The 71568-nt window shown below is 44.5% G+C and overlaps 2 protein-coding genes and 1 pseudogene across 2 annotated transcripts; 1 reads left to right on the plus strand and 2 right to left on the minus strand.

Moving 5' to 3' along the window:
- Positions 1-8933: 8933 nt before the first annotated feature.
- Positions 8934-14085, minus strand: LOC148214028 (vomeronasal type-2 receptor 26-like). The gene is made up of 5 exons (XM_088128869.1): positions 13819-14085; positions 12658-12882; positions 11807-12004; positions 10542-10668; positions 8934-9829 (listed from the first exon to the last, which is right to left on the minus strand). The coding sequence occupies exons 1-5, from the start codon at positions 14083-14085 to the stop codon at positions 8934-8936; spliced, it is 1713 nt and encodes a 570-aa protein (XP_087984995.1).
- Positions 14086-22479: 8394 nt separating this feature from the next.
- LOC148214029 (vomeronasal type-2 receptor 26-like) lies at positions 22480-38169 on the plus strand (annotated as a pseudogene).
- Positions 38170-49229: 11060 nt separating this feature from the next.
- LOC112542874 (uncharacterized) lies at positions 49230-55347 on the minus strand. The gene is made up of 7 exons (XM_088128870.1): positions 54916-55347; positions 54492-54606; positions 54297-54364; positions 52830-52959; positions 51607-51949; positions 49897-51270; positions 49230-49725 (listed from the first exon to the last, which is right to left on the minus strand). The coding sequence occupies exons 1-7, from the start codon at positions 55330-55332 to the stop codon at positions 49230-49232; spliced, it is 2943 nt and encodes a 980-aa protein (XP_087984996.1). The 5' UTR covers positions 55333-55347.
- Positions 55348-71568: the final 16221 nt, after the last annotated feature.

Consider the following 71568-nt stretch of genomic DNA (forward strand, 5'->3'; position numbering starts at 1 on the left):
CCTAGGCACCTCCACTAGACCAGCAGCCACGCCGATGTCTAACTTGGAATGAATCTGAGCAACTTTTCTTCCAGAAAATCAGCAAAAGCCTTAGCACACACCTGTAGGTAGACTTCTGTATACTCCTTCCCCAGAAGGAAACAGGTCACCTTAAAGAGGGTTGCTGGGCGATTATCTGCAGACACAATTAGTGCAGAGAAGTATTGATGATTTGCTGCCTGAATCGCCACGAGGTAGGCTTTAATAGCAGCTCTTATCTGCATTTGGTCAAGTTCATTCTTCGTCTTCTACCAGCAGCACTCTAGACATCTCTTAATCCATTTCATCCCTCTCAGTTCCTCCATATACCACGGAGGGCATTGAGGTCCATGGGTTGGGAGAGTCGCATGGGCACAATCCTGTCCAAACCCCCTGTCACCTTCCTATTCCAGGCAGCAACTAGAGACTCGGCAGGACTATGCAGCAGATCTTCAGTAATAACCCCCAGCTCCTTCTGAAACCCATCCGGGTCCATCAGTCACCAGGGGTGGGCCAATCTAATAGGTCTTGCCTCCCTGTGGAGGGGTAGGGCCCTAGAGAAGCTCACAGCCACCAAGGCATGATCTGACCATGACAAGGGGACCAAAGATAGGTCCACCAGTTCCAGATCACATAAACACTGCTCCAAAAAGAACACCAGATCAGGTGTGTGATCCCTATTCCTAGTCAGGCCCTGAATGACACCATTTGATTGGAGACAAATATGGAGACCAGAAACATTGTTCCTGTTTATTTGACTACTACTAGTTTTTCATAGCTTACCAAAGCTGAGCAGAAGCCCTGAGAAAGAGAAGTTTCTGATGCCTGGTGACTACACAGAGAAGTCACTGAAGTTTCCTTGGCAACATTTTCAGCAATGGTTTCCCACTGTCTTCTTCCTAAAGTGATTGGCTCAAGATCACTCAGGCAGCTTCCGTACCTAAGGCTCAAGGAGAATTTGATGTTTCCTAAGGCCAATAACCAATATGGCTTTCATCTCTCTCTCTTTCTCTCTCTCTCTTCTAGCACTTTAAGCACGACACCAAAATGACTGTGATCTCTATCATCTCTATTTCTATCTCTCTATCATCTCTGGCTCTAGCTGTAGCTCTATCTACCTCTATCATGTTTTATCTAAAAATTTTCTTTCTTTTCTTCCCATGACTGTTTTTTGCCTTTGTTAAAAAAAACATGTATTAAAAAGTGGTGGTTCATCTCTATCAAGATTTGGAAATAAAAATACTTCATGGATTTTTTCTTGTATCAGGAGCATTGAACCTATTGATTTGAGAAATGTGTACGTCACTACACAGTGTATACAGTAGATATGTATAGAGTATATGTATAGAAATGTATACAGTCACTCCACAGTGAGATGGGTGGTGACAAATTTGAAATGTAAACAAACAAACAAACAAATAAATAAATAAATAAATAAGATCTCTCATCTTAAGCGAATAACCAATAATATAAACCAAGAAAAAAAAGAAAAATACAGTGAAAAACACACACATAAAAAATATGGAATACAATGGATCCCATGCATTATTCTCGAATGCAAACCTGCCTATATTTGTTTCTGCTGAAAAGCTGGTCCTAACACTGGTGCGAAAAGCTAGCTTTTACAGCCTTCCTGAAATCCAACTGGGTTGGGACAGTCTGGATGTCCTGGGGGAGGCTGCTCCACAGGGCAGTCCCTGCAACAGAGAAGGCACTTCTGGGTCCTAGAAGAGGGGGAGGAACTGTGTCCCATTCAATCCTACCAAGACTATTATAGCCACCTGGTTCTGGGAAATTCCATCTTTAACTTTGGGCAGGGTTGCACTTCTGCAGTCCGGGGGTCTTCGATGAGCAGGGGTAAGCTGTGGCCAGGAAGTCTTTTGCACAGCTCAGTCTGGTGCATCAGATGTGGCCTGAGATTCTCTTATTATAGTTAAGCCTTCAGTTGCACCTCCATTCCACAGGTTCCAAACCCCATGGCTTTCCAAAAGCGTCCGCCCGCTTGGATCACCTGCTATCCCATTGCTGCAGCCACCTGCAGGATGTAAGGTTTGCCCCGTTCGACAGAGAAACTCTCGTGACACGTGTGGTTCACAAAGAAGGTTTACTCATGCGTAACGTAGTAGTCACAAGCAAAGCCAGGACTGGCTTGGTACAATTGCATCACTTGTTATATTCCCCCCTTCCCGCGCTTTTTTCCCGCCCCGCGATCACGTTGCAGCTGCAGATTATGGGCCCCCAATAATCCCCCTTGATTGTTCATGATGGCAGGATCGGTCAGGGTCTATTGTCCTTGATTGCCAGTCCCCTTCCGGCTGGGTTCGTTCCTCCCCGTTACGTGCAAGCCCGCGGGTTCTGTGCTGCGTTGCGATCTTGTTTCGCTGCCTGCGGCCCCATTCATTGCTGGCTCGCGCCGTTATCAGTTTATAGTTAAAAGCTTCCGCTGCGGTTTTCCAGTTTGGCTGGGCGCAGGTGGCCCGTTAATTAGCGGCGCTTTCAGTTCCTCTTTTCCCCGCTAGCTACCGTCGGTGGATTCCGCATGGTCTGGCTGCGAGCTTCCCTGAAGCCCCGTGCTGACCGAACCTGACATACCGCCCCCCTGAAGACAATTCCCCCCCCGGCTCTATTTCGGCTTCCCGGGGTATTTCTTGTAAAAGTCCCGCACTAGGTCCGGTGCCCTTATGTGGGTTTTACTCACCCATTCGCTGTGGGACTTGGGAAAATGTTTCCATTGCACTAGGAGCTGGGTCTGCCCCTTGTGCCTCCGGGCGTCCAGTATCTGGTTGATCTCAAAATGCTGCTCTCCCCCGACCATGATGGGTGGTGGCACTCCCTCTGTCTTGTGCCAGGCGTTCCCCGGCTGGTGCAGCTTTAGCAGGCTGCAATGAAACACCGGGTGGATCTTTCCGAGGCTTTTCGGGAGCGTCAGCCTGACGGTCACCGGATTGATGACCTCTGCAATGGGGAACGGCCCCACAAACCTCGGGCTGAGTTTTTTCGATGCCTGGTGCGTCTTTAGGTTTTTGGTTGACAGATACACCTGGTCCCCCACTTTCCACTGCCCCTCGGGGAGCCTCTTGTGGTCCGCGTGTTTCTTGTAGTCGGCTTTGGCTCTTTGCAATGCCGCGTGCGCCGCTCGCCGGGTCGCGTCGATTTGGGCGAACCAGGCGTCCAGGGAGTTGATCTGGGATTCTGGCTGAGGCAACTCCGGCATGGGGACGAAGTCTCTCCCGGTGGCTACTTTGAACGGAGAGAACCCGGTACTCTTGTGGACGGCGTTGTTGTATGCCACTTCCGCGAATGGTAGTAGCTCTGCCCAATCGTCCTGTTGGTGCCCCACGTAGCAGCACAGGTACTGTTCGAGCCCCCCGTTCAGGCGTTCCGTGGCTCCGTCCGTCTGCGGATGTGCCACGGAAGAAAGGGCTTGTTCCGTCCCCACCCGCTTCAGGAACTCCCTCCAGAACCGCGCGATGAAGTTGCCGCCCCGATCGCTGACGACCCGTCGGGGCGCGCCGTGGAGCCGGTAAACATGTTGCACGAACAGTCTCGCCAACCCCTCTGCCGTGGGGACTCGCCGGCACGCTACAAAGTGCGCTTGTTTAGAGAATAAGTCCGTAACCACCCAAATGGCGGTCTTCCCCTTACTCTCCGGGAGCTCTACTATGAAGTCCATGGCGACCTCTTGCCATGGGCCGTCGGGTTCCGCTACCGACTGGAGTAGCCCTCTAGGTTTGCCTTTGGCCCCTTTCGCCGTCGCGCACACCGGGCAACCCCCCGAGTACGCCTCCACGTCCTTACGGAGCGTGGGCCACCAAAATTGCCGCCGGATTAAGTGGAGCGTCTTTACGAAGCCGTAATGCCCCGCGCTCCGGCTGTCGTGGGCTCTTTCCATGACCTCCCATCGGTAACCCTCGGGCACGTACAGCTTTCCTTCGTGCCACCACAAACCCTCTTGGCTGGTTAGCGCCTCTCAGTTCTGCTTGAGCCAAGCGTCCCGCTCCGCCGCCTCCGCGAACCCTTGCCTTACTTCAGGCGCCGCGTCCCGTCGCTCCCCCTTGGTCTGGCTTCGAGTCACCGCCTTTGCAGCCAGTCTGCTGGCAGGGATGATGGAGTCCACGATCTCCTCCCGTAGGCTGGCATGCTGGGGCATGCGAGACAGTCCGTCTGCTAGGAAGTTGCGCTTCCCGGGGATGTGTTTTAGTGTGAACCTGAACCTCCCGAAGTACTGGGACCACTGCGCCTGTTTGGGGGATAGCTTACGCGGGGTCTTCAGGGCCTCGAGGTTCTTATGGTCCGTCCACACCTCGAACGGTTCAGCTGCCCCCTCCAGTAGATGCCTCCACGTGGCCAGTGCCCACTTGACTGCGTACGCCTCTTTCTCCCACACCATCCACCTTCTCTCCGTCTCGGTGAATTTGCGAGAGGCGTAGGCGCATGGGTGGATGGCCCCCTCCGGGCTGGGCTGGAGCAGGACTGCCCCCGTTGCCACGTCTGACGCATCTACTTGGATTATAAAACGCCGATCTGGGTCAGGATGGCGCAGGATCGGCTCCGCTGTGAACCGCCGTTTTAGCTCCTCAAACGCCCCCTGGCATTCTGCAGTCCACGCAAGTGCCATGCTGGGCTTGGGGGGTTTCCCAGTGCCCTTGGTCTTCAGCAGGTAGGTTAGGGGAAGGGCGATTTGGGCGAAGTTCGGGATAAACTGTCTATAGAAGTTCGCAAACCCTAGGAAGCTTTGGAGTTGCCTCCGGGTTCGCGGCGCTTCCCAGCCCAGGACATCCTTCACTTTCGCCGGGTCCATCTCAATTCCCCGGCTGGATATTCGGTAGCCGAGGTAGTCTAGTTGCTCTCGATGGAACTCGCATTTCGATAGCTTCGCGTACAGCTGTGCCTTCAGCAGTCTCTGGAGCACCATGCGCACCAGGCTCACGTGCTCCGCCAGGGTTTCGGTGTAGTTGAGGATGTCGTCCAGGTAGACCAGGACGCCCCGATAGAGTAGGTCATGAAGCACCTCATTTATTAGCTGCATAAATACCCCCGGGGCCCCTTTTAATCCGAACGGCATCACGGAAAACTGGTAGCTTCCGAGCGGCGTGTTGAACGCCGTCTTCCACTCATCTTTTGCGCGGATCCTGACTCTGAAGTAAGCTTCGCGCAAGTCCAGTTTTGTGAACACCCTCCCCTTAGACAGATGCGACATCAAGTCCTTCATCAGGGGGAGGGGGTATTTGTACTCCGTGCTGATTGCGTTCAGCCCCCGGTAGTCCACGCACATTCGAAGCGAGCCATCCTTCTTCTCCCGGAATAGTACCGGGGCTCCTAATGACGACTTCGCGAGTTGGATGAATCCCCGCGCCAGGTTCTTGTCTATGAACTCCCGCAGAGCCCCCATTTCTCTCCTTGACAGGGAGTACATTTTCGGCTTAGGCAGGGTCGCCCCTGGCTCTAACTCGATGGCGCAATCACTGGGCCGGTGTGGTGGGAGCTGGTCGGACTCCTTCTCCCCGAACGCTGCCGCCAGGTCTCGATACTGCCTCGGGATTCTGCCGCCCGTCGGGGGTTCCCCGGGCCCGGCCTCTCTCTTTGCGGTTGTCTCGCCAGTCGCCGCTGCCTCCCCACGCCTCGGGATCGTTGCGGGTCTCCGGGGTCCCGGCGCTGCTGCTGCTGCTGCTGCCGGCTGGGTCTCAGGCTCCGTCTGCTCTCGCCCCGTCTCCCGGTGTCCCGGACCCTCCACTTGCCCGCCGGTGGTTGCGGCCGCACCCGTCTCCATGGCTGGGTCCCCTCGGCTCCCGCACTTCGCCGGCCTGTCGACCCCGAACCGCACTGCCTCCGCCGTCCAGTCGACCCGTGGGTTCTGTCGTCACAGCCACGCCAAGCCGAGTACCACCGCGTAGTCGGCCACCGGGACCACCACAAATCTTAGTTCTTCCCGGTGACTCCCGATCGTCATCTGGACCGGCTCGGTGTAATACTGAGCTGGCCCCCCCCTGCCAGCGTGCCGTCTAGCTGGCTGAATGCAATGGGCTCCTGGAGGCGCCTCAGCTGTAGTCCGAGCCCCGAGACCACAGCTGGGTGCATCAAGCAGTGGGTGCAGCCTGAATCCAGTAGCGCCCGCAGCTGTGCCTCCCCTCTGGATCTCACCCCCCGGATGTGTATTCTCACCCGGAACGGAGGGCAGTCCTCATCTCCTATTGGGTCCGCGCGCCTCGACTCCTCTGATCGCACCGGGATGCCGTTCAGTGTGAGCGCGCCTCGTTTCCCGCCGGCTCCGAGTCCTCTCCGGAGGACGCCGTCTCCGGGGTCGACCACCCCCCGCGCCGTTCTCGGTCACCGCCGCCACTGCCCCCTACCGCGGTTGGTCGCTGGCCCTTTTCCCGGTCACACGCGGGGGCTTGACTTCAGGCCGTGGTGGGGCTCCTTCCCGCTCCGTCCAGCACTGCGCTGCTCGGTGGCCTCTGCCTCCGCACCGGAAGCACAGGTTCGGGGCTCTGGTCATCTCTCGCACCCCGGTGGACTGCCGCCGACTGCTCTGCCTTTCCTCGGGGCTTCTCTCCCTCGGCTGGTCCCTCGTCTGGTCCCGTCGCCTCGCGCTCTGTTGGATCTGCCGCCATGCCGATTCCGCCGTTCCGGCCAGCCAGATCCAATCTTTCACTGTGGACGGGTCGTCCCGCCCCAGTGCCCGCTCCAGGATCTCTGGATTGAGCCCCCTCTTAAAATACTTCACCCTCAGGGACTCCGGCCAGTCCGTGAGCTTCTCTGACAATCTCCGGAACTCCAGGGCGTACTCTGATACCGACTTGCCCCGCTGTCTGAACTGCAGGATGTCGTCCTCCGCCCGCTTGGCACTCAATGTGTCCTCGAATCTGTCCCGGAGCACCTGCATGAAGTCCGGGAAACTCCGTAGTTCCGCCGCGTTGGCATCGTATAGTCCAATCACCCAGCTAGCTGCTTGACCACCTAGCAGCTCGGCCACGTAGGATACTCTATCCTCGTCCCTAGCGAATAGGTGACCACCCCTCTGCATGAACCCCCTAACGTGCGTCAAAAAGTGTGGCAGCTGTTCAGGGTCCCCTGAGAACTTCCCAGTGATACCTCGAAGTCTCAGGGCATCTGCCGCCCGTCGGTCCACCGACCGGGGTGTCGTGGGCGGTGCCGGCTGAGGTGCCGGACCGCCACCCCTGTTGCTCGCCCCCTCGCTCACCGCAGGTGGTCCCACTCTCTGTAGCAGGGTCTGGAACATCACCTCCATGGCGTCTAGGCGCCGCTCGACTCTCTCCTCTAGTCGGGCGAACTTCTCGTCCCACTCGCGGTTCCGGGACCCTGAACCTCGGGTCATCGTGACGCCTGAACCGTCTGGCCCTTGGTTCACGCCCATCGACCACCACTCGGCTGGAGGGCGCCCGGTCCTGGCCGCTGTCCCGTCGCTCCCGGGTGGCTCCGACCGTCCCTCCTCGAGCCTGGGTTCCTCGTGCTCCAGCTGACCCACGGATTCCTCGTCGCTGGTCATGCCTGTATTGGAAAAGGAAACGCTCCTCGGTGGTACCGGGTAGCGCTAACGGTGAGTCCTGGCTTTATGTAAGGTTTGCCCCGTTCGACAGAGAAACTCTCGTGACACGTGTGGTTCACAAAGAAGGTTTACTCATGCGTAACGTAGTAGTCACAAGCAAAGCCAGGACTGGCTTGGTACAATTGCATCACTTGTTATATTCCCCACTTCCCGCGCTTTTTTCCCGCCCCGCGATCACGTTGCAGCTGCGGATTATGGGCCCCCAATAATCCCCCTTGATTGTTCATGATGGCAGGATCGGTCAGGGTCTATTGTCCTTGATTGCCAGTCCCCCTCCGGCTGGGTTCGTTCCTCCCCGTTACGTGCAAGCCCGCGGGTTCTGTGCTGCGTTGCGATCTTGTTTCGCTGCCTGCGGCCCCGTTCATTGCTTGCTCGCGCCGTTATCAGTTTATAGTTAAAAGCTTCCGCTGCGGTTTTCCGGTTTGGCTGGGCGCAGGTGGCCCGTTAATTAGCGGCACTTTCAGTTCCTCTTTTCCCCGCTAGCTACCATCGGTGGATTCCGCGTGGTCTGGCTGCGAGCTTCCCTGAAGCCCTGTGCTGACCGAACCTGACACACGACACAGTTGGATCTGCAGCCCTCCTGCTATTTCTCCCACACCATTGCTTCCTCTGCCTGGAGCTACACACCTGAGGTAGGTGATTGATGAAGAGCTGATTAACAGGGCTACTGAGGCAACTGTGCTGCCAATGACTCTGCGATTATGGAGAATCCCAGACCAGGATGATCCTGCAGCCAAACTCAACCACCAGCCACTCACCATACCCAGCCACCCAGCAGATCACTCCTGGGGCACCAATCTTCACCACTCACCCAGACTGTTGCTGGTCCCACACTATCCTGGACTTTGGACCAAGGCAGCTCCAAGGGATTCCCCTCTCAACTCCAGCTAACAAAACTTCTGACTATTTTCATCATTGACATCCTTGCAGTCCAACACTAACCAGTCAGCCACAATTAACTTCAAAAGCAGAATGTCAAATATTGTTACTTGGGCTTACTAAATGATATTTTTGGAAAACAAATCTTTCTCTAACCTCAACCTGCTGTTAACTAGCCATATTTTTAAAGCGTGCATAAACTGCAATCCTCTTGTCACTATCGGTTCACCTGAAGCATGCACACTCGCCCACTTTTCTATACACTCAGCAGCAAAAAGATAAGAGAAAACATATTTATTCAAAAGTATTCATCCATTTCTATCTCTTAAAGAGATAATAGAGTTGAGAAAAAAAAAGAACTTGGTGCTTTTTAATTTTTTTCTAAAAGAATGTTGAAGTGTCAAATGCTGTTTTTTGGAATTAGTAACTGATATTTTGGAGAACCACCTACCGAAAATTGATTTTACTCTTATTTTGACATTACATGTACTTTTGTATTCAGGTCTGGTCTTAGGAAAATAATGTAGCATTTGGGGAAAAAGATGAAGCCTAGCAAGCCAGCACTGGAGGCCAAGATGGAGAAAACCTGCACAGCCACCATGTATTTCCCCTTGGTGCTCAGGTAGGTCGGCAAGAAGGAGACCCAGACACTGCAGAAGACCAGCATGCTGAAGGTGATCAGCTTGGCTTCATTGAAGGCCCCAGGCAGATTCCTGGCCAGGAAAGCCACTGTGAAGCAAATGATGGAGAGGAAGCCCATGTAGCCAAGAGCAATATAAAACATGGCAACAGATCCTTCATTGCATTGCAGGATGATCTCTCCAGACTGGGAGTGCATGTCAGAGTCAGGGAATGGGGGAGAAGTTCCCAGCCAGATGCTACAAATGACAACTTGGACCCCAGAGCAAGAAAGGATGATGGAATTGGCCAAGCTCTTCCCCAGCCATCTCTGTACTTTATTCCCTGGTTTTGTGGCCAAGAAGGCTAACACCACTGTGATCGTTTTGGCTAAGACTGAAGAAATGGCAGCTGAGAAGATGGTGCTGAAGGCTGTTTGTCGGAGAAGGCAGGTTGGTTTTGTTGGCCCGCCAATGAACAGGAAGGAGGTTAAGAAGGAAAGCAGGATGGAAACAAGGAGTACGTAAGAGATGTTGCGGTTGTTGGCTTTGACGATTGGTGTTTCCAGGAATTTAAGGAAGATTCCCAAGACAAAGCCTGTGGTTAAAGACAGGAACAAGGCAATGGAAGACAAGATGATTCCCACATTTTCCTTATAAGAAAGGTAGTTTTTAATCTTGGGAATACAGTGAACTCGACTGGTGTTTGGATGTTGATCTTCTGGACAGTTGGTGCATTTTTCTGCATCTGAAGAGAGCAAGAGTAAGATCTCCAATTAAGCATGTTCTTCAATCAAATGCATTGCTTGGGTGAAATTGTTGTTGGTATGAATAATTGTGGGTGGATAAAGTCAGCATGCTTCCTCATTTCTCTCCAGCTAGAAGTTCTTAATTTTACTTTTCTTTTTTTAATGTCACCATTTCATCAATGAACTTGTAGAGAGGAAGGAAGGAAGGAAGGAAGGAAGGAAGGAAGGAAGGAAGGAAGGAAGGAAGGAAGGAAGGAAGGAAGGAAGGAAGGAAGGAAGGCCCACCATTTACCATTCTCTTGGGAAACCTGAAGCCATTAATTTTGGCTGCCCATAGAAATGGTTCTATTGCAATTGCAAGAAGACCTGATCCTCTTGTAAGACCCAATGAATGTCGTTATGCCCTGCTACCCTGGAAATTGTGATTGTTCAGAGAAAAGAAGTAAATAGCAAACTGAAATATGAAGCATGTTTGTGCAAGATGAAGAGCAATGCCCAGTCCTCATTCTTCCAGTATCTTTTAATATCCTATCCCAGTTTAAGCTTCAAGCTTATTACTTAGATTTTAGTATGAAAAAAATTATACAAATTATAAGGATATGAATATTTAAAAAGCCAAGCTGAGAAATGCCTGTCAAATGTCCATTCGTAGCAAATGTAGTGGTATAGAGTCTTCTCAAATGTCTGTCCCTTTCCTCTGATGTCACCCACCTTCCATGGTGGAGATGGTTCCTTCTGCACAAGGAAGACAGTCGTAGCAGCAGACAGGTTGCCCTTCCCGAGCCACCTTCCTGAATCCAGAACGACAGTGTTCCACACACCTGGAAGGAGGCAGGGGCTGAGCAGAAAGAGGAAAAAAATCCAGAAAGTGAATCAAGAATTTATGTCCAGAAAAGGGTCAAAAGAGGAAGGGATTGGGGATCTCCGTTTCAAGGCCCAGTTAAAAAAAATAATAATAATGGAGCTCAACAAAGTGATTTGACTGAAAGTTACTTCCCTCTTTATCTCCTCTTCTAATTTTCCACAGAGTTAGGGTGGAAAAAAAATTCCACAATTTTTAGTTTAGAATCTAAATTTTCATACTAAATTACACAAGAGAAGGTTGGATGGATTGTTTGCTTCAGTGAGATGAATCACTTCACCGCATGGCTCAAATCTACATCCCTTTATAAAGGACTAATAAATACTTTATTTTCTTATGAGATATATAGCTTCCCACCTTATAGTCCATAACAATGTATCTCTGTATAGGTAGTCCTCAGTTAACAATGGTAATTGGGACCTGAATTTCTGTCACTTAACTTTGACTTTGACTTGTGGCAATCCAGTAGGAAAGCTTGCAAATTGTGATCACGTGACTGTGGGACACTGCAACAGTCAGAATCTCAAGGACCGGTCATAATTACCACTCATTCAACACTGTTGCAAGTTAGAATGGTCACTGAACAAGCTGTTGTTAAACAAGGACCACCTGCAATGGTATGTGGGAATGACCTTGGGAGATGGGAGGGAGAGCCACTGATGGGACAACCAGCAGGTAAAAGATGCCTCAGCCCACAGAAAGGGGGGATGGAAAAGTTTGAAAAGGGGCCCTCACTAGTTTTCCAGAAAGTAAAAGGAAAGGAGGGGAGAAATACTTTCAGTCTTGCAAGATTCAGTTAATGTAACCTTACAATAAAGATAGAGCTACTACTCCTGAATGTGCTTTTTGTCTGGACTACCTCACAGGGCTAACAATCCCACAGGAACAGTAAAAAACCATTAAAACCAGTATCTTGGAGGGGGGGGGGGGAACAACTCTGTTCAACTTTACTTGAATAATTAAGGATATGTTTCCTTTTAGATACCTGGACATCTAATCAAAGAAAATTTTGCCTTTCTTGGTGAACCTAGATGACCTTCATAGCTACTCCCTCCCCAAGGAGGGCAATCCTGTTGACAAGAGCTTCAGGGAGTGAAAGAAAGACTTTCCCCACCTGGTTCAGTTGTTCTATCTCTGTAGTAGCATTCTGGAGGATCCTCAGCTGGAAATCCAGGGATCGTTCTCTTTGTAGACTCCCAAATTTGACTCTACTAATGGATTTGATAGAATACACCCAGCTTACAATGTCCAACTCTGCTACCAGCTCTCCATTCTCACCCAAATATACCCCTTTCATGGAATTATTGTAAAACTGAGAATTTTGAAAGAAGGTATGAAGCTGGAATGGAAGAGAATATAAGTAAGTTTAGACAGGATTTACAAACTTCTAATACAAGACCTCTTCATTTCTGCTGTGGGTAGACTGAAGATTTCTTTCTGAACACCCAAAATGTGGCTTTCAGATCCATTTCCCAAGTTCTTTTGCAGAGAGGCTATAAAGAATTGAATTGCAATACCAATAATTTAACAATTTTAATATGTAAAACCACAAGTAATACTGTGAAATGGGACAGAGAGAAGCTTCAACCGGCTTTCAGGATTCTGTTCTTTTACCTATTTCCAATCCAGGAGCATTCCTGGAACCTCTTCAGGGTTGGTTTCTTGCCTGTCCTCCCTTGAGGGGCTGACACCAAGTGCCCCATGTTTCTCTCCCTCCCAACTTCTACTGAGAGAAAGTCAACGGGGACATTTGGACAATGAAGAGATGAAGATACTGTATTTGAAAAGAAATTTAAAAGGAAAATATGTTGTCAAAGTGGGGAAAGAAGTGAAGGAAATGAAAAAGGAAGAGAGATGGAAAGTTGGAATAAAATGTGTTTTTTATGCTCAGAATAAATTAATTTGTTAGAATAGCTGTCCAGTTCTTAGAATTGTAAAATTTATACTCAACTGCAGGAGAGATACCTGCCAGGCCTTCATCTGTGGGGCTTCAGTGTTCTTGCCCCCTTTGTTCCTTGTCCTTTTAGATCTGGATAAATAGGCTGCATGTAAGGCTCGGGCCACAGCCCAGATGGTGTTGTAAATGAAGTAGTTGTCCAGAGACAGGATCTGATCCACCTCTTCTTTCCTCAGAGCCTCCAGTTCTTGTCTCTCCCTGCACCGTCTCCAGACTTTCACAGAAAAGGCATCCTTGGGGTACAAACACATAAACGATTTCTCTGCCACATGTTTTATGACAGAGTAAAACTGCAGAGACAAATCATCATTTGCCATTTCATTTGTTTTCATAAGAAAGGAAAAAATGCTGTGGATGCTTTGAGTGACCCCCATCTCCTTCAAATAAAAGGATAAATCCCACAGGACTGTTGTCATCAGGACTTTTCCTATAACAGGTTCCTTAAAGTATTCAAGTACTTTATGTATAATCATTAACCCCATGGAGATTGAATGAGCCTCTGCAGCATAAAGAAAGACATTCACTTGTCTCCAATTTTGGTACGGAACAGGATCTATCACCACTTTCTCCATAACTGTGGAAAAGGCTTGTGATATAACTGGACAAATGCCATTCCTTATCAACATGGTTGTCAACATCCTCATGAACCTCTGCCCCTGGTCAGTGTCTGGAGCCAACAGACCCACCAAGGTCCACCTGAAATGGAGCAGCAGCTTGACCATCCCTGGGCACTGGACCCCTTCAGCAGGGAGAATTGGGTAGAAGAAAGGAAACCGAGTTTTATCCCTCAGAATCTGTGTAACAAAACTATAACTGATCTGAAAAGGAAAGAAGGAAGATGCTATTTTGACACCCGTAACATCCAAATAATAAGTCTCACTCCAATAAAGGGAGAAGCCATTCCATAGAAAGAAGGTTTCTCTACTTACTCAACATTTCACACATTGCTTCTCTCCCCATTTGCTTCTTGAGTAGGAAATTTTCCTGTATGCAGTAACTAGCAGGTCCCCCAACCTGGATTGAGGCCACGGTGGAGGGATCCCCTCCCATTGGATAATCTGAACAATTAATGCTACTATCTCCATGATCAAATGCTGCTCTTTATTTATAACTAAGGAGCTTTGATTGAAAGCTGCATGACTAAGATTGTCTCTCCAGCAAAGACCCACCTGGGGGATTTTGTAGCTGCCCAGCATGGTTGAAATCTGGATGGAGATGTCCGTCTCAGCCCCATCAAGAACAACCACTGTGTGTCTCCTCCTACCACAGCTATAGTTGGGAACATTGGCCTTCCCATCTGAAAGCAGGTCCATCAGAGCATCTGAAGTTGTTTGTGTGTTAAAATAGTTTTCATAGACATTGTAACCCAGAGTGATGTTGGGCAAGAGACGGGAATCCTGGTTGATCTCCTGGATGGCAAAAGGGAAGGATAACATCTTCCAGTATTCTGTTGATGCTATCCTGGAAGTATAAACGCATTAAAACATTTTATTCAACTTTTTTTTTTTTTTGCAATAATACTTCTAATCTATTGAAGGCCAAGAGTTCCTCTGAATGGATTACAGTATTCCTAAGAATATTAACATGTCCACACTCAGACACATACAGGCACATACATACAATTAGCAGCCGTGATTGTTAACAAAGCCAACATGTCATCAATTTCTGGACATGTTTTGATTTTGAAGTCCTTTGAGTGGAGACTTATCTTATATTTAAATCATTATACGATTTGGGTACCTGGCATCAATTGAAAATGGGACTCATACTTTTGGAAATTCAGTGACTAAATACATTCAGCTCTGTGATTCCTGAATACTATCAGTGAATTTTGGTCCAGAAAAAAGAATGTGGACATTATGTCATTTTCAACAAAAAGAAAAAATACAGCACTCCTGCATTTTTCTGTCCATCTTGACCTCTTTATGGGACACGGGAGGAGTAGAAAGGAGCAACCACTCTCTCTTCTTCATCCACAGTCCTGTGCTGTGCTCTGAGGATGTCAAGGAAATTGAGATGTGAATGAAAGATAGCAGAAGTAGGAGATCAAGAGGACAATGCCTTGTAAGATAGGAGGGTGGCTATAATGCAGTGCAGGAATATTGACCTACCACGATAATTGACTTGAAGGACTTGTGTGGAAACTTAACGGTCGAAACCTATTCCTGGTTGCAGAGATGATGCCACCAATTGAAAGGTCTCCTGGCCTGTAATGATTCTGTGGGTCCACCTCATCCCTCTTCAGAGTCAGGAGGCATTTGGCCTTGAGTGTCCCCCAGACTGCCTGGGGCCACAGAAGCAGCAGAAGCAACAACAACATGACTTATGTTCTTGAATGAGGCTCCAGCACTGTGTCAACTTTGAACAACGATCACAAAGAAAAGGTAGAAGAAACTAAAGTCCTCTTCTGAGGCAGAAGCTTGAGGGGCTTTCCTTAGCCAGACAATGAAGTCTTGCTGAGGCTCCACATCTCAAAGGGTGGGGACTAAACACAGCCCCGACTGCCCTTAAAGACACCCCCCAGGCTCTCTCTTTCTCCAGACCCTTTATGCACCCATGTCTGTCCAATGCCATGACCTCAGCCAACAAAGCTTTAGTGTGCTATTGAGGTGAAAACATGTTATTGACAACTTGCTGTCAAATCTTCTGAAAGTGTACAGAAAAATCTCTGGAGATTAAGCACCAAGAGAACAAATCAATTACTACAATTTGGATTATGGCAAGGAGGAGAGACACCACCTCTCTGAACTCAGAATGAGTCAACAGGCAGGTGCACAGACTGAGTGAGTGAGAGAGGAGAACTTGACCCCATACATCTCTAAGAAAATGTATGCATACAATCCATTAGCAGAAGAACTACTTTTCATGGGATTGAACAGTCACCTATCAATGTGGATTGTCAAGTTAGCCAAGGAGCTGCTGAGATGTTTGGGTGCTCTTCTGAATGCAGGCAGATATGGGAACCATGTTCCTATTCATTCATTCATTCATTCATTCATTCATTCATTCATTCATTCATTCATTCATTCATTCATTCATTCACCAAACCATACTACATGTCCTGAGAAGAGAACTTTTATTCATTATATTGATCAATAATTTGGCTTCAGGTTTTCTTATAATGTTATTCCCATCTTTTAGAACTATTGTTCTATATTGAGAAATCAAGTTTTTCTTTGCTTGTTTAGATGGAACTAAACCATATAGCATGTATTTATTACTTAAATACACCACTAGTCACAATTTTGGAAGAAGAAGGAGAAGGAGGAGGAGGAGGAAGAGGAGGAGGAGGAAGAGGAAGAGGAAGAGGAAGAGGAGGAGGAGGAGGAGAAGGAGAAGGAGAAGGAGAAGGAGAAGGAGAAGGAGAAGGAGAAGGAGAAGGAGAAGGAGAAGGAGAAGGAGAAGGAGAAGGAGAAGGAGAAGGAGAAGGAGTAGTTAATGCAGAGATAAAATAACAATAAGTGGGCAAAGAAGTTACCAAAGTTAGTAGACCTAGTAGTTAGAAGAGATCATTGCAATAATCCAAGCAGGAGGTGACTAACATGTAAGTGACTGTGAGCAGAGCCTCCTGATCCAGGAAGGGGTACAACTAGTACACAAGATGGATTTCTGCAATGTCTCTTCTAGAACTGGGAGTCATGAGTCCAGGAGGACCCCCAAATTGTATACCATTTTGGTCTGGGGGACTACTACACTGTTCAGAGGTATTGATGGAATGGCTCCAGAACCAGGCTGCCCCCAACCCAGAGATACTCAATTCTAGCTAGAGTTGAGATGCAACCTGCCATCTCCATCCAGACCCTCACAGTCTCCAGGCACTGAATAATCAACTCTGTGGCATCACTGCTATAGCCCAGGGTGGAGATGTACTACTGGGTGTCACAAGCATGCTAATCGTCTCACATGCTATGCAGATGGATTACTTCTCCCAGTGACTCCATATCTATGTTAGAAAGGAATGGAGAGAGAATCAAACTATCAAACCTCCATCCAAGGGCTGGGAGGTCATGGCCTTCATGGCAACCATAAGCTGGTCTCAGATAATGGAGGTGGTCCCACATTAGACCTCATCTTTGTCTTAGAGTAAATGTTTAAGTGTGTGCTTGAAATCAAGGAATAAAGAAATACCTCAAACAGAAGACTCGAGTCCTTCACTTTCCCTCCTGGGGCTCATTTCTAAGTGGTGGAGTGTCCCCAAGAACAACTATCTTGTTTGAGGATTGAGGAAAGGAATGGTGGAGCCATAACTGCTTTCTTAATTTCCAAAACTATTAGAATATGGTACTCAGACATTGGAAAATAGAAGAACCCCCACTCCTCTTCCTATTATTAATCATTATCATTCTATCTCTTTTATCTATCTCTTTTATCTGTCTGTTCATATCCCACATTATTCATTGACTTTGTAACGACCTCCCTTGAAAAACTATCAGATCAGGTTATTTACCCATCAGGAATATTCCTATTGGATCGAAAAGCTGGAGCATAGGAGTGAAAACAAAGTTCCGTATATAGATTACATTTTTACTTTTCTTGGATACTCCTTTGTATTCAGACCAGGCCTCAGGATGATAATGTAGCACTTGGGGATGAAAATGCAGCCCAGAAGTCCAGCACTGGAAACCAGGATAGAGAGGATCTGCACGGCCACCATGTTCTTCCCTTGATGCTTAGGTAGGTGGGCACAAAGGACACCCAGACATTGCAGAAGACCAGCATGCTGAAGGTGATCAGCTTGGCTTCACTAAAGGCCCCAGGGAGGTTCCTGGCCAAGAAAGCCACCATGAAGCAGATGGCAGCCAAGAAGCCCATGTAGCCAAGGGCAGAGTGAAACACGCCAATAAAGCCTTCATTACATTTCAGAACAATTTTTCCCAGCTGAGATTGCATGTCAGAATCAGGAAATGGGGACTCCCACCCAGACAAAGCAAATAATAAACCGGACACAGGAACAGCAAAGGATGATGGAATTCACCAAACCCGTTCCCAGCTATCTCCTCACTCTGTTCCATGGCTTTGTGGCCAGGAAGGCCAGCCCCACTGTGATTCTTTTGGTCAAGACTGAAGATACAGCAACTGAGAAGACGATGCTGAAGGCTCTCTGTCGGAGGAGGCAAGTGGCTCTCCTTAGCCAGCCAATGAAGAGGAAGGTGGTCAAGACGGAAAGCAGGAGGGAGATGAGGAGGAAGTAAGAGAGGTCCCGGTTGTTGGCTTTGACGATGGGAGTTTCTCTGTGTTTCACAAAGATTGCTAGTACAAATACAGTAGGTAACGACAAGAGAAGTGCAAGGGAAGCCAAGGTGGTCCCCAGATATTCATTGTAGGTCAGAAAGCCTATTTCCTTAGAGACACTTTTTTTCTACATATTTGTCTACTGTTCATTATCAGTTTTAGTCCTAGACACTGCAGAAGAGCAGCAGGCTGAAGGTGATCAGTTTGGCTTTGTTGAAGACCTTAAGGAGTTTCCTGGCCAGGAAAAGCACCACGAAACAAACAGTTCTACAAGTGCAACTCAGTTGTTACTCTTAAAAAAGCAATAATAGTTTTAAAGAAATGATTAATCTTTCTTCGAGGGAAGGGCTTTGGCTTATAAGATGGACATAATCAGTATAGCATATAATTATTCCCTAGTTATGACATTTATCATCCACCATTTTGGAGCATGAATGAACTTGGAAAACACTGACAAAGTATCTCGGATTCACTCCAAGGTGGACTCCAGAGTTGGAGCAGGTCCTATGGAGATGACTGGGGCTCAGTCTTGCTCAGTTATCTGGCAGAACTTTGGTCCCATTGGTCCTGATGAAGTGGACAAGGTTCTGAGCTCAGCCACCTGTGTATTAGATCCATGTTCCTCCTGGTTGGCTAAGGCCCCTTGGGTGGTGACAGGTGGTCAGGTTCTGGCAATTTGCCCTCTCCTCAAGAAGCCATCACTAGGTGCAAATGTACTAGACAATTTTTGTCCAGTTTCCAACTTGCCCTTTTAAGGAAGGCTGTAGAGAAGGTGCTTGTACACCAGCTTCAGAGAATCCTAGCAGAAGTGGATTATCTGGACCCCTTTCAGTCAGGTTTCAAGCCTGTGTATGGAACTGAAACAGCATTGATTACATCTGTCAATGAGCTCTGTGAATGGGGGTAGGGAATCAATTCTTCCTTTTCTTGAACTCTTGGAGGTTTACAATACCACCAATCATGGTACCTTTCCAGTTTGGCATCTTGCTATGTTGTCTGTCTTATTTCCTCCAGGGCAGTTCCAATCAGTGTTGATCAGGGGCAGAATTGCAGCCCTCAGCTTCTGCTGTGCAGGGTACCACAGGGTTCAGTTTTCTCTCTGATCCTGTTTAACATGTACATAAACCCGTTGGGTGAGGATATCCAATGGCATGGAGTGAGGTACCATCAGTACTAAGATGATACACAGATTTCATTTCCACCCCTGGCTGTTCACATGATGCCATCCTGTCTTAGTGTCAGATGTTACAGTATGTGTGGTTGGAAGGGAAACACAGCCCACTGCTCAACCCAAAGATGCTGATAATGACTCATAAAGTCCTTCATGACATGGGGCCAGCTTATTTGAGGGATCGCCTGTCCCCGAATATGTCCCAATAAGTGCCCCATGGCAAGGAAGGGATGATTTGAGTCCCATCTATTAGGGAATATCATCTGGAGGGCCCAGAAAGAGAGGATTTTCTCTTGTGGTACCACCCTTTGGAACGTCATCCCCAGAGGTTAAGTTGGCCCCGAGCCCACTGGCTATTCTCAAGGCCTTCAAGACCTGGTTTTATCATTGGGCTTGGGCATCCAGGTGTGGAGCAGAGGCGTGCAGTGGCTATATCAATTTGTTGGTGTTGGTTCTGTTTGATTTACCTTGGCTGTTGATTATGTGTGTTATTTTTGTAGTCATGTCTGTTATGATGTTGTTATCCACCCAGAGTCTAAAATCGAAACAAGAAATAAAGAAATAAATATGCGTTTCCATTCAATAAATGAGCAGCCACCCATTTCAGCAGGTCCTTGGCTAACTTGACAAATAGAGCCAAAGTCCACCACAAATCAAGACCAACTTCATTCGTACTTAGGTGGGACTGTTCACACCCTTACCAAAAACCTTTCTTGATACTTGATTGTATAAGGATGTTCTCTTGCAGAGGCTTGGGGCCAAATTCTCCCATCCTATCATTGGCTCACCTTCAAAGTTGGGAACCCATCTGTGACTTCCCCTTTCCATATCTGCCTGTTGACTCATTCAAACTTAAGAGAGGTGATCTCTCTCCTCCTGACAATGATCCAAATGACAGTGATTTACTCGTTCTCTTGGGGCTCAATCTCTAGAGACTTTTCTGCAAACCTTGAGAAAATTTGACAACAGATGTCAATAACAGGTTTTCACTTCAATACCAGACTATAGCCTTGTGGGGTGATGTCATGGCATTGGAAAATTGAGGGTGAATAAATGCTTCTGCAGAAAGAAAGAGCAAGGGGAGCTTTTTAGGGCAGCCGGGGGCCGTGTTTACTACTCTCCTTTCCAGATCTGAAGACTTGGCTGGAACCAGTCTGGATTAGGGTGAAGCTTCTGTCTTGGAAGAGGGCTTCTACATCTTCTTGATCTTTATTCACAGCAAGAACAGGGCTGGAGGCTCAGTCAGGAACACAAGTCATGTTGCTGCTTGTGCTGCTTCTGTGGCCCCAGGGAGTTTGTATGAAGCTCAAGGCCAAATGCCTTCTGACTCCAAAGAGAGATGGGGTGGACCCAAACAATCATTACAGACCAGGACAGATTTCCATTGGTAGCATAATCTCTGCAACCAAGGCTAAGTTTCAACCATTAAGCTTCAACAAAACGCCTTCAAATGAATTATTGTGGTACGTGAATCTGTCTGCATTGCATTACAGCCCCCATCCAGCCGTAGGAGCCTTTGTCACCTCGATCTCCTGCTTTTGGTATCTCTCATCTCACTTTCCTTGACATCCTCTGAGCAGAGCTAGACGGTGGATAAAGAGGGGGGTTGCTCCCTTCTACCCCTCCCTTGTCAACATGGACACAAAAATGCAGCAATGCTTTTTTTCCCTGCTTCGAAAATGAGATAAACTCCACATTTTTTTTTTTAATGAACAAAAACTCACTGATAATATGAAGGAATCACAGATAGGAATTTATTTAGTCACTGAATTTCCAAATGTGTACGATTGCCATTTGAAATCATGTCAGGTGTTGTAATCAGGTAATGATTTCAATGGAAGTTAAGTCTCCACTCAAGGACTTCAAAATCTAAACTTTCCAGAGACTGATAATATGCTGGCTTTGTTAACAGTCACAGCTGCTACTTGTATGTGTTTGTATGTGTGTGTCTGAGTGTGGAGATGTTGGTCTAAGTGGCCTTTCCAACTTTTGGACTCAATGATTCTATGTTTTATGTAGAAATATATTTATTTCCAACAATGAAGTTTCGCAGAAGTTAAGTTCTTTTCCGGTCACAAACTGGGATCATATCTTTGAATTTAATCTCATAATATCTATTAACATGCTGTAATGTTTTAATTATTTTTACGTCAATATTTTTCAGAATAGTGTAATCCATTCAGAAAGAGACTTGGACTTGGGTAACTTAGAAATATCATTGTAGAAAAAGGTTAAATAAAATGCTCTTTTTATTGATTACATTCTCATATATCGATACTTGCAGGATAGCATCAACAGAAGATTGGAAAATGCTCTCCTTCCTTTTTGCCATCCAGGAGATCAACCAGGATTCCCATCTCTTGCCCAACATCACTCTGGGTTACAATGTCTATGAAAATTACTTCAGTGCACAAATGGCTTCAGATGCTCTGCTGGACCTGCTTTCAGACGGGGAGGCCAATGTCCCCAACTACAGCTGTGGAAGGCAGAGAAACACAGTGGCTGTTCTCGAAGGGGCCGAAACGGATATCTCCATCCTCATTTCTACCATGTTGGGTACCTACAAAGTCCCTCAGGTGTGTCTTTCCTGGGAAGATACTTTTTAGTGATGCAACTTTCAATCTGAGCTCCTCTTTTGTTAGGGAAAACAGGAGATTTATTCTGGAAGTGATAGGCATTGAGGATGAAAGTTCAGGTTATCCAAAGGAAGGGGAGATTTGGAGCAGATGTATTCCCTCTACAATAGTCCCAGTCCAGATTGGGGGACCTTCTAGTTCCTGGAGTTCGGAAAATTCTCCACTGAAGGAGCAAATAAGAAGGAACGCAATACCTGAATCAATCCCTTCATTCAGGCCAGAATTGTTGTTTTACATTTTGGATATTATGTGTATCAAATAAAATTCTATCTCTCATTCCTTTTCAGATCAATTACAATTTTGTTTCCCAGACTCTGACTGATAAAACTCAGTCTCCTTTCTTCTACCCGATGCTCCCTCCTGAAGGAGTCCAGTACCCGGGGGTGGTCAAGCTGCTCCTTCATTTCAGGTGGACCTTGGTGGGTCTCCTTGCTCCAGACACTGACAATGGACAATTGTTCTTGAGGACAATGAGCTCCATGCTGATAAGGAACAGCATTTGTCCAGTTTTCTCACAAAACTTTTCCAAAACAATCTATCATGTTGTCATAAGTGACCATCCATACCGCAAGTGGAGACAAGTGAATGTCTTTCTTTATGGCGCTGAAGCGTATTCATTCAATATAGGGCTAATCATTTTACAAGAAGTCTTTGAAACTTTTAAGGAACCAGTTACAGGAAAAGTCCTGATCACAACAATCCGATGGGACTTCACTATTTTTTTGGCACATGATGTCTTTCCCATTCAATTCATCCATAGCATTTTTTCCTTTCTCATGAAGAGAAACCACATGGGTAAGTATGGTGACGTGATCCATTTCATGCCTGTCATGCATTACCTTGCACAGACATCTTTTAGATGCTCCTACACCAAGGATGCCTTTTCAGTGAAAGTCTGGAGATGGTGCACAGAGAGAGAAAAGCTGGAGGCTTTGCCTCAGGAGATCATTGATCGGGTCCTGTGTCTGGACAACTATTTCATTTACAACACCATCTGGGCTGTGGCACGGGCCTTACACAAAGCCTATTTCCTGAGATCTAAGAGGACAATGATCAATGATGGGAAGAACTTGGAGACTCTAAGGCTGAAGGCTTGGCAGGTATTTATTTTCTCCTGTACAACTCTCTTCTGCAACTAAGAATCAGTGTTACAAATGTAAGAATTAGGTTCCTATTCTCAAAATAAAATAAAATAAAAATTAAATTCAAAGACAAACATTATATTGAATTCCAACTTTCCATTCTTCTTTTGAATTCCCTTCAGTTTTTTCCTTCCTTTGTCAATAGATTCTCCTTTCAAACTTCATTTGGAAGAAATAATTTGGACGTCTTCAGCATTTAGGCATCCTTTCTCTCATTCAATCAAATGTCATTTCATATCCTGGCAATAATGGTTTTTTGGTTAATCTATTGTTTTGCTTGTGTGTCTCCCTTCTCTGACTTTTCTCCTGGCAAGCAGGAGCACCACCATCTCCCACCCAATCCAGTCCCCTCCATTCCAGTGATCTGTGGAGTGTATTAGACAGTGTCACCCTTCTGACCCCTCCTCTGCTGGGCTGCCCCTCTGCTGCAGGACTGCCTTGGCCCAGACAGAGTCCCATTTCTAGGTTAAAACAGTTTTATTCCTTTGATGCTGCTTTAGATTTTCACTAGAATTGGAGAAAGGAAAAGATCACAGCAAGTGGCAGAACATGGCCAACATTTTCTGGGCTGATAAACGATGTAGGATAAAGCCCAGTGAGGACTTCAATGGCTAGACTGGAAAGTGGAAAGTATCTGGAAAAAGAAAAGAGGGAAGGAAAGTAGATGGACATTCTCTGGGAGTTGAGCTTAACTGGCAGGAAGCTGCTGGAGAGTTGGGGTTCTTCTCCTGGTTAAGTGACTGATCTATCCACCTGAGGCAGAGTTCATCTAGCAGAACAGACCAGTAAAGCAAAGGCATCCATAGTAAAGCTCAAGTTGAGCAAAGAACAACATTGTGTCTCTTGTGAGGAGCTTTGTGTTCCCTTTTGACACCCCTGGGCAGAATTCTTCGGGTGTGGTTGTGCACAACATGATTTTTTTTGGGGGGGGGGTTCTTAACTTTTAACCAGCACAAAATACGAGAGGGAAGAGTACACGGATATTCTCTGGGAGTTAAGCTTAACTGGCAGGAGGCTGATGGGGAGTTGGGGTTCTTCTCCTGGTCAAGCAACCCATCTATCAGCCTGAGACAGAGTTCCTCTAGCAGAACATGCAGGAGAGCAAAGGAATCCATAGTAATCCTCAAGGTGAACAAAAATGTTTCTCTTTGTGAGCTTCCCATTCACCTGTAGAGAGATGGAACAATGTTGTGTCTCTGTGTTCCCTTTTGACATCACCGGGCAGAATTCTTCCGGTGTAGTTATGCCCGACATCATTTTTCTTTGGGTTCTTAAGTTTTGACTTTTCTCCATAGTACTTCATCCTCCAATTCTTCTCCCAGAACCACCCTGTAGATAAATAGGGCTGACTCAGAGTAAGTAATTGGCCTGAACTCTGCTGAGGGGGGCATTCAATCCCTTGTCCCAACAGTCCTCATCCAACCCCTGAGCCACTAAACCTCCTTGGCAAAGGTTTGAAAGGAACCTGGTAGCACATTCAGCAGTTGGATTTCTGCCTGTTAAGGGTGGATCTCAGAAGTTGCTTCATAAACTCAGCACCATGTTTTTGTTGCTGTTGTTTTACTTGTACTGTGCATGTGTCTGAATCTGTGTTCCTGGATGTTTATCAGCTGAGACAGATTCTGCAAAGACCAGGATCATTCCTTTCCCCTTTCTCCACTATCATCAGCTCTCAGCTCTTGAAGTTTATTTTGTGCATTAAACGACTTGTATCTTTTTCTGAAGATACTCTCCTTCTGAGAGATTTATTCCATCACACCTTCTTCTAGCTACAGAAAAGGCAAGAAAAGCTGAGAGAAAGAAGTGCTTGCAGTCCCTCTTGAGTGAAAGAGGACATTTCTCTTCAAAAAAGATTCAGATCCTCATGACCAAACAGGCTCTATGCAGATTCAGGAAGAGGAACTATGGGGATGACTGAGGGAATCCCCCATAAAAAAAAGTCAGGGGGCCACTCTGCTGCATCTGTGTTTGTGTGTGTGTGTGTGTGTGTGTGTGTAATTATGCACTTCCTTACAGAAGTATATAGAGGAAGATCACCAAGATCACCTTAAAAAAATATTGTAGTTCAGAAATAGCAAATTAGATGCAATCAGAGAGATTCTCCAATAGCTTCTTGCTTTGTTCAACAATGGAGCTCACTTGAACCATTTTTGAGAAGTGTTTTCATGTTGGTTATTAAGAACTGGAGCCTCCAAGAAGAACAATTCTCTTTAGAAAATAATTTTCTAAGTTATTATAGGGACCTGTGCTTTGAAGAAGAACAAAATCAAAATAATAATTAATAACTGATTGGTTGATTGGTTATGTGCCATCAAATCATTTTTAACTCCTAGTGATCGCATAGATAGATTTTCTCCAAGACAATATATCCCTAACCTCTTCTTTCAAGTCTCCCAATGGTTCACTCATTGCCCCTGTAACTGAGTCCCTCCACCTTGCTGCTGCTCTTCCTCTTCTTCCCTTTCCTTCCACCTTTCTCAGCATTAAAGCCTCCTCCAGAAAGCTGGGTCTTCACATAATGGGTCTGAAGTAGGATCATTTGAGCTTGGTAACTTGTGCCTCAACTGAGAACTCCTGAGTTGGTCCATCGGTTTGTTTTGGCATTACTGGGCAGAATTCATCCGGTGTGGTTGTGCACAACATCATTTTTCTTTGGGTTCTTAAGTTTTGACTTTTCTCCATAGCACTTCATTTTCCAATTCTTCTCCCAGAACCACCCTGTAGATAAATTGGGCTAACTCAGAGTAAGCAATTGGCCTGAATAATGGTGAGGGGGGCATCCAATCCTTTGTCTCTACAGTCCTGGTCCAACTCCTGAGCCACTAAACCTCCTTGGCAAAGGTTTGAAAGGAACCTGGTAGCACATTCAGCAGTTGGATTTCTGCCTGTTAAGGGTGGATCTCAGAAGTTGCTTCATAAACTCAGCACCATGTTTTTGTTGCTGTTGTTTTACTTGTACTGTGTGTGTGTCTGAATCTGTGTTCCTGGATGTTTATCAGCTGAGACAGATTCTTCAAATGCCAGGATCATTCCTTTCCCCTTTCTCCACTATCATCAACTCTCAGCTCTTGATGTTTATTTTTCTACATTAAATGACTTGCAACTTTTTCTGAAGATACTTTCATTCTGAGAGAAGATTTATCCAGCACTCCTTCTTCTAGCTACAAAAAAGGCAAGAAAAGCTGAGAGAAAGAAGAGTTTGCAGTCCCTCTTGAGTGACAGGGAGCATTTCTCTTCAAGCAAGAGGCAGATCCTCATGACCAAACAGGCTCTGCACAAGTTCAGCAAGGGGAACTGTTGGGATGGCTGAGTGACTCCTATATAAAAATCCAGAGAGACCACTCTGCTGCATCCATCTGTGTGTGTGTGTGCGCGTGTGTAATTGTGCACTTTCTTACAGAAGCATATAGAGTAAGATCATCAAGATCACCTAGAAAAAAAATTGTAGTTCAGAAAAACCAAATTAGATGGAATCAGAGAGATTCTCCAATAGCTCCTTGCTTTGTTCAACAATGGAGCTCACTTGAACCATTTCTGAAATGTGTTTTCATGTTGGTTATTAAGAACTGGAGCCTCCAAGAACACCAATTCTCTTCAGAAAATAATTTTCTAAGTTATTATATGGGCCTGTGCTTTGAAGAAGGCCAAAATAAAAATAATTTATTGGTTATTAATTAATTGGTTAACGGAGCTGGCGTCGCGGCGGTACGGTGTGCGATCGGAGCTGGCGTCGCGGCGGTACGGTGTGCGATCTGGAGCTCCCAAGATCGCAGCTGATATCTCCGATGCTGGACGGTCCCGAAGGACCTAAGCCGTCCCGTAGAGACGGCGACTAGATAGGGCACGTCCTGTTGATCCCAGGGATATCGCAAAATCTCTGGTTGATCCGGGAGAAGCCCTGAAACCAGCGACGGAGTGGCAGCCATTGAGACTGCAAAAGCCGGGACAGCTCCAAACGGAAGAAGAAAGTGTGCCAACCGGGTGAGATGGACCTTTATTATTCAATTTTGCTTAGAGAACACCCTAAGTAATCCAAAGTGAATTTTTAAAAGTGAAGAAAAGTGGGACTAAGCGGCGAGATTAAGCCTTTGGGAAAATTCTTTTTAGTTATTTAACTTTCCCTTTTTATGGACTTGAATCTGGCACAGTGTGGTTTATTCCATTTTTAAACTCAACTGGACTGGCTTTTCTGTTTGATACTCAATAATTTCTGATTTCAAGCATTAGGACTAAGATTTTTTTTTTAGTGTTTTAAGAAGCATATTTCTTTTTCTCTTCTTTTCCCTTTTTTTTTTTTTTTTTTCCTCTCCTTTCTCTCTGGCTGGGAAAGAGGAAAAGCGAAGTGAAAGCTAATGAAAGAAAGTAGCACTGCCACCTAGAGGCTTGGATATATATATATATATTGTTTTTTCTACTGTGACTTGTTTTACTCATACTCAAGGACTCTTAAAAAGATAGCGAAGTGCATCATAAACTGTTTATATAGGTGCCACCTGAATATTTATAAACAAGATAGCGGAGAGTGGATTCTGAAAATGTTTAAGGTGGAAAGCCTGATTTAGTCACAAGAGCCTTGGACATTTAGTGGCAGTAGCGTACTTCTTGCTAGAGCCTTGGTTTTTTTTTTTTTTTTTAAAGGAAAAGAAATTTAGCTTTCTTTTCCCCTTCCTTTAATTTTTTTTAACTGTATACTATTGGATTAAGGCGGACAAGTGCCTGAAGGTTTTTCCTTTTCCATTCCCTTTTATTTCCAGGTTTATTTTTATCTCCTTTTTATTGTTTTTCATTTCCACTTTGTGGAATAGTATCTGTGGTTCTTGCCTTGTTCTCTCCCTTTTTTCTTTTTTCTGCAGCTTTAAGCATCAAGATGAGCAAGAAAATAACAGCCCCAATCCCATCAACGTCAGTAGCTTCCTCTTCACCTCCTGGGAGACAACGTTCAATTCAGACAATGATACAATATGAAAAAGAGAAGGAAGTGACATTACAGGCAATTATGCAAGAAATTCAGAAGATTGGAAAGAGGACGGAGAATATTGAGCATAGAATTGAAAAGACAGATGAAAGTATACAACAGATGATGACAAAATATGAGGAGAGATTTAAGAAAATTGAAGATGAAGACACACAAAGAGATAAGAAAATTGGAGATATTGATACTCGACTGAGTGAAGTCGAAAAAGCCAGGAGTGACTTGCTAGGATGGGAAATTGATAAATCAGAATACTATTTGAGATTTCAAAACATAGAGGAAGGAAAAGGTGAAAACCTTGCGGAAATAATGACAGAAATACTGGCAGAAGCATTGGAGATAACCACAGAGAAGATGTCGGATGGGATGGATGAAATCTTTCGTGTATATACGAGATATGCAATGAGAAATAAACTACCAAGAGAAGTACACATAAGATTTACTAAAAAAACTATTAAGGCACAGATACTCCAGGTGGCAAGAGAGAAAACACTAAAGTACAAAGATAAAGAAATTGTAGTCCTGAAGCAGGTGCCAAGAAAAGTAAGAGATATAAGAAGGCAATACTCATTCCTGACTAAAGAGCTACTTAGAAGAGGAGTAAACTACAGATGGCTGATTCCAGAAGGTCTTCAGTTCACTTGGCAGGAGCAAAGACAAAGAGTTGATACAGTCCAAAAAGCAGAGCTATTCTATTCAGAATTTTTTAAAGGAAAAGAAGAAGACACACAAAAGGAAGAGTCGTTAATTGAGTTTCAAGAAGAAGGTGCAGCAGTAACTGGAAAAGAAAAAGAAGAAAGTGGGGGAGATGGTGCTCCTAGAGAACAACGAGAAGTAAGATCTACTAGAGCAATTAAACCCTCGTATAAAGCCTAACATGGAGGAAAGAAAATTGATTACGATCAATATAAATGGACTTAATTTGGCTATTAAAAGAAGGAAAGTATTTCATAAATTAGAGAAGTTAAAGTTTGATATAATTTGTCTGCAAGAAGTACATATCAAAAAACAACACGAATATTTGTTGCAGCAAAAAAAAATGGGTAAATTATTCACTTCCTTGCCACAATGTAAAAAAAGAGGTGTGGTCCTATATATTAGAGATACAATGCCAGCAGAACAAATCTATGCGGATGATGATGGAAGGATTTTGATGGTTGAAATAATAGATAATAATGTTAAAACTCTTTTAATTGCAATTTATGCGCCTAATGACAATCAAGAAAAATTTTATAGGAAATTACATATGAAAATAGCTGAATTGGATTATGTTAATATTTGTATGATGGGAGATTTTAATGGAATAATGAATGATCAATTAGACTATAAAACACAGAAATTGACAAAGAGAACTAGGAAGACATTGCCAAAATCCTTCCTTCGAATGACAGAAGAAATAGACTTGAAAGATGCTTGGAGAGAAAGAAACCCAGCAAACAAACAATATACTTTTTATTCAGACAGACATGCATCTTGGTCTAGAATTGACATGATATGGATGTCAGCGGATTTATTTGCTAACATTCGAGAAATTGAAATACAAACAAGTATTTGGGCCGACCACAACCCAATGGTAGTTATCTGGAAAGGACAACGGAAGAGATCTAGATGGACTTTAAATAACAGGATACTAAAAGAAAAAGATTTCAAACAAAAAATAGAGAAAGAACTTACCTTCTTTTTTAATGTAAATAAAAAAGAGGATACATCATTACAGAATCTTTGGGATACAATGAAGGCTTATACAAGAGGTTTAATAATAGATTATACAAGGAAAAGAAACATAACGCAGAAAAAGACTTTTAAACTATTGGAGGATGACCATAAAAAATTGGAAGAAGAGTTACAGAAATCCCCGCAAAAAAGATATTAAAGCTAAAATGGATTTAATTAAACATAAAATGGGATTAATGGAAAAGGAGGAGCTGGCACAAAAAATTAGAAGTGCTAAACAGAATTATTTTGAAGATGCAAATAAACCAGGTAGATGGTTAGCTTATAAACTGAGAAAAGAGAGAGAATCAAAAAGGATTAATCAATTGATAAATGAAGAAGGACAGATCTGCTTTGGTAATGAGGACAAGAAAAAAATTATACAAGATTACTATGGAAAATTGTACTATCAAGAGAATGTACAAGAAGAAGAAGTAAGACAACATTTACAGAAAGCGAAATTACCTCAGATACCTAAAGACATTGAAATAATGTTAGAGGGGAATATAACTATGATGGAACTAACAGAAGCTCTAAAAAAGCAGAATGTCGGGAAAGCCCCGGGTCCAGATGGGCTGCCAGTGGAATTTTACAAAACCTTCCAGGACATATTGAGCCTTCAACTATTGGAAGTTATGAATGAAGTTATGACAAAGAAGAGGATACCCCAAACATGGACTGAAGCATATATTACACTTATACCAAAGGAGGACACTGACCCACAACAGGTTAAAAATTATAGACCTATATCTCTACTAAATTCAGATTATAAAATTTTTGCTTCAATATTGGCAGAAAGACTAAAAAGATATTTAAATAATTTTATCCATGCCGATCAAAACGGATTTTTGCCAAAGAGACAAATTAAAGACAACATGAGAGTAATTCTGGACACACTGGAATACTATGAGGCACACCCTGAAAAGCAAATGGCCCTGATATTTTTAGACGCACAAAAAGCCTTTGACAACGTGAATTGGCGATTTATGCTACTGCAACTGGAACAAATGGGCTTTGGTAGAAAATTTACCCAAGCCATTGAAACAATATATCATAAACAGACTGCAAAAATCATGATAAATGGAGATTTAACAGAACAGATAGACATAACAAAAGGGACGAGACAAGGTTGTCCACTATCGCCCTTGTTGTTTGTCTTAACACTAGAAGTGTTGAACAGGAATATAAGAGAAGAGAAAGAAATAAAAGGAATGAAGATTAAAAGGAAGAGTACAAATTGCAAGCTTTTGCAGATGACCTAGTATTTATACTAGAGGACCCACTGGAAACAGCACCTAAATTAGTTGAAAAGATAGAAGAATATGGAAAAGTAGCAGGACTAAAAATAAATAAAGACAAAACAAAGATATTAATAAAGAATATGCTAGCAAGGCAAAAGAAAGAATTGGAAGAAGTCTTGGAAATACAGGTTACAAACAGGGTTAAATACCTAGGGATATACATTACACCAAGATGTAGTACATTGAAGGAGGATAATTATCTTAAACTTAAACGACAGATTGTAATAGATCTGACAAAATGGGAGAATTTACAATTATCAATGACTGGGAGAATATCCACTATTAAGATGAATATATTGCCTAGGATATTATATTTATTCCAGACAATTCCAATTCGTTTAGGGAAAGAGTTTTTTGATGATTTAAATAAAATTGTATTGAAATATATCTGGCAGGGCAAAAAAGCAAGAATAAAGCTTAAATTACTACAAGATGCAAGAGTAAGAGGTGGGTTTGCCTTGCCTAACTGGGAATTATACTATCAGGCGACAAATCTGATGTGGGTAAAGGACTGGATAACTTTAAGAAATAATAGACTATTGACTTTAGAGGGACATGACCTGTTGTTGGGCTGGCATGCTTTCTTATGGTATAAGGGAACGAAAACACAGGGCTACTTTAGAAGGCACTATATTCGAGAGGCATTGTTTTTAAACTGGGAGAAGATAAGAAGACAATATTATTTAAAAGTTCCACGATGGATATCCACTATTGAAGCTTTTTCTTATCCAATAACATATAAAAAGGAACAAACAGTTAGATATACTGAGATATTGAATGAAAAGGGTGAACTTAAAACTATGCAAGCGTTAGAAGAACAAGGTATAAAAATGAACTGGTTTTCATATTTGCAAATACAATCTAGATTTGATAAAGATTTTAAAACAGAAGGTATCTATGATGAGCTGACTGTTTTAGATAAAATTTTGATGGGCACTGATGAAAAGGTGATTAAAAAACTTTATGGACATTTACTAGAATTTAAGATGGAGGAAGAACAGGTTAAAGATACAATGATTGCATGGGGGAAAAATTTTGGATATGGAATTGATTTAGAGAAGTGGCAAAAACTATGGTTTCAAAACTATAAAATGACAATGTCAACTGCATATAAAGAAAACTTGTATAAGATGTTTTATAGGTGGCATTTACCTCCAGCAAGGATTGCGAGAATGTATAAGAACAAGTCTGATAAATGTTGGAAGTGTCATCAGAAGCCCGGTACATATTACCATATGTGGTGGACATGTCCAGAAGCTAAAAGATATTGGATTAAAATCCACACATGGTTGGAAAAAATGACAAAACAACATATAGACTTTAAACCAGAGACATTTCTATTAGGAATTATACCTGAAACATATAGTAAAGAACTGAAATATTTGATTGTAAATGTTTTGACAGCGGCTAGAATTGTATTTGCTAAAAACTGGAAAAATGAAAAAGTACCTATGCAGGAGGAAGTTATTAAGAAAATTATGGAATGTGCAGAGATGAGTAAATTAACATTTGAAATTAGAGAGCAAGAAGATAAACAATTCTATATGATATGGGATCTGTTTTATCAATGGCTGGATGAAAAGATATAGTAATGTAATAGATCAGCAAATTATATAATAGAAACTTGACAAACTGATGTAAATTACTATATATATATATATATATAATCAATGGATAAAAATGATATAAATCTTATTATGAAAGCTGATGTTATAGACTAGTAACAAATGAATAATAATTGATAATTGATAAATATATAAATATATGTTAGATAGATGACATGAGATTTTATATAAATGATGAGTGAAGACTATGAAAGGATGGCACAAATGATTGGTAACTGGCTGACACACGGTTTAAAATGGAAGATGGTTTTTTTTTAATGTTTTTTATGTTATTGTTTGTATGTGTTTGTTGTAAAAAATAAAAAAAATATATTAAAAAAAAAAATTAATTGGTTAATAACTGATTGATTGATTATGTGCCATCAAATCATTTTCAACTCCTAGCGATCACATAGATCGATTTTCTCCAAGACAATCTATCCCTAACCTTCCAAGTCTCCCACTGGTTCACTCATTGCCCCTGTAACTGAGTCCCTCCACCTTGCTGCTGGTCTTCCTCTTCTTCTCTTTGTTTCCACCTTTCCCGGCATTACAGCCTCCTCCAGAAAGCTGGGTCTTCACATAATGTGTCTGAAGTAGGATCGTTTGAGCCTGGTAATTTGTGCCTTGAGTGAGAACTCTGAGTTGATCCACCAGTTTGTTTTCTTGGCCGTGCATCGTATTCTCAGGAGTCTTCTCCAGCACCAGCATTCAAAAGAGTCAAGACTCTTCCTATCCTGCTTCTTTAAAGTCCAACTTTCGCTTTCAAAGAGTATCACAGGGAATACCATGCCTTGCACAATTCTGATCTTTGTAGGTATAGACACATCATGTCTTTTGAATATCTTTTCCAAGGCCTTCATGGCTGCTGTACCAAGTGTTAGTCTGTGGCGTGTTTCTTGAGTGCTTGTTCCTTTACTGTTGATAGTTGATCCTAAAAGGCAGAAGCTCTCCACCACTTTCATATCTTCATTGTCAATTCTAAGGCTGGTTCCTCTACCTGTTGCATTAGTTTGGCCTTCTTATATTTAAATTTTGTCCCATGTTGTCACTGTGCTCAGTGTTTCTTCATTACTATTCGAAGCTAATGATATAGAGGGCAAATAGTAACATAATTGGAAGTTCTGGAAACTTTACCACAAAGAATATTTGAGGCTGACACATAAGGCAATCAGATAGAGATTGGTTAAGCATCTTTAAAATTTTACCCATTACTTCATTCAAGGAGAGAAAGGCGAGGAGTTCAGAGGACATGGGAGTTTTCCAGAATGATCCCTTGACACCATGGTCAGCTACAGGAGAAGGCGGAAAGAGGAAGAGAGAGGCTCTTGGCATAGGGCAGCAGAGCAAAATGTTGGAGGCTTCCTCCAACATCAATGAGGGAGATAAATTTCTATGACTTAACATTAACACACAATACATTAACATTAATACACTCTCACACATGTGCTAAGAGGGAGTACACAAGGAAGCTCTTTGGGTAGTAATAATGAAATAGAGGGAATGGTTCTGGATTGGAGATGGACAGAGGGAGAAAAGAGTCACCTTTCCTTGCAGGGCTAGGCTGCTTCTGCTCACCAGTCTGGTCTTCAAGGGTCAGTGATGGTTCCACCAACACTCACAGGGGAGCAAAGAGAGGGCTTCTCTATGTGCAGCTTCATGTTGGTGCCCTTTCCCTGGGTCCCCTCAGTGGGTTTCTTGGTTTCTAGACTTCATGTAGATACCCTTTGCCATAACTACATGGGTTTACCAAATGCAGCAAGAAGCATTGTAATTGAGTAGAGTTGAAGGAGATTTGTGCACAATCTTTGTTCAGAAAGACCATCTTTGGATCTTTTTAACATGATTTTTACTTCCTGTTGTCACTTGGCTAGGCAGTCTGTAAAGTGATTTAGAGCTACTAAGCAGTGAAGGAAAGGAACAAGCCATTAAAGAGGAAGTGAGTAGGTGATTACATAGCCCAGAGACAGAAGGGGATTTGGGAAAGAAATTCAAAATAACCCTTGCCTGATTTTGTTGCATGTAAATTGGGACAGAGAGAAACTTGGGCAGGCTTTCAAGATTGATGTCAGTCCCTCCAGGTAGGACAGGTCAAGAAACAGACACTGCAGGGATTCCAGAAATGCTACTTTATAGTTACTGGGTATAATAAGAGAATCTTGAAAGCCTGTCCAAGTTCCTCTCTGTCCCATCTCAGTGTTGGTCCAGTTCATATATAATTAAAGTGTAAGTTAATAGGTTTTAAAATTAAATTGTTTATTAATTATCTTCCTAACAATTTGGAAAATGAATCTGACACATTCATTTTGTATATACTGAGAAAAATCTTCATTCAACCCCAGAAAAAATGAAGGGTCGTACCATAGATTTGTGGATGTCCTGTCTAAAAATACCCATTTTCTCTTCCATTGCAGCTTCATCCCTTCCTTCAAAATTCACAGTTTCACAATAACTCCATAGAAGGGGTCTATTTGGATGAGAAGGGAGATCTGGCCTCAGACCTGGACCTTGTGAACTGGGTGATTTTCTCCAATATGTCTGTCAGCAAAGTGAGGTTTGGGAGTCTAGAAAGACAAGGATCCCAAGGTGTCACGTTTATGATCAACCCAAATGGGATTGCAGAGATGGAAGGACTGAACAAGGTGGGAGAATGTTTATTTCACTCCCTCTGAAGCTCCTAGCACCAGGGTTACATTCTTTGGGCAGGAAGTGGTTTTGAATGTCATCTAGGTTCATTAAGCAAGGCAATATATTCCTTGGGTAGAAGTCAAGGTGTCTACGAGAAATAAACCCTTAAATATTTAAGTAAATCATTCATTAGTTATGTGCAAATATAGGTAGATCAGAGCCATTCAGCAACAAGATTCATTTTGCCAAAGTGAAATATCTCTCCAATCTTTCCTTGAGTAATTTACTATATAAATTTAAATTCTAAATCTAAACATCATTGTCTGTGAAAAATTAGAAGAGAAGATAACAGGGAAGCAACATGCAGGGAAGCAATTTGTTTGATGAACTCCAATGTTCTTACAAACTTCAAAATTTGTACTCTATTGCAGATCACTATGCCATTCTCCCTTAGCCTGCTTCCATAAAATAAATTCCTTTTTTCTGAATGTTCTTCCTCTCTGTCCTCAGCCCCTGCCTCCTTCCAGGTGTGTGGAACGCTGTCGTTCCGGATTCAGGAAGGTGGCTCAGGAAGGGCGGCCCATCTGCTGCTACGACTGTCTTCCTTGTGCAGAAGGAACCATCTCCACAATGGAAGGTGGGTAACACTGAAGGAAAGGGACAGTTCTCAGCAAAGTGTCTTTTCCTTGATCTCTTCAACACAAAGGCTTTTTCAAAGGGACTTTTCAGCTTGACACCTTTCTTGCTCATTTATCTCTGTATTTATGTCATGGTGAGCAATAAGAAATTACCTTTGTGGGTAAACTGGGTTATGAGATGAAAAGATACTGGACCAACTAGGGCTAAAATTACCATGAAGATAGGATTCCCTGTGCTTCATCTTGTCCTCACACCTTTCATGTTTCACTTTGCTAGTCACCCCATTTCTCTGAATAGTGAGAATGACTCTAGTTCCGGGACATAATGACACTGGTTGTGTCTTTGGGAGAGGATTGATCAGGTCTTCTCATAATTGTCCCAAGCTGGATGGAACATTTCTGGTGGCATCTGACATTTATAGCCTCAGATTTCCTGAGAAGCCAAAATAAAGCAACTGTGTACAATTCTGAGCCCAATCACTTCTCTTTGTGCCTCTTTCATTTTCCTTATATTCGCAAAATCCAGAAAACAACATTTCAAGACATGGGTCTTCTACTGAGCAGGGATCATAGACGTGGTGGCCTCAATGGCCCTTCCAGCTCTTGGATGGTGTCTACGTGGGGTGGGAAGAAATAATTCATGAGTTGGGGCTGAGTCATACTTCCTTCTTGCTCTGGCAGGAAGGTGGTCGCTAACTCTTTAGAGCAGGGATGCATGAGAATGTCCCAATGCACCCTGAAACCCCCCCTAAGGTCACCTCCACCTGACTTTTCTTGCTCTGTGTCAAGTGTTTTCTTACTTCTGCTAACATAAACTGTGGTATGTGGTCCTTCTGCAGTTCTTTCCATTGCACGAAGTGGGGTGGGGGGCATTTTGGTCCCTTCGTGCACTGATGAAAACCTAGACTTGTTTTGTTCTTAACAAGTTCAACACTGGAATGGTAAAACAGTGGATCCTTCCTTCCTTCCTTCCTTCCTTCCTTCCTTCCTTCCTTCCTTCCTTCCTTCCTTCCTTCCTTCCTTCCTTCCCTGATGAAACTGACATTAAAAAAACCACATAGTCAAAGGAAGAACAGTTCAGACCATTTCCCCTTCCATCTGGAGGGAATGGAAGAAGCATAACACTCTGGTGGGTGTTATTCAGCATTCCCTGGTCTTCTAAAGTTTTTATGGCTGAGCTGACAATTTTGCCTCCTTCATCAATTTCATCTTTGTCATCCAAGCCATGGAATTGTTTCAGGGCTGAGCTGACAGTTTGGGTTTCCTTGGGAAGTGCATTTGGGAAGGGCGGGGGGTCTCTCCTTTGACACCATGTAACTGAGCCAGTGCCTTGTTTTCCCTAGGAAGATGTCTTTCGATGAGAGGTTTCTAGCTTGGCCCTAAAATTCTCCTTCACTGATCATATGTGGAAACCAAATACTCAGCAGATTAAGCCCAGCCTCTTTGTGAACAGGGGTGGACAGACCCCATCCCTTTCTTACTGCAGACTGATTTCCTTCACATTCAATCATTCACAACATCCCAATTTCCTGATGCATTTCTTTAAAGTATATGATTGATGAGAAATCTTACCCTTGCCTTTTTCAGATGCAGAAAAATGCAAGAAATGCCCAGAAGATCAATATCCAAACATCCATCAAGATCACTGCATACACAAGATTGTAACCTTTCTATCCTATCAAGAAAATCTGGGGATCATCCTGGCTTCCATTACGTTCTTCCTTTCTTTAATAACATGCTTTGTCTTGGGAATCTTCATTAAATTCCAAGAAACGCCTCTAGTGAAAGCCAACAATCAGGACCTCTCTTACATGCTCCTGGTCTCCCTCCTGCTTTCCTTCTTGACCTCCTTCCTCTTCATTGGCCAGCCAAGGAGAACCACCTGCCTCCTCTGACAAACTGCCTTCAGTATCATTTTCTCACTCGCTGTCTCTTCTGTCTTGGCCAAAACAGTCACAGTAGTGTTAGTGTTCATGGCCACAAAACCAGGGAATAAAGTGCAGAGATGGCTGGGGAAGAGCTTGGCCAACTCCATTGTCCTTTTCTGCTCAGGTGTCCAAGTGGTTATCTGCAGCATCTGGCTGGGCACTACTCCCCCCTTCCCTGAGTCTGACATGAACTCACAGTCTGGAGAGATCATCCTGCAGTGCAATGAAGGTTCTGTCCCCCTCTTTTACGTTGCCCTCAGCTACATGGGCTTCCTGTCTGTCATCTGCTTCTTGGTGGCTTTTCTGGCCAAGAACCTCCCTGGGGCCTTCAATGAAGCCAAGCTGATCACCTTCAGCATGCTGGTCTTCTGCAGCATTTGGGTGTCTTTTGTGCCCACTTATCTGAGCACCAAGGGGAAATACATGGTGGCTGTGCAGATCTTCTCCATCTTGGCCTCCAGTGCTGGCCTTCTGGGCTTCATCTTTTTCCCCAAATGCTACATTATTTTTTTAAGACCAGATCTGAATACAAAAGAACATTTGATGTCAAAATAAAATAGAAAATGATTCTTAGATATCTGGTTCCACCTAACAGGTTTTGAAATGTTAAGATTTCTCCAAAAAACAAAACACCAAGTCCTGTGGTTTCAAGTCATGGTAGAAGTGGTCTATCACATTTTAATCCATATGATTTACCCCTTTCCCTTTCCTATTAAGTGTGTAACAAAGTTTTGGGTATGAATGAATGTTGCAACAATCCTTAAATTTCACCTATTGGGTCAGAAGACCTATACGTTTATTCATGCTCCAGAACTATGGCTAATAAATATTCTATTTAGACAAGGAATACTTCCCCTGTGGGTTAATTCCAGCTTCACAAACAAAGAACTGTCTTTTTCTCAAGCAGCACAGTGTGGTCTTATCCACCACTAAATATCCTAATGAAATGCAATTTGACATCTTGACCCTACAATGAGCAGGAGATGTGGTGGAAATTTTGACCTGGTGCCTGGAGGCCGGGAGGAACTGGATCCAGCAGAACAGTTTACAGTTGAATCCCAGCAAGGCAAAGCTGATGCTGCTCCAGACATTTTGTGGTACTGTGGATGTTTGATCTATAGATCTTCATGGGGTGGAGCTTTTCTTGGACTCATGGCTCCTACCGGAAGCCTAGTTGGTTGGGAGAGCTTCAGCAGGTCTGCCAATTGGGCCCATTCCTGAATGCGAGACATTGAAGATTCACATCTTGCCATCTCTCAGCCAGACTACTCTAATTTGCTTTATTTGGGACTGCCCTTGAAGTTGACTCAGAAGCTACAGCTGGCATAGAAGGCGGCTTCCCACTCGCCAACTGGCCCAGGTTGATATCAATTTTGCAAGAGTTGTGTTGGTTGCCAGGAGGCTTCTCAGGCAATTGAAGGTGCTGCTGATTATGGATGACAGAAGAATAGTAGAATCTGCCTTCCCCTACAGAATCTAGCAGGGAGAGGAAATTCTCAGCAGCAGCCCCTTCCTCCTGGATAAGCTGTCCTCTGAGGACTCCGATGTCTCTCCATGCTGTATCTTTATGGTATTCATTATAAGCCCCCTGGAATAATGAGAGGAGGTGACGTACAAATATTTGGAAGTAAATTAACCAACCAACACTGAAACAAATAATTTTCTCTTTTTTAAGGGAAGAGCCCAGTGGCATTTAAAGGACCAGAAGCCAAAGTGGAGATCAATCAACTCCCAAGCAAAATCTCTGTTTCTCAGGAGATTGGTTGAGCTTGTAATGACCTCTTAGAAAGAAGGATTTGTCCAATTAAGAGACACTGTTTTTCTGGGCCCCATATATGCTTTCTACCGGAAGAAATTGCCCAAGGAATGGGAAGCAACTGTTCATAGCTGTCCGGGTGAAGGAGGGAGGGGCAAAGAAGGAGGGGAAGCCCCCAATCAGGGTCATCTCTGACCGGACAGAAAAACTGCAAGAACAAAGAGGAAAGATGAACATGCATTAAAAAAAATGGCTTCAATCGTATTCTATTTATATATTGGATACTCACAGCTGAGTTCTGAAATCATTTGGTTTGTTATGACTCTGGTGCAGGGCTGCAAATAACAAATCTCAGTCCCATGAAAATAATTCCTTGGCTCTTACCATTGCTTGCTTTAAAAATATAATGCAAATTAAATCAAAGGCTTCTTCTGCATCTAAAGTTGCTACTGCAGCAAAGTCCATTCCTTCTTTAGCTACTTCCAATCTAATAATTATTAAACATAAATTGTTTGATGATCCTCAATTATTCTTGATAAACCCTAACTGGCAGGAGTGGATCATGTTATAAAACCTTTTGCAACTACCCAGCCAATAAATAGATATGATAATACGCAAATCAATTAATGATACCAACCTACAGTATAGCCTGCAGAATTTATAATCCAAATTCAAAGGTGTTCCAGGCTTAAGCAACACAGTTCAACTCGATCGGTGTATGGTGTAAACCTCATTCTCAGGTTAGGAACTATTCTTTTATTTCTTACATTCATAGAATATGGCCTATGCTAGATTTTTTTTTTAATTCATCTATGCTACTGAAATATATTTTAGATTTTTCTATTTATCCTATTTTTATATCTGATCATGCTCCTATCATATTAACCCTACAATTAAACAACTTAAGCCAATCTTTGGAAGATGGTATTTTAATACTTCCTTGTCATAAAAGGAGGGCTTTTAATTTATATTGGAAAATTAACCTTATATTTTTATGAAATCAATCATGATTCATGATACTTTACACACTGTATAGACCCTTCTAAGGCCCGTATGTGAGGTTCTGTTGAGAGGGAAGGAGGAATACAAAAGTTATCGTTGGAAGTTAAAAATGATTTGAAGTTGCCCTACTCTGCTCTTAGGCATAACTTCCCTTTTCTGACCATAGCTCCTGAGCACACCTAACTGCACTATACTCTTGTTTCTGAAACTACCTCAGACTGGTGACAGATAAGGAGGCATAGCCATGGTTACCAAGGGGCTACAAGGGGCTACAAGAAGCCAGAAAAGGAAGAGGAGGAAGAGATGTCTCTGGGGGAAGATAAAACCAGTTCGGAGTGGTTTGACCTGTCCAAAGTGATACCTAGCAGAGATCTTTTAGGAATGCATGAACTCTTGCCCCCCAACCCTTATTAGCCTAATAAAAACCATACCCCGCGTAGCTAATCACTTATTTACCATGAACATGTGATGTATGTAGTAGTGATATGTAGAGTACATAGTGGTCTGTAGAGGGTAGCAGGAAGTAGGTCCATAAGCGGACGGAAAAGATTGTGACCTAAGAGTACCCCTCAGCCAATGGGAAAATGGGGAGGAATGAGCGTCAGCATAGGGTTGTATAAAATGTGCTGAAATCTGTAAGAAGGGGGAGCTTCTTATTTGCAATGAAGCCCACCAGCCTTTGCAAACGCTTCAATAAACTTTACTTCTGACTAACCCAGAGAGAGACTTGTGAGTGCATTTCTCACACTGTTATTGCTTCTGATTCTAAGGGGAAGCAGAAAAGAATCTTCTGCATCAACTGCTGGAAATTTGAGTTAAAGACCTCATTGTCTTACACAAAGGATCCTACCAGGCAGGCCTGTAATGCATTGGTATTAAGAAAGATACAGTTGGGGGATTGTTATGCTGATAAGGTAGAAGTTTCATTGAGTAGGTTATAGGTAAAGTATTGCAAGCCTGGAGAAAAAGCTCATTGGCACATTGTTTGGAGGAAGAAAATCGATGGAGCCTATTTTTTGAAATTGTTACTAAGGAAGGTCAGACTCTATTGCATTCTGAAGCAACCATAATAACCAGTTTTCTCTTTTTTGTAAGTCATTATATAGTCTAGATGACAAAGGGGAACAATATGAAGTTGACAGACTCTTGAGTCAGATGCATATTCAACGGTTATCTTTGGATAATCTTGATATTCTGAAATCTGGAGGCCCGTCTGTGACTGTTGCATGTGATCCTGAGATTCATGGGCCAAAGAGATGATGTTTCTTCTTCTCATGAGGCGGTGGGCTGTTGTTTTTATGCTAAAACTGGAGGGGAGCGGCCAACTATTTGATACAAATATCAGATTTAAGAAAAACATTTCTTGCAACAGAACATCCAGATGAATGGAGTAAATCCATCGGGTGTGATGGAGGGCCAGAGATGACAGTTTCAGCAGAGAGTATCATGCTGGTAAAGATGTGCCCACACTGGCAGTTTGTGTGTTTGTGTATGAATAGAATTAACTCTTCAAATCAAATCATAGAACTGGAAGAGGCTGTTTAGGCGATCTGATGTCACCCCTACCAACCAATGTGAAAAAGAAAATAAAAACCTCCTTGACAAATCAATATCTTTTTCTTGTTTTGTACCTCTGGTTGGAAAGGCAGCAAATCCTGACCCTTTGGGTGACATATCTTTAAGTGTTCAGAGAAAACTATTGGGTGGCTGGGCTTGAACCGCTGAAGTGTCGACCATTTCTGGTCGGCAACTCCCAGCGTCATTAAGCCGCTGCACCACAGCGTCCCTTCTCTGGGTCTAATCCATCCTTGGTCAGAATCAGGAGGCATTTAGCTTTGAGCATCCCACGGGCTCCCTGGGGCCGCAGAAGCAGCCCAAGCACAAACAGGATTTGTTTTCCTGACTGAGCCTCCAGCTCTGTGTCTGCTGTGAATGAAGATCAAGGAGAGGGAGGAGAAACCTTCCAAGACAGAAGATTCAGAGGCTTCCTTGATTCAGACAGAGTCCGGCCAAGGCTTTGCTTCTGAAGGAGAGAGGGGTAAAAGGACCCCTGGCTGCGCTAAAAACCTCCCCGGGCTCTGTCTTCCTCCACATCCAGTTATGCACCCAAGATTTTCAACAGTTCCAAGTTCTTCTCCTCAGCCGTGTGTGTCAGGTTCAGCCGGTGCGGCACTGCTAGGAAACCCGGCCAGCCACGCTGAGCCAATTCTACCGCCCGCTTGCAAGCAAAGGGGCAAAGCTGCGGGCTGCGGAGAGGCAATCACCGCACGATCAAGAAAACCCCGGCTTTGCGCGCAACCGACAGGAACCCGAGGAACATGTCCACGCCAGTGGCTAACAACAATCAAAGAACAACGGAACCGGGCTGAACCTGACATTCGAGTAAAAGGGGGGATTACAGTGGGCAATCTGAAATCCGCAACATGTACTATGTAACCTAGCAATGGGGCTAGCGGGGGATTGGGATGACTATGAATTGTGTGGGAAGATGGGCCAAGCCAGTCCTGGCTTTGTTTGTAGCTGTTGCGTTACGCTTGAGTTAGAGGGATCCAGCGATCTGCTCTGGTGAGTTCCGGCTACAACTGAGGCCGGGTTCCCACAGGATCCTTTGCCTTCCTTCCCCCCTTGGGTCAGCACCCCCCAGAACAGGGCCTGATCAGCCACTGAGGATAAAGCTGAGAGATTGCCAGGACAGCTCTGGGAGGTAAGAGGTGAGGACGGTTGAAGTTGCCACCACGGTAGCTTTGCGCCCCAGTGGACTGTGTGCACGGTTTAGGTGGCGGTGGCTGGGCCTGTCGCTCCCCTCCCAGCGGGACTCAGGCAGGGGCCAGAGGATGGTGCCAGGGTTCCCAGCAGCTCTGCCGGTTCCCCTCCCAAGCAGGGTGCGCCGGGAGCAAGAGGGAAGGGTTGGGAAGAAGCAAAGCCAGCCAGCATCGGGAGGGCAAGTCCCGGCGTGGCGCCTCTCCAGGCCTGAAGAGAGCGATTGGATGCAGGTTGTCTGCTGTTGCACGTACACATGTTGTTTGTGAGTCTCTGTGTTATTTGTGAGCTCACTTCTTGTCTCCTCTTTGCTATTCCATGCAGCAACACCTGGGACTTCACAAGCGGATTTCCTAGAAACAAGGGCGCAGAGCAGCTCTCTCTCTCTTTTTCTCTCACCACCCAAAAATAATAATACAATTATCTTAAATTTGTAACTACAACCCAAGAGTTATCAGTAGTTTGTTTGTTTGATTGATGGTTTTTACGCATGCTTGTGCCTGCACGTGTGTGTGGTTTCTCTTTCTGGACCACGCGGTAGAGCCACCCCGAAGACCGCAGGGGATTCTTTGAGGACTCCTGTTCATCTCTGCTCCCAAGTGTGTTTGTGTGTCTGTGTGTGTGTGTGTGTTCCTCTTTCCCTCCGCTCTCCAGAATCCAAGCAGGGAAACGAGATTTCTTCCCAAAGGATATTTTGAGACTTTGGGACCCTCCACCGCAAAACCCTGGATTTCTTTAATGTCAGAATCCTCGCAAGATTTAATACTAGATTTTAGTGTTGGCTAGTTTGGTAGTTGCTGTTTTCTTGCTGTGGTTCTGCCATTGTAAGAGGTGGGGGGGAATGGGGGGAATGGATGAAACACTCCTTATCACAGGCGCGGGAATGCTCAAGGCCGTACCAGTGGGAGAATCAGGAGAGTAAGGAGGCAGGGGGTGAAGGAGGGAAAAGAGTAAAAAAAACAACTTTTGGCATGCACAGGCTTAGTCTGAGCAATGCTTTGGTTCTCAATAAATGAACTTTCTTTTGAATCAATATTGCTTGCAAGGAAAGTCACTGGACTTTCGTTACATTTAAGTCTCAGCCCTTCTCGCTAATACTCGAGCTGAAAATGCAGGGCTGCTCTTCCCGCTGCTCTTTCCTCTTCTGATTCATGCCTTCCTTGCTGATTTCTTTGTGATTGCTCCACCCGCTCTTTCAGGCTCTGGGTGGAGACCCCAACCCACTCCTCCAGTTTTCTCCTGGACCTCTCTAGCTTTTGCCACTTTTGAATGAGCTCATCTCCATTCCCCACTCTCTGCCCCAAGCTGCTCCACAAATTCCTATGGGGAAACAAAAAAAAAAAAAAGGAAGGAAAAGGCACCACCAAGTATAGCAATGGGCAATACAATCAGAATAATGACTGGAATTCTATACTGGTTGGTGTGCATTCCTGACATGCCACATATTTAATCTTTTTAAAATTACTTTTGTAGAGGCCGCCTCTTGTATTTGATTTCTGTATATTTCTCTTTTGGAACTGACCTTTTCTCCTTTTCATTCCTCTTCTTCAGGCATGTGTGCTGGTATACGGTTTGAAAAGCCAATTCACAACGTTACAGGGTGAAACAAAGTCATACATACTTAAGCCACTGGGGTGGTGTGGGGGTAGGAGACCTAACCGTGTCTCCACCCTCCAACAGATCTGGGATTCTGGGGCCTTTTAACAGAGCTCTGGGTCAGAGGAGAGGAAATCTCCTCTCCGTGGAAAGGCCCAGGAGAGCTCCAGTGGTCAGGAAGTGGCAACCTTCAGTAGAGGAAGACGGAAGTCTGTGTGGACTGCTTTGAACTGCTGGGAGTGGGTCTCCGTGAAGGCGGAAGGGCTGGGCGAGGTTGCAGAAGAGGGAGCGCGAAGGGGCGAGGTGGTCTTTTGAAGGGCATCAGATGATGCACATGGATGAAAGCAAAGAAAAGCACATTGTATGTTGTAAGAGGGTTTGTGAGGGGTTAGTGTCTTGTGAATTGGGAAGATGAAGGTGGACATTTGTTTACTGACAATTCGGTCTGAGGGGCTGATCTCAAGGTGGGAAGGCAGTTGATCTAAATGCAGAGTTGCAAAAAGCAGCTATAAGCTAGTTGAACAGCCCACCAGAAAAGCTACCAGGAATTGACCCAAGTGAAGGAGTGCATGTTCTTCTGTTTTCCTTTTGTGTGAAACAAGCACCACAAATCTCTCTGGGTTCATCAGAAGTCAAGTTTTATTGGAAGCCTTTGCAAAGGCTGGTGGGCTTCGTTGCAAATAAGAAGCCCCCCCTTCTTACAGTTTTCAGCATACTTTATACAATCCTACGCCGACACCCATCCCTCTTCATTTCCCCATTGGCTGAGGGGTACTCTGAGGTTACAATCTTTAGCCGCCCGCCTACTTCCTGTTACCCCCTTCTACAGACCCCTACATACTACATGCTACATACATCACATGTTGATGGTAAATAGGTGATTAGCTATGCGGGGTGTGGTTTTTATTAGGCTAATAAGGGTTGGCGGGGGAAGAGTTCATGCATTCCTAAAAGATCTCTGCCAAGTGTCACCTTAGACAGGCCAAACTGCTCCAGACTGGTTTTATCTCACCTTGCCTCATCCCAGAGATATCTCCCCCTCCCCATTTCCTGTGCTTCTTGGAGCCCCTTGGAGCCCTTTGGTAACCATGGACATGTCTCCTGATCTCTCCCTAGTTTCACGTAGTTTCAGAAACAAGAGCGTTGGGCAGCTAGATACTAAGTACTGCAGCTGCACTCTTAGCACTGCACTCTTAACTTGGTAGTTAATGCATGCTATTACAAAATAACTCCAGGTCTATGGCATATGTTTTATTTGAGAGTCACTGGGGGAAACTGGATCAGCTTGGCCACTCTCTGCCCTGTGAGGCAAAGCCAATCTTTGGAGATCTCTTGGGATATTGGCACTGGGTTTTCACAGGGAAGGCCTCCCAAAGCAGCCAGTCCACCTCCTCTCTGGCCACAAATCCTTGAAGGAGAGACCACTATTCGACCAAGCCATCCTGAAGCTCCATCAAGGCTTTGTTGACCCCCACCTAGTCTTGCCCAATATCAAAACCTCCCCCAGGAGAGAAGCTTCACACGCTCCATGTGTGGACATCAGACCCTGATGCTTCCTGCTGTTGGTTCCAATGAGGAAGGTGCAGGAGCACACGGAGAGTGCCCACCAACATCAGTGGCAACATAAAACACAGACTTGGCGCTACTGGCATAGATGTACAGGGGGGGAGGATGCAATAGACCCTGGGCACCAAGGAATGCTTCTCCAGCTAGGCCCAGAGAGACCTGAAATGAACCTCACAGCAGGAGAGCGCGCGGCGCAAATGATCCTGCACAACATCCCCTCCCCTCCCCTCCCCTCCCCTCCTGTGACAATGACGCTGGAGTTTGCCGGTCAGAAATGATCAGCACTCCAGCGGTTCGGGCCCAGTTCCATGGGACAGGGTGAGCTCCTGTCCCTTGTCCTAGCTCCTTACCCACCCAGCAGTTCGAAAGCTTTCCCATCTGCGGGTAGATAAATGGGTACTCCCGTTTAGATGGGAGGAACCGGCGGTGCTGCATGGGGGAGCAAAATACCGGTGCTGGCCGAACTTCGAATGCAGCCGGCGTGAGCGAAGAGCAATGCGAGCTGCGAGAAAGATCTACAGAGGAGGAAAAAGCCCAGATGACCCCCTAGCGACCCCTGCTGGTCTCACAGCATAACAGCACTAATTTGTATAATTGTAAGATTTGTAAGATTGTAAGATTTCACTGTCTCACTGTTAGAATTATATATATGCACTTTGTGAGCCGCTCAGAGTTCCCCATTGGGGGTAGATGGGCGGACAATAAATCGAATGTATAAAGAAATAAACCCCCCGCCCAGAGGAGAGGAAAGGAAAGGGGGAAAGACAATTCGGGGCCATAGGAGCAAAAGTGTGGGTGAAGGGAGGCAGTGGGCATTTGAAAATAGGCAACGTATTCTGCCCTGCACGAAAAAATGCTTCGCATCTCCGAATATAATATTACCTACAAGAGTGGCGAACGATTGTCTTTTTGTTCAGTGGACTTCAATAGGAACTCACCAGGAGGATTGCGGTCACCTCAGGAGGAGTCTTCCAAGCTCCTGACTTGGGGTGAGAATCTGCTTAAAGCAAAGGTGCCTGTGCTGGCTGAAAACGCCTGCCTCTTACCCTGCCCGCTGCATTCACTGACATTTCGACTGCCAGACTGCCATCACCGAACAGCAGTATAAATGTTGGGTCTCCATGTCTGTCTCTCATGACTGGCAAGGGACATTCCCTGTCGACACAAACCTACTGAATGACTCTAAAATTGGTGACTATTTTGACTTTGTGAGAGAGTGGTTGTGAGTTGAGCACTCTCTAATAATCAACCAAACCTCTAAATGTGCTTTTACTGTTGTCTACAATACATACAATGGGCAGGTAAGGCCCCTCAAGTGAAACTCACAGCATCCTGCGGAGGGCTGGGCACCCTGATCGTAAGAGAGAGCTTGCAGGGGTGGACTGACCAATAAAAGAAAATATGTGCGGGTCAGGGTTGAACTGTGGAGTCCTTGGAGCTCTCTGAGCTTGGTTGTCTCCTTGCAAACATTTCGTTACCTGGCTGGGTTATATCTTCAGTGCTAGCAAGAAACGTTTGAGAGAAAACAACCAACCTCAGAGAACCCCAAAGACTCCACAGGGGTGGACTGCCCTGCATTCAACTTTCCTTTCCTTCCTGAAGGCATGTGCTGTTTTAATTTCGTTGATAATTCCAAACTGATACAGGGAAAAAAACGGGATTTCAAAACTTTGGTTCACAACATTGGGTACAGTCAGAGCTTCTCTGATTTCTCACGGCTTACCTCCTGGTTACCAAACTTTGCCTGGCTGAAGACAACATTCCTGGGAATTATGGGCTTGGTGGTAACAGGAACATTTGTTTGCTGTTTTGCTCGGGCTTACCCTCCTGCTTGGGTTGTTGTAGGGGATGCTCTTCTGTTTTCAGAGCAAGATCAGCACCTTTCCCCAAGGCAGGGATCTCTAATCTTGATGCAGAATGGCCAAAAATACGAATCTGAGTTACAGGATGATGCATAGCTACAAGATTCCCTAACTCATTGTCTGTAAAATAGTGTTTTTGCACAAAAAGAAAAAGGAGGGATTGTGAGAAGGATATCAAATTCTCTCCCCCCCCATCATGTCAGCAGGAAGTCAAAGTTTCCCATTTGTCTCACCCTACCTTCATTTATCTGAACAGCAATAAACTCATATGACTAAACTATAGTAAGAAAGGGCTCACCTAAAAAGATTAAGACGTAACAGAAAGAATCAAGAGTCCTCCACCCCAATCCAAAATAAAATAACTAAACACCTGGCAGGAAGGGCCAACATTCCTTGAAGCCTTAATCAAATTGTAAGAAGATTTCTTCTCTGAAGGGATCTAGATGCCAATTAGACCATGCCAGGTAAGGGAACGACAGGAAACCCCAGTGCAGTATGGCACCTGACCTCAAAATGCTCCCTTCTAAAGACCCAACCAATTTCACCTCTCTTGAAATCCGGGCATCACCTTTTTGAAGAATTCCTCGAGGGCTGGCATTCCTTTGCACCTTTCTAGGAACAAGAGGACCTGCCCTATACAGGAACTCCTGGGGAAACCGGAGCGTGGCTGCCCCACAGCTGATCTTCTTGTGTATCTGGCTCTGGAAAATCAACTCTTCTCTCTCCTTCAAGCAACCGCCTCCATGTTTATTCCCAGCTGGGAGACGAACCTTGTAAGGTTTCTGTCTAACACTGGGATAAACGTAAACTTAATAAACAAAGTTCTCTTATTGGTGTGCAATAGCATTGGCCACTTGAAATAAAAGTATGTTCAAAAATTCAGTTCATAATGAAAACAGCCTTTTTATTTTCAATAGTAAATTAATTTCCCTTGGGTTGCTGGTTGTGAGGATAACACTCAAATAAATCTTCTTTTTCCAGGTCAGTGTACACAAATAGAAAATGTATAGATTTAACCAATTGAATCTAAAATTTACATGGATTCTCAACGAAACAGATCTGCATATGTGAAATTAGGTCATTCCTCCTCCTGAAGCTCCTTCCATGCTCCACACATATGGTTTCTCCCTTGTGTGAATCCCGTTATGAGAAGTAAGATCACTACTAGTAGTAAAGCTTTTTCCACACTGCATGCATTTATATGGCTTCTCCCCTGTGTGGGTCCTTTTATGGGAAGTAAGATTACTGTTTTCACTAAAAGCCTTTCCACACTCCATGCATTTATAGGGCTTCTCCCCTGTGTGGGTCCTTTTATGAGAAGTAAGAGAACTGTTTTGAGTAAAAGTCTTTCCACACTCCATACACCTATATGGCTTCTTCCCTGTGTGGATCCATTTATGGGCAATAAATTGACTGCTTCTTCTGAACCTCTTTCCACACTCCATGCATTTATATGGCTTCTCCCCTGTGTGGATCCTGTTATGGGAAGTAAGACTGCTGCTAGTAGTAAAACTCTTTCCACACTCCATGCATTTATAGGGCTTCTCCCCTGTGTGGATTCTTTTATGATGGAAAGTAAGATTACTGTTTTGACTAAAAGTCTTTCCACACTCCATGCACTTATATGGCTTTTTCCCTGTGTGGGTCCATTTATGGGCAATAAGGTGACTGCTTCTTCTGAAGCTCTTTCCACACTCCATGCATTTATATGGCTTCTCCCCTGTGTGGATCGATGTATGGGCAATAAGGTGACTGCTTCTTCTGAAGCTCTTTCCACACTCCATGCATTTATATGGCTTCTCCCCTGTGTGGATTCTTTTATGGAAAGTAAGTTCAGTCCTATTAATAAAGCTCTTTCCACACTCCATACACTTATATGGCTTCTCCCCTGTGTGGATTCTTTTATGATGGAAAGTAAGATTACTGTTTTGACTAAAAGTCTTTCCACACTCCATGCACTTATATGGCTTTTTCCCTGTGTGGGTCCATTTATGGGCAATAAGGTGACTGCTTCTTCTGAAGCTCTTTCCACACTCCATGCATTTGTATGGCTTCTCCCCTGTGTGGATCGATGTATGGGCAGTAAGGTGACTGCTTCTTCTGAAGCTCTTTCCACACTCCATGCATTTATATGGCTTCTCCCCTGTGTGGATTCTTTTATGGAAAGTAAGTTCAGTCCTATTAATAAAGCTCTTTCCACACTCCATACACTTATATGGCTTCTCCCCTGTGTGGATTCTTTTATGATGGGAAGTAAGATTACCATTTTGACTAAAAGTCTTTCCACACTCCATGCATTTATATGGCTTCTCCCCTGTGTGGATCCGTCTATGGGGAATAAGGTGACTGCTGCTTCTGAAGCTCTTTCCACATTCCATACACTTATATGGCTTCTCCCCTGTGTGGATTCTTTTATGATGGGAAGTAAGATTACCATTTTGACTAAAAGTCTTTCCACACTCCATGCATTTATATGGCTTCTCCCCTGTGTGGATCCGTCTATGGGGAATAAGGTGACTGCTGCTTCTGAAGCTCTTTCCACATTCCATGCATTTATATGGCTTCTCCCCTGTGTGGATTCTTTTATGATGGGAAGTAAGATTACCATTTTGACTAAAAGTCTTTCCACACTCCATGCATTTATATGGCTTCTCCCCTGTGTGGATCCGTCTATGGGGAATAAGGTGACTGCTGCTTCTGAAGCTCTTTCCACATTCCATGCATTTATATGGCTTCTCCCCTGTGTGGATTCTTTTATGATGGGAAGTAAGATTACCATTTTGACTAAAAGTCTTTCCACACTCCATGCATTTATATGGCTTCTCCCCTGTGTGGATCCGTCTATGGGGAATAAGGTGACTGCTGCTTCTGAAGCTCTTTCCACATTCCATGCATTTATATGGCTTCTCCCCTGTGTGGATTCTTTTATGATGGGAAGTAAGATTACCATTTTGACTAAAAGTCTTTCCACACTCCATGCATTTATATGGCTTCTCCCCTGTGTGGATCCGTCTATGGGGAATAAGGTGACTGCTGCTTCTGAAGCTCTTTCCACATTCCATGCATTTATATGGCTTCTCCCCTGTGTGGATTCTTTCATGGGAAGTAAGTTGACTGCTAGTAATAAAACTCTTTCTACACTCAGTGCACTTATATCGCTTCTCAGCTCTGTGGATCGTTTTATGATTCATATGGGATATATTTTGAGACAAGCTCTTACCACAATCCATGGACCTATATGGCTTCTCCCTTGTGTGAATCCTTTTATGGGCAATACATTGACTGCTTGTCCTGAAGCTCTTTCCACACTCCGTGCATTCATGTGGTTTCTCTCCTGTCTGGATCCTTTCACATGAAGTAACTTGACAACCTGTTTGGAAAATCTTTCCAGATTCCAGACATTTAGATGGCTTCTCCCCTGTGGAGATCCTTTTATGAGATGTAAGGGACCCATTTTCACAGGAAAGAGTGAAAGTAAAATTGTGATTTTTTCTATTGTCTCTGGAGATATAATCTTCTCCTTTGGTTTGGGTTGGAGAGTGTTCATTTACAACTAATTGGTCTGTTAATAGTCTTACACTTTTTCCAATATACTTTTCCTTTATTTTTCCTTCTTGGGCAAGAAAGCCTTGCGCCTCAGCATCCATGGAAGATGAGCGTTCCTGATTCCAATTCTTTGACTGGTTTCTCTCATGACTTTCTAGTTGCATCTCTAGTTCCTTGTCCATTCCGCGTCCATGCCTGATCACTTCGAATTTTTCACTGGGACCTTTATTCTTATAGCAATGATCACCTTCAAACGAAAGAGAAATGAAATGATAGAAAGGGTGGAGGAAAAGATCAGACTGTAGGAAGTCATATGACTTTGCTTCTGAATTTTTGGCAAATTCCAATATCTTGCACATTTGTATCCTTACAATAACATGGTAGGGAAATGATAATTTCTATAATCATGAGCCATAAAAGCTTTGAAAACATCTACATCTGGTTTGTTTAGAATCATCCTTATATAGTCAAACCTTACCCAGAGTCAGCGTTGAGTTCAGGGAGAATCAGGGGAAACATCCAGGGAGGTCTTAGGAGAAAACCTAACATTTATCAGAGGGTGGTCAATAACAGGAAAGACCAGTGACAACTAAATCAATTTTTAAATTTGTCCTTTTCTTCCTACCCAAACTGCCTTCCATTTGCTCTTTTTCTCTGGCCAAAATCAAATGGTTGCAGAGAAAAAAATTCTAGAGCTCTTCTATTAACCCTAAACAGCATGTTTGCAATGGAAAAACAGCACCATTTTGCCCTTAACCCCAAGGCTCAGGATAGAAACCAAAAGGAAGACAAGTCATTAACCCAATAGCCTGAATAAATGAGAATCCTTCAGAGGACAGACAGGGAAGCATCTGGGCCCAAAAGGATGAAATCAGTGTGAGGGAGCTGAGCATCTCCTCAAGCCAAGGAGTGAGTTTCTCACTGAGATCTTTAAAAAGAAATGGAAAAATTCACCAGGTGAGAAATGGCAGGGGATGCATCTAAGCAGAGAGCCATCGACGTCCTTCCTTCCTTCGAGCAGGAGAAGGCCAGATCTTTTCCTTCCCCCTCTTCAAGAGATGAGCTGATGGAATCTAACTACAAAATGTCTTTCCAAATTCTCTGATGGGAGAGAAGCAAACCCTTACCCAGAGAGGCCACATCCGTATAATTTTCCAGCATGACTTCCCAATGCAGCGCTTTTTGGTGAGGATCCAGCTGAGACCATTCCTCTTCGGAGAAATATACAGCCACCTCCTTGAAGGACACAAGACCCTCCTGAACAAGGAAAAAAAGAAAACAGAAGAGAACAGAACAGGCCAGGAGGATTTGCAAGATCTGTCCTGTTCTTCACAAATTTCCAAAGCAAAGATATGCATTATGTTAAATGGCAATGCTTGGTGGGATTCCAAGGTTAGGGTGAAAAAATGGAAAGAGCTAAAAGCTTTTGACTGAAGAAATATTTCTGGCAGGCTTCATCAACTTGATTGCTTCTACAGGCCTTTCAGTGCCATTCAGTGAAAGCAACCTGATTTCCTTCCATGCACACACCTTCAAAAGATTCTCACCTTCTTGAGAGAAGGAACTGGAAGATGGGCTTTAGCAACCCCACCTATCAGTGTCTCCAATCCTTCCTGTGTTTCCGGAAGGAAATGTTGGGGGGGGGATTCTTTCTAGCATTTCAGCAAATGGCTTATGGTGTCCCCAGAAGGACCAATCGTGCCCATGTTCAACAACTTCATGAAGTGCTGGGAGAGCACAGCCCAGGGATTTGGGTAGGGGGCCATCAATATCCAGAGGCACACAAGCCGGGTTCTTCTCCTCCTCAGACTGGAAGAAAGGTGCTAGTAGTCTGAACCGTTGGCTGAATGGGAGAGAAGAAAGCGGAGGCAATTTTCTGGGAAGGACATTTCTCAGCCTTTGCCAAGCTGGATTCCTTGGCCTCCAAATCCAGGCACAAGTCAGAGGATTAGAAATTACTTTGCAAGGCAAAAGTTCCTTGATTATATGCTCTTTCAGAACAATTTCTACTTAAAATCTTTTCTATCTGGCCACTTTCATTGGATGTTAATAGTCTGGCTCATGTCTTAATTTGATGTGATTGTATTTCATATCACTGGTTGGAAACAAGGCTTTTTAAAAATGGCACTGTGCCAATCTGAGTATTTAGTTATTTTTGAGCAGGCTTGCACAATTCCAAGTCAAAGAATTAAAAAAAGAATGGGTCTCTGTTTAGTGGTTGCTACGACTGTAATAATATTATTCCTATCACTTGAGGAACTTTAAAAAAAAATCAGTTATTGTAAACAAATAGTAGGAAGAGTAACTGGCAGAAGGAGTTAAGTACTGGTCTTTAAAAAAAAAAAAGATTTCCTAATAAAAATCTCAGGGGAGGAATTACAAATCATTGTATCCCAACCACAGACTTCAGGGGAGGCTAAGCTGACTGAGAGCAACCTGAAACTTCCATTCGCCATTTCATGTTGCTCAAGGACAAGAAAACTCCCAAGCCCAAAAAACTGGGGAAAAGGGAAGGAGAGAGTGCTGTGTACACCAGCTTGACTTCCTGAAGGAACAGGAGAATGCCATCTAATACGCAAATTTCCTCCTCTTACCTGAGCTGGAGGTTCAGCCACTGTTTCAGCTGCACCAGAAAGAGCAGACAACTTCATTCGAGTCTTCCCTGAGGGGAAGACAGAATTTTAAAGTGCAGAATTAATAAAATAGGAGGCGGCATTCTAGAGAAGAGAAGACATAGAGAAGATGAGACAGCTGGGATCTCTCTGGGGAATGGGAGGGCCTTCACTTACCTCCTGAGCTGTCCTGACTTGGATCTTCCTGAAAGATCCTCCAGAAAAATGGGTCCTGCGGGGGACTGGATGGATTCCTCCTTCCCTCAGGACCTCTGATGTCCACAGTGAAGGACTTGAAATAGTAGGCAGGAGAAAAGAAGAAGAATTAACAGACATCACACAACATGAGGTGGATTTTTGTTCTCTGAACACATACTTAAAGCCTCCAGTGTCCATCAGTGAGGCTGGTAAGTGAGAAAGGAACGGCTGTCCCAAATCTATCTTCTAGAATGGATAAGGGAACAATGTCCTATAAGAATTAGTGAAACATCTCAACCTACTCCGAATGCCAGACAGCTCTAATCGGGAGGGGTTAACAATTCAAGCAGATTGTTTATTCCCTTCAGACCCCTTCTGGGCTCCGAAAACAAAGGTCTCCCACCTGCAACTCAACCTGCTCCTTCTGCTCTTCTGCCTGGCTCAGGAGGAAGCCTTCCAGCAGGGCTACTGCCTGGGAGCTGATCTCTGCTCCACACTCCTGCACCCAGCTCGCCATCTGCAGCGGCAGAAGGGCCCGGAAGTGCTCCAGAACAACCAGGTCCAGCATCTGTGCCTTTGTGTGCTTTTCTGGTCTCAACCATTGACGACAAAAGTAGTGGAGACGGCTGCAAAGTCCTCGGGGACCCTCAGCCTCCTTGTATTGGATGCTCCTGAAGTTCTGGGGCTGAACTTCTGGACGGATAGTTTCTTCCTCCAGGATCTTATGCCCAGTTCTTGCCCAGATCTCCCCACAGCTCCCAGGCTGAACAGCAGAAGGGCCTTCTCCAGTTCCCTCACTTGCTAAGGGTTGTGTCTCCATTCTTTCTATGTCCTGTACCGCAACTCCAAAGGGGTCTGAGGAATCTTGTGGCTCTCCAAATGCCTTTTCATTCATAGGACTGTTCCTCTAGCTTCAAGAATGACCACAGCAGGCCACTGCCCAAGAGAGAATTTTGTCTGTGCTCAAGGACCTACAAAAGGCTTCCAGGTTGTGTGTCTGAGATGGGAAAGAAAAGAAATTCCAGGAATTAGAAAGTGATATATTTCACCATTGAACAACACTCATCCCCATGGAGGGCACCATTTTTCTGAGCTGGTAGAGGACTGGGGTGGCATTGAGCAGATAGGAACTGAGGGTCAGGCAGCTGATTGGCATTCCTCAATCTTACCTCTTGAGGGTTGCATACTACTAAGCTGCAAGAGGATGATACATACAAGGGAAAGGTTTGGCTGCTGTGGGTACTTGGCAGAGAGGGTGCTCTGGGGAGGGGAAGATAAGGTTTTGAGATGTTCAAAAACCACAATTGTGAGTCCACCGGTTGACCTAGTTGTCACCCAAAAGTTAATTAGCATAGTGAAACACACACCCCTTAGGTGGAGATTTCAGAAAACATAGAACATGCTAAGCTCATTATGGGAAGGTAGTATGTAACATGGAACCAAGCACGCTTGCCTGACAATGTGACAAAATGGAAACAATTCCATTTTTCCTATAGCTACTTCCTCATCCGTGAAATGAAGAACATTGGACAAAAAGCTTCGCTCGAGGCTCCTCTCCTTGGAGAGACAGGACCTCTTTGCCGAAGCGCGTCCACAGAGTGACCAGGAGACTTCCCCTGACTGGCTGGTGTTGCCTGAGGGTAAACGAATCTGGCAACAGCCCTGTGTTTATCTGTGTCTGTGTGGTGCAAAATAGGGGGATGACTTCCATCAAGGACTTGGAATACCCAATAAATGCATTTTGGAGCATTTTCCTTTTCTTTTTCTCAAAAGGAAGGGCTGCCTTTTTAAAACCCCGTATCTACATTTCCTTACAAGTGGGATTCACACAACATGCCAAACCCCAAACAGCTTAACAAACCACCAAAGTTCAGTTTAGATAAAATGCAACACCAGTAAAATGAGCCTGGCTTGGGATGCTCTACTTCCCTTTCTTCAGGGTTTGCTTTTAAGAGCCAAGTCACACCAGGACACCCAGGCTGGTTCAGACAACATTCCCTAAGCCCAAACACATCCCCCAACAGCAGCAGCTGAGTTCGCACAAAGCACAGGGCTTGAAGGAACGTGTTGGGTAATGAGATCAAGAGAAGAAGAGAAATATAAATGTCAACATTTACCTCTATTTAAAATATGCAAAAGAGAAAACATAAGCATAAAATATATCTTCAGCAATATAAAAGTGACAACAAAGAATATAAATAATATAATACAAATATACCAAGACAGCAGGGAAGAAGCAGTGAGCCTAAAAAGGTCAAAGCAGAAAAGCAGGAGAACAAGTAAGAAGAAGATGACTTCTCTTATACAGAGTTTGCCACCTGATTCAATGATGTGCACAGCCAAAAACAATCTCTTGTTAACTCCATAGTTAATACTGTTAAAGCTGCAGATCTTGCAAATATCCAACAGAATGAAGCTTAAGAGGATGTCCTGGTTCACTCACCCTCCTAAGATGTGTGGAACTGCAGAGGATCCAACCCTGTTTCAGCCTCATCAGGACGTGGTGAGAATGCAGACACAATCTCTAGCCCTCCTTCCTTGCAAAGCTTTTCTTCTTTCCTGCTGGAGATTGATGTCAGGCCTAGCCCAAAGAACTCCAAGACACCATGTAAATTCAATCCAGCTATGTTTATTAGCTACAACCTCTAGCAAGATTCTTCCCAGACTGAAACCCCAGCTCCCAAGTAACGCCAGCCACAACGTTGTGAATTCCTCAGGGAGGTGCCAGTCTCATCCTCTTGTATCTCCCCCGCTCCTCAGGAGATGGAAGAAAATGTTTTTCTCCCTGAGTCTGGCCTTCATAATTCCATTCCATCACAGCATGACAGGATGTACTATCTGATTTGAATTTTTTTAAACCTGTACCTTTCTATAAAACCTCTGATGTTTGCTTTGCAAGCTGTGGTTTCTTTCAACACTCTTGCCACGGTGTTGATTGAGCCATCCGGTTGTGTATTGGCCATATAGATCTGTTAATTTTTACAGAAGTCTCATCTCAAGTTTTGTTTGGCTCTCTGAAACTTGGGTAACATTGAGTGCCTCACATTTTCTGGCACCCGAACAGGGACCCTAGGGCGGAATCCCTTGGGATGGACTGCGTTTAGTCACGCCTTCACTACAGTGGATGGAGGAAACCAACGGGGACCATTCATCAATGTCAAGCGTGCATCTGAGAGGTTTTCCAGTGACCTTGTTCTGGCCACCATTGGCAGACTCTGCTCCAGCTGAACCTGAATGTGAAAATCGAAACTTCTCATATCCGTTGTATAAAGACAGATCTGGGAAACCAGAGAGGCCAGTGAGTATTGTTTTATTAGGTGGGGAGTGTCGCCTTGTGACTACGTGGGTGAGACGCAGGAAATTTCCACTAGGGATTTGCCTGAGAAGTGAGTGCAGTAGGACCTGACCATGGTTCCATTGCTTACCCATGTGAAGTGGGCGTGGCCGGAATGGTCTGAAGCGAAAGACTGAGTGCTTGTTGGAATACATTGTATAATAGAGGAGGGATTCATATTAGGGAGGGTGACTGGCCACACCCCGAGGCGATGGAAAGGCCTGAGAAATCCTCTAGGCGACACCATGGGAAATAATAACAGCCGTCTAATTAGTACAGCTGCACAGAAAAAAAAGTGGCAAACGTTATAGTCCTTTACAATGTGTAATTCAACATTGGGATGTTAAAACCCAAAGTCGTAGTGGAAGTGGATTTTAAAAAGGATAAATTAAGAACCCTCTGCACAACCATCTGGCCTATTTATTTTATCGGCCCAAATGTAGGATTTTGGCCACCAGAGGGCACTGTTGATGAAGAGTTTATAAATACTTTTGTCAATTTCCTGACTTCAGTTGGCCGACTTGAAGAAGAGGTTTACGCCAATTTTTTCTTCAACCTCTATCTTCACCCAGACATTCAAGATTTATGTAGACTAAAAACCAACCCTGTAAAACTTTTTTTCCTGTGGCCAAGAGCTGAGTGGGATACAGAAACAAAGCTAAAGTATAAAATGGAAGAGGAGGAAGAATTTCCACCTCCATATCTCTCTCCAACTGCTCCTCCTTCTCCCCCCGCATCAGCTGCTCCTCAGCCAATTCCTCAAGAGCCTCTGGCAGCTTCACCGCTGCCAGCGCTGGCTCCTTCAGCTGTGAGCAGCCCATCACACACTAGGAGAGGACTTGTCTACAGAACTGACTGCCCCAATGTTTTTGTTGCTTCACTACAGGGGCAAGACCCTAATCTCCTTGCCCCTCTTAGACCAACTGGCTTTTATTCACACCCCTTTTACACCAGTGATTTATTCAAATGGAGAAAAGGATTGCCACATCGTTTCTGTTCATAAGCCTACCATCCCAGACCTTTTCACTCTTCTGTCAGCCTTCTTATCACCAGAAGAGAAATGTCAAGTGCTTAAAGCAGCTACTGACGTTTACACGGCTGCAAGAGAGCTAGATGTATAGGCTGGCCACCCACTGGGTGCCTGGCCAGCCGCCCAGGCTGTCCTGGTGCCCAGTTATGAGGCTAACCCCAATACCCTGGATGGAGCACTTGTTTTGGAAAGGGTTAGAACTGCTTTCCTTCAGGCACTGTGATTGGGTGTGCCAAAGACAGTGAATTTTCATTGTGTCCATCAAATTGTTCAGGAATCTAAAGAATCCCCTATGGAATTCCTGACACGCCTTAAAGATAGCTATCGCCGCTTCACTGATCTTGATCCAGAGGCCCCTGCCAATGAAGTTATGATTAAAGCTGCTTCCATTGGCCAAAGTGCTCCAGATATTAGGAAGAAGCTCCAGAAGTTGCCTGCCCCATCCACCCAAAATTTTGAAACCCTTATCCAGATGGGCTTCACTGTTTATTCTCAGAGGGAGCAAGAGGATGAAAAGAAGGAAGAGAAGAGGATGTGCAAACAGACATCTTTTCTTGCACTGGCCATCCAGCCACAAACCAAAGGGAGGCAGGACCCTTTCCAAGGGGATCCTCCCTTCCGGAGACCCTTCCAGAAAGATCAATGTGCAAAATGTGGACGAATCGGCCACTGGAGAAATGAATGTTTGTGGAATGCCAAGCCTGATGCCCAACCTTCAGGGGCCAACAGAGGGTGAGGAGGACCAACACCGCAAGGCCAAGAACCACAGAGAGGCTGACCTCAAAACTTCCAGCAGCAGCCTGGGCCCCCTAGCCTCTTTTATGTGCTCAAGCCCCTGAATTTCACCCCTAGAACTATTCATACTCAATGGGCTCTAGAGGACTTTTGTCTTCCCCCGATCCTCTGGTTGAGTTAAAGGTAGGGGGTCAACCCTATCATTTTCTCATTGACACAGGCGCGACCTATAGTGTTTTAAATGACAAAAATATCCCTTGCCTGATCACTTCCTCTGCTCCTGTAATCGGTGCAACAGGGGCTATGGAAATGGCACCAGTCAGCCAACCTCTTTTAGTTGTCACCCCCCAGGGACCCCAGTTGGATCATTCCTTTTTGCTTATGCCACTTTGTCCCATCAACCTCCTTGGTCGGGACTTATTAGGAAAATTAAGAGCTACCATTCAATTCAATGATCAACGCTTGAGTCTCCACATTCCCCCAGAACACACTTATCATTGGTTTTTATCCAAGCCAACTGAAGCCAGCCCACTTGATAACACCTAGATTGACCCACAGGTGTGGTATCAAGGGAAACCAGGGTTTGTTCAGTTTGCCAAGCCCCATATGTTATTCCCTGAGGCACAACCCATCTCAATTAAGTAATATCCTATTAGACGGGAAGCACGCCTGGGAATTAAAACACTAATTTACCTCTTTTTGGAAAATGGCCTGCTGATTCTTATTCAATCTTACTGGTTGACACCTATTTTCCCAGTCCCCAAGCTGGACAGCTCATGGAGAATGGTTCACGACCTTAGAGAGGTCAACAGGAGGGTTCAACCATTACACCAGATTGTGGCCAATCCCTACACCTTATTGACCACCTTGCCTAGTGATCAAGTATGGTACATAGTTATTGATCTCAAAGATGCCTTTTTCTGCATTCCTTTGGCTAAGGAGTGCCAGCAATATTTTGCTTTTGAGTGGGAGGATCCCACTACAGGACAGAAATGTCAGCTTTCCTGGACAAGGCTCCCCCAAGGGTACAAGAACAGCCCAACGGCGTTCGCTGCCGCTTTGTCCCAAGATTTGAAGGATTTTTCCCCCAATGGGAACTCTCTGCTTTTCTATGTTGATGACCTCCTTTTGGCTGGAAAGACTAAGGAAGCCATAGAAACTACCTCTGTACTTCTCCTCAATCATCTTGCTGTTAAAGGATACAAAGTGTGTAAAAAGAAAGTACAGTGGGCTGTGTAAGGTTTGCCCCGTTCGACAGAGAAACTCTCGTGACACGTGTGGTTCACAAAAGAGGTTTACTCATGCATAACGTAGCAGTCACAAGCAAAGCCAGGACTGGCTTGGTACAATTGCATCACTCGTTATATTCCCCCCTTCCCGCGCTTTTTCCCGCCCCGCGATCGCGTTACCGCTGCGGATTATCGGCCCCCCAATAATCCCTCTTGATTGTCCATGATGGCAGGTTCGGTCAGGGTCCATTGTCCTTGATTGGCAGTCCCCTCCGGCTTGGGTTGGTCCCCCCCCCCCCCCGTTACGTGCAAGCCCGAGGGTTCTGTGCTGCGCGGCGATCTTGTTTCGCTGCCTGCGGCCCCGTTCCTTGCTGGCTCGCGCCGTTATCAGTGTATAGTTAAAGCTTCCGCTGCGGTTTTCCAGTTTGGCTGGGCGCAGGTGGCCCATTAATTAGTGGCACTTTCAGTTCCTCTTTTCCTCGCTAGCTACCGCCTGTGGAGTTCGCGTGGTCTGGCTGCGAGCTTCCCCGAAGCCCCGTGCTGACCGAACCTGACAGGCTGAACAAAAGGTGCAGTACTTGGGTTTTGTACTCAAGAAGGGCCTTCAGCTGCTTCATCAGAGTCACCTGAGTGCTATAGAAGTCCTAAGTGTGCCAACAAACATCAAACAACTCCAAACATTCCTAGGCATAACTGGATATGCAAGACTTTGGATTCCTGGGTATTCCCTCCTTGCCAAGTCTCTTTACCAACTCACTCAGAAGGATATGGCTTGGGAACGGACTGGAGAACATCAATCTGCTTGGCAGGACCTAAAAGACTCTCTTGCTAGAACTGTGGCCCTTGCCCTTCCTGATCAGTCTAAAGGCTTTGATTTGTTTGTCACTGAAAAACAAGGATATGCACTAGGAGTCCTTACCCAGAAATTAGGCCCCAAAAGGGTTCCTGTTGCTTACCTATCCAAAACCATGGATGCCATGGTGAAAGGCTGGCCTTCCTGCCTTTGCTCAATCGCAGCTACGGCGCTCTTAATTCAAGAGACAGAAAAGATCTCCCTAGGGGCCCCAGTGGATGTCTACACTCCCCATTCTGTTCAAACACTGCTGGAACAAAAACTTCCTGCGCGGGCTTCGTCAGCCCGATTGACTAAATATGCCAGCTTAATTTTGGAAAATGATTCAGTTAAACTGTTTTGCTGTGAACTGCTCAACCCAGCTACCCTTCTACCTCGACCGCCAGAAGAGGCTAGCACATCAGAAGGCCCCCATGACTGCCATCAGGTTCTAGAAACTATTGTTGGGATTTGTTCTGACCTCCAAGTTGAACCCTTTAACTTGGCAGAATGTCAGTTTTGGACTGACCGTTCTTCCTTTGTTGAAAATGGGGTCCGCCAGACAGGTTTGGCCGTGGTCACCACTGATGGGCCTATCTTACTACGTAAACTGCCCTCACACTGGTCAGCCCAAGCAGCTGAACTGTTAGCCCTTATTGAAGCTTGCTACCTTGCCAAAGGGCATACAGCCAACATTTTCACCAACAGCCGCTACACCTTTTTAGCTGCTCACACACATGCTGCCCTTTGGAAAGCCCGAGGATATGTGGGGGCAGATGGCAAAACTCTAAAAATGAAACCTCTTCTTGAAGAACTAGTTATTGCTGTCTGTCTACCTACCCAATTAGCCATAGTTCATTGCAGAGGCCACCAGACTGATCAAGGTGAAATCTCCCGGGGCAACCGCGCTGCTGATTATTGGGCAAAATAAGCTGCCTGTGGGGGTGATCTCATGCCTACAGAAGCTCACCGACTTTTGCCCCTCATTCCTGTGGAGCCTGATCACCCACTCCCCCCTCTCTATGATCAGAGAGATCATCTTGATCCACAAGGAAAGTGGAAGGATGGGGAGTGGATTGTTGTCAATCGTGTTCAACTGCCTCTTCAAATCCTATGAATGGTTGTCAGGAGAAGTCCTGCCATGGCCCATTGCAGCCCCAAACCTCTTTTTAAGTGGCTTTCTCAAAGATACTGTAAGGCACTCAATGTTACCCAAGTTTCAGAGAGCCAAACAAAAACTTGAGACAAGACTTCTGTCAAAATTTACAGACTTTATTGGCCAATACGCATCTGGTTGGATCAATCAACATCGTGGCAAGGAATGTTGATTGAAACCACAGCTTGCAAAGCAAACATCAGAGATTTTTATAGAAATGTACAGGTGTAAAAAAATTCAAATCAGATAGTACATCCTCTCCTGCCCATACAAGGGATTTTTGGGATGGTCTAAAGGTGGGTCCTAAGGAGGTGAGAATGGGTTCATCTTTCTTCTTATTATTACCAAGGAAACACCCTAAGGCGGTATGTTCTTATCTCTTTGTTCCCCTTTGGAATTCAGGGTGTCTCTCTTGGCAACTTCTCTGCCTGGTACTAAGCTAATTTACAGCTTGTTTGTTCAAAGACAGTCAGGCATCTAACAGCTGGCTGCCTCGGGGCAAAAGAAAACCAAAGGAAAATGGGGTGGGGGAATGCGGTGCTCTTTAAAAAGCAAAAAGCAAGTTAAAATTTTAAACATAAGGTGAGGTAGAATGCATTATTAAATGTATGTTACACATTATGTGAAATATATATATATGGTATAAAATTATGTATTAAAATAATGTCCTTCATTTCCTCCCTTTGTTTGGCACATAAGATGCTTCTTCTTATGTGATTTCACTTCCACTAAAGGCCTATACGTTTTCGGAAGAAAGCGAAGGACCGTAAGTTTGGCAGGAGATCCTTGTGCTTGATTTCTGGGGGCTGCAACTACAGTTAAACCATCAATCGTGGAAGCGACAACATTTCGCATAAGGGGAATTAAGCAAGGTAAGAACAGGAGTCCAGCAAAAGCCAATACAATCGTTAACCCTATGCATTTCCAGTCAGAAAAGAGATCACTAAACCATCCAAGATTTACCCCTCCTGTCCAGGTCTGAACTGGAACATGGGCAATTTTACGCATCCGGTCTGTAATTTCCTCAATGATCTTTCCAGTATCATCTATTTGGAGACAGCAATTACTAAGATTAAATTTACCACATACTGTACACCTCCCTCCTTAGCTAAAATATAATCTAAGGCTAAACGGTTCTGATATACAGCCATCCTTAGCTATGCACTTTGTTTTGCAAGCAAGTTTAAAGCCATAGCAGTTTCATTGGTTATGATTTCTAGTACAGCTTGCAATCTAATAATGTGATTAATCATATATATAGGAGTTCTATAACCCCAAGAGCCATCTTCAGCCCATGTGGCTGGGCCATACTAAGAAATAATGCATTCAGGAGGCCATTCATTATCTTTCCAATCACCTATCTTAAGCTTAGTTACAACATTATAGGAAAAACGTTTAGTGCGGGGACCAATCTCATCATACACAGGAATACCAAGTTTTTCTCCCTGCTGAATGGGGATAAGGAAAAATCCTGGTTTGATGGTACCCAGGACACAAGCTCCATTCCACTTAGGAGGCAGCAGCACATATGCAAATTTACCAGAGATCCAATAGAAACCATCAGGAGCTTTCCATGGGAGAGAAACATTACCCACCTGGGTCCAAAGGTCAGTCAGTTGAGGTATACCTTGGAACGGGTTTGGCAGTGTGGTAAGGTTTGTTCCAGACCACCAAACAGGATGGGAGTCTGTTGAGTTGACAGACCAAGTATTTTCACAAACAAGATTTCCTACTGGTTCATCAAAATCTACACCATCTCGGCTAAAAGAAAGATAACCAATAATAGAAGTTTTTAAAGTCCATCTGGAGGGGTGGTTTTGATCAGTGAAATTAAGAGAAGTGAGGTTTGTTAAATCAAACTCTCTTGTCTCCCAAGGCCATTGTTCTCCCATGTTAGTTCCTCCATAAACATAGCAGTTAGTTACACTCAGGGAGGAAGCAATCCGTTCAGCTAGATCAATTAACACGTTTTTAGTAATCGAGGGGATTTCTATTTTGGGTTCAAGTTCTTCATAAAAGGAATGAAAAACCCTTGAATGTATTCTTGTTTTTCCGGTCACCTTTTCCATTTTGATAGTAATAACGGTAGCTAGGGATGGGACCTTAGAGTTTCCTATTATTCCAAACCCAAGCTGGGGAGCAAATCTCTTGGCAGCCTGCTCCCATTGAAAAACAAATCGGAAGGTTAATTGTACAGGATTACAATTACTCTGGTGACAGTCTTTTAAGGCCCTTCTTGTCTCTATTTGCAATAATGGGTCCTTTTCTGCCCAGGGATCATCTTCTTTCCAAAATATATCTGTCCAATCTAGACACATTTGGGTATTGGTTAGGGGTTCAGTAAATTTGTACACCTGACATAAAACCTTTTTAGTTGTTTGGTATGTTCGAATCTGATTGGTATCTCCACATGTCAGAAATGGAGACGGATTCAAACTCATAGCATTACAGGCATCAAATTCCACAGAAACTGGTCCTGATGGATCCCTTACCCTGGCAGCACCTAATACATTCTTAGACCAATAGGAACAAATTCTTAACCCTGACTGACCTGGGTCAAAACAGGTATATTGCTGGCCCTGAAAGCATATTAAATATTCTTGTTGTTGATACTTACATTTACCAACAATTCCTTTGCATTCATAATTGGAATGATAAATTAAAGTCTGGATAATATCTGATCCATATTTGGTGGTCCGTATGCAGGGGGAGCAATCCCCTAAAGTGCTTCTCTCAAATCTTTGGTTATGAACAAAAACAGGAGAGACAGGATTTTAAAAAGCACATTTTCCTCTCCATCCAGGGGTTAAGGATTGGAGGGTAGCTATTTGAGATGAACCTTTTCCACAGGTTGGAAAAAACATTCAAACTCATTGTACCCAGATGGATAACAGGGTTCCATCACCCATACTGACCAATATTTTTCCCTCCAAATAACAGGGTCCACCGTTAGGGTGACATTACACTTTCCTGGGAAGCTGCCCGTGCTCCAGGTTTTCAGTCCCAGTGCAAGGTCTGGTGTCACCTGGGGCTCCGGTTTCTCCTTTCCCAGGGTTTTAATCTGAAAACACAGATTCCAACCATTGCTCCCATTGGGGGCAAGGGGATAAAACAACAGTAGAAAGATCAACATTTTTAGTCTGAGTTCCACCAGTGTTATTCTCTGAATGTTCCAGAATTAGGTCACTAACGGTGGACCTAACTAGTCCTTAAAAAGATCTGCTGGTGAAGCAGGAGAATGCTGCAATTTTGAGTCCATCGACAGAGGAAACTTGCCAAGTGTCTGGGGATTCCTTCACCTGCTTGATCCTGGATCCGTGCACCCAAGCTTTGATGCCCTCGACTTTCACAGCAGTTGGCGTGCTCAGGAGGACTTGCTTCGGCTCAGACCACTTCGGATCAGTGCAAGATGGGGACAACTCCTTCGCTCTAACCCACTGGCCTGGCTGGGCGATGGGTGATACGTCAGGAGTGATTGGCAAGGTGTCTCAGACCTGCAGGGAAATAAAGGATAGAATGTGCGCCAGCTTCTGCAAGTATTGGGAAATGTTCTTTTCACCAGTCCAGGCAGTTTGCACTTCATGAGATACAAACGGTCTCCCATAAAGCATTTCAAAGGGGGACAGTAATAGTGGCCCTCTGGGCATAGCCCTGATACGTGTTAAAGCAAGAGGCAGTATTTTGGGCCACAGCAACTGAGTCTCCTGACAAAGCTTTGCAAGCTGAGCCTTTAAAGTACGATTCATGTGTTCAAACGTGGCTGAGGCCTGAGGCCTGTAACTAGAATGCAAATGCCAAGGAATGTCTAGAAACCTACTGACTTGCTGAGTGACGTCAGAGGTGAAGTGCCTCCTGTTACCTGATTCTAACCCTTTAGGGACCAAGAATCTCAGAATGATGTACTCCACTAGGACCCTAACCACTTATGCGCGCTTAGTTGAAACAGGGAAGGCTTCAGGCCATCTGGAGAACAAGTCCACAAAGACCAAGAGATTATTTTTGGGTCCCTTTTTGGGAAGTTCAGTAAAGTCCACTTGCCAGGCCTCCCCTGGGTATTGAGCAGTACGGAGGTGGCCTGGAGGGGTGGGTTTACCACTCTTTGGGTTATTTCAGTGGCAGATCGTACATTGAGCCACAGCTGATTGGCAGAGGTGCTTCAGCTTCCCATGACCTCCCATGTTTTGTCTTCCCTGTGGCAGTAAGAATTAGCCTAGCAGCTTCATCTTACACTGCATGATCAGGGAATTAACCCTAACAAGGCTCAAGGATCCCTATGAAGGTGATCAATTGGACCTGGCCTCGGCCACTCTCTGCCCTGTGAGGCAAAGACAATCTTTGGATATCTCTTGGGATATTGGCACTGGGCTTTCACAGGGAAGGCCTCCCAAAGCAGCCTTCCTCTTCCTCTCTGGCCAGAAATGGTTGAAGGGGAGGAGACCACTATTGGACCAAGCCAACCTGAAGCTCCATCAACACTTTGTTGACCCCCACCTAGTCTTGCCCAATATCAAAACCTCCCCCAGGAGAGAATTTTTACATGCTCCATGTGTGGAAGGCAGACCCTGATGCTTTCCTGCTGGTGGTTGCACTGAGGAAGCAGCTGGAGCAGACCAAGAGTGCCCAGTGACATCAATGTCAATAAAAAACAACAGACTTGGCACTACCGAGCATAGATGTAAGGGGGGAAGATGCAATAGACCCTGGGCACCAAGGAATGCTTCTCCAGCTAGGCCCAGAGACATCTGAAGTGAGCCTCACAGCAGGAGAGAGAGCGGCACAACTGATCCTGCACAAAATCCCCTCCCCTCCTGTGACAAAGGGAACCCCCTGCCCAGAGGAAAGGAAAGGGGGAAAGACAGTTTGAGGCCACAGGAGCAAAAGTGTGGGTGAAGGGAGGCACCGGGCGTTTGAAAGCAGGAAAAGTATTCTGCCCTGGTGGAAAAATATGCTTCACATCTCCAGATAGAAGACGACTCCCTGACAAGAGTGGTGATGGATGGTCCTTTTGTTCAGTAGACTTGAAGAGGAACTCAGGAGGATTGTAGGAATCTCAGGAGTCTTCCAAGCTCCTGACTTGGGGCGTGAATCTGCTTAAAGCAAAGGTGCCTATGCTGGCTGGAAAGGCTTGCCTCTTACCCTGACCGCTGCATACATTGACATTTCGACTGCCAGATTGCCATCACTGACCAGCAGTATAAATATTGGGTCTCCATGTCTGTGCCTCATGACTGGCAAGGGACATTCCCTGTCTACACAAAGCCACTGAATGACTCTAAGATTGGTGACTATTTTGACTTTGTGAGAGAGCAGATGCGAACTCAGCACTCTCTAATAATCATTCAAAACTCTGAATATGCTTTTATTCAGTTATTATATTATTGATAGGCCATGTGTCTACCATACATACGATGGGCAGGTAAAGCCCCTCAAGTGAAACTCAGAGCATCCTGCGGAGGGCTGAGTGTGCTAAGTGCAAGAGAGAGCTCGCAGGGGTGGACTGACCAATAGAAGAGAACATGTGCAGCTCAGGGTGGAACTGTGGAGTCCTTGGGTTTCTCTGAGCTTGATTGTCTTCTTGCAAATGTTTCGTTACCTGGCTAGGTTACAACTTCAGTGTCAACAAGAAACGTTTGCAAGAAAACAACCAACCCCAGAGAACCCCAAAGACTCCACAGGTGTGGACTACCCTTCGTTCAACTTTCCTTTCCTTCCTGAAGGCATGTGCCGTTTTAATTTCATTGATCATTCCAAATTGATAGAGGGAAATATACAGGATTTAAAAACTTTGGTTCACAACACTGGGTACAGTCAGGGCTTCTCTGATTTCTCATGGCTTACCTCCTGGTTACCAAACTTTGCCTGGCTGAAGACAACATTCCTGGGAATTATGGGCTTGGTGGTAATAGGAATATTTGTTTGCTGTTTTGCTCAGGGTTTACCCTCCTGATTGGGGCATTGTAGGGAATGTTCTTCTGTTCTCAAAGCACAATCAGGACCTTTCCCCAAGGCAGGGATCCCTAATCTTGAGTCAGAATGGCCAAAAATACGAATCTGAGTCACAGGATGATGTATAGCTACAAGATTCCCTAACTGATTGTGCATAAAATATTCTGTTTTTGCACAAAAAGGAAAAGGAGGGATTGTGAGAAGGAAATCCAATTTTCTCCCCCCCTCGCAATGTCAGCAGGAAGTCAAAGCTGCTCTCATTTCTCTCACCCTACCATCCTTTATCTGAACAGCAATAAAGGCATATCATCAAATTATAGTAAGAACAAGTTCACTTAAAAAGATTAAGAAGTAACAAAGAATCAAGAGTCTTCCACCCCAGCCCAAAATTATATAACTAAAGACCTGGCAGGAAGGGCCAATATTCCTTGAAGCCTTAATCAAGTCATATGAAGATTTCTTTTCTGAAGGGATCTAGATACCAATTAGACCATGCCAGGTAAAGGAACCACAGGAAACCCCACCTCTGTAGGGCACCTGGCCTTAAAACGCTCCCTTCTAAAGACCCAACCAATTTCACCTCTCTTGGAATCCGGGAATCACCTTTTGCACAAATTCCTTGAGGGCCGGCATTCCTTTGCACCTCTCCAGGAACAAGAGGATCTGCCCTATAAGGGAACTTCTGGGGAAACCCGAGCATGGCTGCCCCACAGCTGATCCTCTTGTGTATCTGGCTCTGGAAAATCAACTCTTCTCTCTCCTTCAAGCAACCGCCTGCGGGATTATTCCCAGCTGGGAGACGAACCTTGTCAGTTTCTTTCTGACACTGAGATAAATGTAAACTTAATAAAAAATAAATTTCTCTTATTGGTGTGCAATAGCATTGGCTACCTACAATAACAGTACGTTCAAAAATCCAGTTCAAAATTAAAACGGCCCTTTTATTTTCATTGGTAAATGAATTTCCCTTGGGCTGCCAGTTTTGAGGGTCAGACTCAAAGAAACCTTCTTTTCCAGGTCAGTGTACACAAATAAAAAATGTATAGATTTAAACAACTAACTCTAGAATTTACATGGATTCTCACCCAAAGAGATCTATGTATGGGAAATGAGGTCATTGCTCCTTGTCAAGTCCACAAAGTCCAAACTCCAATTCAGAAGAATTCTCATGAAACCAGGCCTGGTTCAGATAAATGCTCTTTTATTGTGTGGTACATGCAGCTTGAAACAAAACATTGGTAAAACTAAAGGCTAGGTAAACTTCCCTTTATTTATCCCACCTCCCCTTGTTGCCCTGGCGGCTCAATTCCTCTTCACCTGGTGGTGACCTCTTTCCTTCCTCCCACAGATACATAGCTCCTTTCTGGCCATCAGGCCCCCACTGGCCTTGCCTGCAATCCAGTCTGGCCTCATTGCCCATATAAGGTTAAGCTCCTCACCATCTCCCAGTACTACTCCAATTACAACCACTAACTACTACCCCTCTCCCTAGTCACAAGTGGCAGAAGCAAATCAATCAAACTCCCATTGGCTGCTATGCTTTGTAAATTAACAGTTGTTGGTTGATGCAGGTTCTGACATGCTGCCCCCTCAAAAGGCCCCTCTTCACCTCGACAGTCGGGAAGCCTAGAAAATAATAAATTGAGGCTCTTTAATTACTAATATATACATTACATTGTTCCAAGAATTTTACTTAGGTTTGTTTGGATATTTTTTATAAAATTCTAAGAGCAAGTCAGGTGCCTTAACAGGTTTCTTTGAGACCCATTCAGCAAAAGATTTAGGGAAATGTTTCCAGTGCACCAAATACTGAACGTCCCCTCTATGTTTTCTAGAGTCCAATATCTCCCGGACCTCAAAGTGTCGTTCCCCTTCAATCATAATAGGTTCTGGATTGGGCACTGCTGCTCTCCACTTATCAGATTCCTTGTAGGGTTTCAACAGTTCACTGTGGAAAACAGGATTAATCTTCCTGAGGGTTTTGGGGAGCTTCAAGCGCACAGAAACAGGGTTAATTACTTTTTCCACTATGAAAGGTCCTACATACTTGTATCCAAGTTTTTTACATGCTCGAGATGATTTCAGATTCTTAGTAGATAACCACACTTTGTCCCCCTCTTTCCAAGGTTCATGTGGGGCTCTCTTTTTATCTGCCTGTTTTTTATAACTTTCTCTTGCTTTTGCAATGGCTTGTTCTGTGATTGGCCACAATTGTCTTATTCTGTCCCCCCATTCGTCCACTGATTTAACACCTGTCTGTACATGAGGCAGTTCAGGTATAGGTACAGAGTCTTGTCCTGATACAATTTGAAAGGGGACAGACCTGTACTATCGTGGACAGCATTATTGTAAGCCACTTCAGCATAAGGTAATAAGTCCACCCAATTGTCCTGTTGATAGTTTATAACGCATCTCAAATATTGTTCCAACCTGCATGCCTTCTCTCTGTCACTCCGTCCGTCTGAGGATGAAAAGAAGAGCTCATAGCTTGCTTGGATCCCCAAAGGGTTAAAAATGCCCTCCAGAATTTAGAGGCAAACTGGATCCCCCTGTCGCTGATCACTCTTTCAGGACAACCGTGTAATTTGTATATATGTTGAATAAACAATTCAGCCAGTTCAGGTGCTGAGGGGATGGCTTTACAAGGGATGAAGTGAGTTTGCTTAGAGAAGAGATCAGTAACAGTCCAAATTAGTCTTTTTTCTGCTCTCTGGCAGATCCACAATAAAGTCCATTGCAATCTCCTTCCAGGGTCTGGAAGGGCTTGCTACTGGCTGTAACCATCCTCGTGGCT

This window comes from Python bivittatus, unplaced genomic scaffold, assembly GCF_059951505.1.
Source record: "Python bivittatus isolate LINGU-HERP-01145 unplaced genomic scaffold, Pbiv_v1 ctg000820_np1212, whole genome shotgun sequence".
Lineage (NCBI taxonomy): Eukaryota > Metazoa > Chordata > Lepidosauria > Squamata > Pythonidae > Python > Python bivittatus.

Coding starts and splice junctions, on each gene's coding strand:
- LOC148214028 (XM_088128869.1), bottom strand. CDS start 14,085: ATGTTATCCTTCCCTTTTGCCATCCAGGAGATCAACCAGGATTCCCGT. Junction 12,883..13,818: donor GCAGCTACAAAATCCCCCAG/GTGGGTCTTTGC, acceptor TTGTACCCCAAG/GATGCCTTTTCTGTGAAAGT. Junction 9,830..10,541: donor AACCATCTCCACCATGGAAG/GTGGGTGACATC, acceptor TGCTCTCTTCAG/ATGCAGAAAAATGCACCAAC.
- LOC112542874 (XM_088128870.1), bottom strand. CDS start 55,332: ATGGAGACACAACCCTTAGCAAGTGAGGGAACTGGAGAAGGCCCTTCT. Junction 52,960..54,296: donor TGGCTGAACCTCCAGCTCAG/GTAAGAGGAGGA, acceptor TTCCTTGTTCAG/GAGGGTCTTGTGTCCTTCAA. Junction 49,726..49,896: donor AGAAGCAGTCACCTTATTGC/CCATACATCGAT, acceptor TCTTACTTTCCA/TCATAAAAGAATCCACACAG.